Source organism: Ostrea edulis, chromosome 1, assembly GCF_947568905.1.
Source record: "Ostrea edulis chromosome 1, xbOstEdul1.1, whole genome shotgun sequence".
NCBI lineage: Eukaryota > Metazoa > Mollusca > Bivalvia > Ostreida > Ostreidae > Ostrea > Ostrea edulis.
In genome coordinates, this window is record NC_079164.1 from 25715828 (window position 1) to 25787916 (window position 72089).

Genomic DNA, 72089 nt, shown 5'->3' on the forward strand with positions numbered 1-72089 from the left:
TTCATTCATATGTCGATTCAATATATCCCAGTGAACTCGAAATAAACGACACCACAGAGTCGTCCAGTTCTGCTTCATACTTAAATATTTTATTGAAAGTAAATATCAACGACAAACTAACAACTTAACTTTATGACAAACGGGATGATTTCAACTTCTACATCGTCAATCCATATTGATGTAGTAATTTTCCATTTTCACCCGCATACGGTATTTACATCTCTCAACTGATTCGATACGCAAGAGCTTGTTTTCCGTATGGTCAATCTTTAAATCGAGGCAGGCTACTGACAAACAAGTTGATGGTGCAGGGGTTCCAATAGTCTCGTTTAGAATCAGCATTTCGCAAATATTATGATCGTTATCATGATCAAGTTTCCCAATACAACCTACAATGTATCATAGGGTCACATGCTGTCTTACGTGTTTCATGTCGATTGTTAGGCCGTTCTTGGCACACTGATTTTGACTACGGATAACTCGTTTACCTGATCAAGATATAGGGCTCATGGCGGGTGTGCCCGGTCGACAGGGGATGCTTACTCCTCCTAGGCACCTGATCCCACCTCTGGTGTGTCCAAGGGTCCGTGTTTGCTCAACCCTCTATTTTGTATTTCTTATAGCAGTTATGAGATTGATCACTGTTCGTTATCTTCACCTTTCATCTAAAGACATCTTTCAATGCTTCTATTTACTTAATCAAGTGCTTATACTGGGTACCTACATATGCATGTAATTAAAAATAAAGGAAAATTAAAATCAAATCTGATATATACATCATTTATCTTATGACCGTACTATCAAAGATTAAGAGGCACTCCTTTTGCGTAGACCTGTTTTTACGCGCTATACTGATCAAATTGCCTGGTGCGATATAGAAAGAGTTAAGGTTACTCCGTATTCGCAGTTTTGTCTGATACAAAATTGGAAAGTGTATTTATTTCCATTTATTAGAGTTAAAACTAATAAATTATCAAATAAAATATATAGGTCACCACACTTTTAAGATGCGAGACATAGATAAACAGAATCATATATCACCGTCAGAAAGTTGCAATTTTCTACGGTGTGATCAAAATTTCATAAAAACTATTTGTGACGATATCATAGGATTCCTAACAATTTCCTGAAACTGTTTCTTCACAAAAAATATACAAAATGTCTGTAAAAAATAATAAAGGAAATCTATCGCATAATAGACTTGATATAGAAATCAATGAAAAGAGTTATATCCCCTGGATTCAATATTTTGCAACATGAACAGTGATCAATCTCATAACTCCTATAAGCAAAACAAAATAGATAGTTGGGCAAACACGGACCCTGGACACACTATAATTTGGACTTCTGAAATAGTTTGTTTTTAACAAGATTTTTTAAAATACCTATCGGGAAAGACTCTAGCAAAAAATTCTGTTCCTATCATGCATAAATCTGAATAAATCATTGATTTAATTTGCAAAATCTGATGACATCAAAGGAGAGTTGAATTACTATTATTATTGTTGAACTGAATATATCCCGTATTAAATAATTGTTCTCTCTCTCTCTCTCTCTCTCTCTCTCTCTCTCTCTCTCTCTCTCTCTCAAAAAGACGTATTGCGCGCATCAGTAGGGCAATAATTCAAATATTGTGCTCATCAGTTGAATAGATGCGCAAATTAATTGAGTTATTGTTCTCTTCAATTAAATTATAACACATATGAATTGAATTGTTGATATAATCAGTTCATTAGAAGAGAGGAACAATTCAATTATAGCGCGTATCAATTCAACAGAATAATTAATGTTAATTCAACAGAATTTTTAATTCCATCAACAATTCAATTAAATTCGATTATTTAGATTTCATGATATCATTAATTATTTGAATAATTAAAGATATCTTCAATTAGAGTTTATGTTAATTTGGTGTCCCATATATGAAAGGCATTTGATATATTTGAAATTTACATGTATATGTATACTAGCTTGAAAATACGGATGTATATTTAATTGCTGTTATAAAATTTAGAAATTCATTTCAAAATTAAGGATTATCTCCCTCATACATAGCTCTTATTCTTGTACGAATTTGGCTCCAATTTTTTTGACACGCTGTTTTTGGCTATATTTAGCTCTAAACTTCATAGTTATTTCGGATTTCAAACATTTCGGTTGAGCATCACTGAAGAGACATTATTTGTCGAAATGCGCATCTGGTGCATCAAAATTGGTACCGTATAAGTTTTACATGCAATATATCTTTGTATATTGTTTCCCAACATGATTAATTCAAAGTCCTTCAAATGACAGAGTTCATCATTTTTGGGTGCAAATATATGTCGGCTTGTAAGATATCCTTTTTAAACAATAAAGGTTTTCTTTGCACCTCTATTAACCTGTGTATTGAAACCACGGGTTTAAACGCCTACCATATAAATATCATTTATTGTAGAAATACCCCAGTCCTTGGAGATGGACACGTTTTATGGCCAATAATTATATATTTCCTCGTTTCAATGTGAAGAATAAAATGCGGAAACCTTTCATCCTGAAAATCTAATATGAGACGATGATACAAAGAAAAGCACATGTAGGTTATCCAATCCCCCTCAACAGGGACAAAATAGCCTTCGATTCGTATACATGTTAAACAAGATTGATTTACATCACACATAGAGGAAGTATTTCATAATGTAATTGAAAATTGATAAACGTGATATCAAATGCGGCAAGCATCACAATTCTTGATGACCCGATTGAACGATGATTACCACTTATTTGATACTAATCAGTTTCTTTACAATATGTACTGAAAGTACGGAAGATTGTCCTGATCAGAATTGGTAAGATTTCTCTTTTTGTACTTTGACAGTAGTCAATTTGTCGATGTCTTGCAGGTAACAATAACACTTTTGTGTTAGAAAGGTGCCCCGTAGTCTTATGTGTAGCATCCTTGATAAATTCTTATCTAATGTACTCGTCTATAGAGACGGAGAGACAACTTAAAATTAATCTGTTGTATTTAGATTTAGACCCCGAGAGACTCTTTTGATGTATTTCCCTGGTGGGAATTACCTTATGTATTTTTATGGGGGCTGTGGGGCTCTTATCGGGTACAGTTTTCTAAGCGGTTGAAAGATTCTTATTCTAGGAGTATTTACTTGGACAAAAGAATTGTAACAGTACTGAGTATCGTTTCATTGGATACGTCCATACATGTATATCAAAGGATATGTTAACGCAAAGTACCACACTTATATATATATATATATATATATATATATATATATATATATATATATATATATATTTCATTGTGGACACATCGTAAGAAAAGAGGGGGAAAAAAGAGTTATATTACTGGCATTTCGGTAACTGTTAATCTGTTCATTATGGAGCGCCAAATTAACATAAACTCAAATAATTGAAGATATCTTCAATTATTTGAAGATATCATCAATTCAATTATTGCTCTCTTTAATTGAATTAATGCACGCATTAAATCAATTATTGCTCTCATCAAATGAATTAATGCGCGCTTCAATTCAATTATTGCTCTCATCAATTGAGTTAATGCGCGCATCAATTGAATTAATGAGAGCAATAATTGATTTAATGCGCGCATGAATTCAATTATTGCTCTCTTCAATTCAATTGATGCGCGCATTAATTCAATTAATGAGAGCAATAATAGATTTGATGCGCGCATTAATTCAATTATTGCTGTCTTCAATTCATTTGATGGTAGCATCAATTTAGAAGAAATTTAGAAGAAATATTGCTCGCAATAATTAATTTAGAGCTTGGTATAAATAATTTGATGATCTCTTTAATTCAATTGAAGATATCTTTTAATCATTTACAATGCTTCTGTGTAAGGAATTAATGCGCGCATCAATTCTTTTAAAGAGAACAACAATTCAATTAAAGATATCATTAATTCAATTGTGGATATGTTGAATTGAAGATATCTTTAATTATATAGTTGCTCTCTCTAAAAGAATTATTGCTCTCTTCAAATGAATTAAAGATATCATTAATTCAATTGAAGAGAGCAATAATTGAATTAATGCGCGCATTAAATCAATTATTGCTCTCATCAAATGAATCAATGAGCGCATCAATTCAATTATTGCTCTCATCAATTGATTTAATGCGCGCATTATATCAATTATTGCTCTCTTCAATTGAATTGTAGCGTGCATCAATTCAATTGTTGATATCATTTATTCATTTGAAGAGATCATTAATTCAATTAAAGTACGCATCAAATCAGCTGAAGAATGAATGCTCTCATCAATTCAATTAATCCGCGCAATAATTCAAAATAATTATTTGAAGAGATCTTTAATTAAATTGTTGCGTGCATCAAATGAATTGATATCTTCAAATAATTGAAGATATCTTCAATTATTTGAGTTTATGTTAATTTGGCGCTCCATAGTTCATAGCTATATAGGAAGACAAAATGCATGTAATTTTGTATACTTTGAAAACATGAGATTAGCTATATACAATTTACTTTCTTAACGCTTGCATCTATGTACATGTAATGATGAATTATATTTTAGGCCAGGCTGTAATGACAATTGCAAAGCTACAGAAAAAAAGAGTTGTGAACGTACGTCATTACTACTTAGTAGAATGTTTGAATTCTTAACACAAATAATGTACAGACTGTATATGAGATACTGATTTCTATGCAATAAAACGTCATGTAGTACCACTTTTATTCCTGCCTCGTTTTGATGTTTTCATTTCAACCTTTTCAGCGTGCGAAGTCGGTAAATTTGGTAAAAATTGTTCAGAGCCATGTCCACCGGACCGTCACGGAGAGAAATGTTATTATGTGTGTAACTGTACAGAGGGAGAAGTTTGTGATAGACGGTACGGCTGTGTGGAGAACACAACGGACGTCATCGCGGGGATAACTACGTACAAATACGTACAAGTAACATCAAAGGATTCTCTCAGTACAACTGCACCAAAGTCTAAATATTTCCAAACATCAAACTCTCCTGAAGGTGAGTTTAAATGCTATTTACATGCACCACGTTTCTCAGGAATACATAACTTTTCGTGCTAGCTCAGTAACAATTCACTTGCCTCCTATCTTATTTCTACACACAGACACACACACACACACACACACACACAGAGAGAGAGAGAGAGAGAGAGAGAGAGAGAGAGAGAGAGAGAGAGAGAGAGAATAAATAAAATGGGTACACTGTACATTACCCACAGGCACTTGGAGACATGGATCATGATCATTCCATCATCAAATCAATTATTGCTTTCATCAATTGAATTGATGCGCGTAGCAATTCAATTACTGCGCACAATGATTGAAGCAATGCGCACATCAATTCAATTAATATGAGCAATAATTGATTTGATACACTCTGTATAACCATTCTTAAGAGATGTAAGTTGTTCCACTTGGTGTATGACGGACTTTCCTTTAAGAAGGAATACGTGTAACACACTAGAGAAATCTGGTATAGATGGCAAGTGGAGAATTTGTACAATAATATTTTGAAATTGAAAAGTTTTGAATTTATTTAATTTGGTTAAAAAATAAAAAGTGATATGGAAATTTAAAAAAACAACGACACATAAACTCGAACGCACGAACTACAGATCAGTAGTGGGCACGTTCACTTACCCAGCTATGCAATTCGATTTAAAAGGAATATGCATGTATTACTAATATTTATATTTTTCAAAAGGACGTTAGTCATTATAACGATGCATTATTCCTCGTTAACTCGGATCTAGTTCAGCGTGAATTCAAAATGGATTAAGTAACACATACCACTAATACTTATAGTTGATATTTTACTTAATTATTCAAATGTGGACAGATTTTTAACATTATACAGATTGCACAATTAAATTCAAATATTGTAAATAAAACAACTAATATTGAATACATCGGTGACGGTCGCGATAGTTAAATGTATATACATGTAATATGTATATATATATATATATATATATGTGTGTGTGTGTGTGTGTGTGTAAAAAATAAAAAAAGATACACGAAAACGTTTAGTAAAGCTTTAGCGCTTTCATTTCGAATCTTCAGAAGCTTCTGAATATTTGAAATGAAAGCGCTAAAAAGCTTTACTAAACGTCTTCGTGTATCTTTTTTATTTTTTACCTATACTTTTACCGATCATTGCCAAAAGAAATTATTATCTATCTATCTATCTATATCTAAATATATATATATTATTATTATTTTAATTATTTTAAAATGTAACGCCTGAGGATTATAAAATGAAAGCGCTTGCGTTAAATTTTTAACTTTGTGTACTGTTTATTCTATTTCTTTTAATATATATATATATATATATATATATATATATATATATATATATATATGCATGCAGATCTAGAGTCGTAGGTCCGAGCCTCGCTTGTACATTGTCCGTATCAACTTTAGGAAATGAAAATAGGCAGTAAATAGACATTTGAATGTGAGAATCAATGGCCTTTGGGCGAAAACCTTTATTTTAAGAAAGAAGATTAGTCGTGTCGCGATAGGCGTTAACACGATAAAGATCCCCTACTGTTACAACCCTGGGCGCCAAGCATCTCTAAACTGTAGTACGTAAAACTGGTTTAGTCTCAAAATTAGTGCAAATAAAAACAAAATTGCATAGAATCAAAATTGAATTGAAGGAGCACTTCATGAGGTTAAGTTCAGACTAGGTCTTTGCGTGATTAGTTTCCAAAGTTTCTCAATAGTCTTGTTTACTGTAAATGTTTAAGTTCAGGCCAAATCCTTACGCAATTAGGGGGAGATTCTGCATTCATTTTTTTTTAAAGATTTCGTGTTGCTGGGTCATTTTAAATCTGTACATAATCTCCCTGTTGACCTTGAATAAACACTTTTGGATATAAAAGTGTTACGATTTTATATTGGTAACATGAATATTATATTTCTAAACAAAAAGACTGCATTTGTTTTAAAATATTCATTCGTCATAAGGGACATTGCCTTATTTTGTCGAGACACGTACGGTGTATGATGCTATATTGTGCCCATGCACCGTATATAGATCGAAACGTTTCTCCTTCATCTATTTTTTATACAGCTGTTGTTTCTTGTGTGCAAGGTTTTTTTTTACCAAGTAGATTCATCATCTATTTGTCGATTTGAGATTGGTACTAAACTACATATATACGATTTGGTATTCCATTTTGGCGCAATTGTATCGTGGTACTATCCCTTGTTTTTATCTCGTGTCTTAGAAATGTTGTTTCCAGTTGGAACTTGAATTACCCAGAACCAAAATCATAAATTATTACTGCATCACGTCCAAAGCTGTACCGTGATACATTAATTAGAATTGATCGTTTTGGTTCCGGTTATCTCAACGTTTCCACCGGAACTATAAAAAAAAATACGAAATTCAGAGTTCCGCGTTCTATCATAATAGTGGTTCCAACATGTTTTTCTGTCACTTTTCAACAAATGCAAGCTTCATAGAGCGCCAAATTAACGTAAACTGAAATAATTAAAAGATATACATAATTATTTTAAGATATAAATTCACACTATAATTGAATTGGTGTGTGTATCAAATCAAGTTTGCTCTCATCAATTGAATTGATGCGCGCATTAATTCAATAACTGAATTTAATGCTCCCATCAATTCAATTGATGAGAGCAATAATTGATTTGATGCGAGCATTCATTCAATTGGTTAGCTAGCAATAATTCATTTGATGCACACATTACAGGGGCGGATCCAGGAATTCTGGTTACGGGGGGCGTCACTTTATGAGGCAGTGGGTGCAAGGCGAAGCCCTGGTGGGGGTCCAGGTGGCGAAGCCCCCGGAAGCTCCTGGATTTTACAGATTTTATGGGGCTTGAAATATTTCTCCTATTAAGTCATTTGTATTATTTTCTATCATTTTAATAAGATGAAATTAATAAAAATTACCAAAATTTTAAGGGTTTTTTGGAAAAAAATAAGTTCTCCCAATAAAGTAATTCAAGAAATCAAAGGATTTTGTCATTTATTTCTCCGGGAGTGGAAGAAATTATTGCTTCTTTTATCGTTTAGTACATTTTCCGAAACAAGATACCGCGATTTACCTTAAATTTGAAAATTTTAGGGGCGCGCGCGCCGGCTGCGCCCCTCTAAATCCGCCACTACATTATTAAATTCAATTATGTCTCTCATCAATGCAATCGAATTGAAGATCTAATTATATAGTTGCTCTTCTTAAAAGAATTATTGCGAGCAGCAATTGAATTAATGGTATCAATTCAATGGAAGACAGCAATAATTCAATTATTACTCACATTAATTGAATTTATATGCGCCACCATTCAATTAAATAGAGCAATAAATCAATAATTGCTCACATTATTTCAATTTTTGTCAGCAATAATTGATTTCTTGCTCTCTTGAACTCTAGAGCGCATCAATTCAATTTTTGATATCATCGATTTATTTGAAGAGGGCAATAATTCAAATATAGCGCTCATCAATTTAACAGAATAATTAATCTTATCAGCAATTTAATTAATGCGCGCAATAATTCAAAACTAAAGATATCATTAATTATTTGGATCTTTATTTAGATTATTGCTCGCATCAAATGAATTAATGACATCTTCAAATACTTAAAGATATTTTCAATATATTTGAGTTGATGCTAATTTGGCGCTCCTAAAGGATTATGTTACTGTTACTTTTTCCTCAAAATTGTAAACCGGAAACAATGATTATGGGTATTACGTTAGGGTCGGTGACATCATCCGAAACTAAAACTATATATATATATACGCCATCAGACTAATCTCCAAACCAAGATTAGGACCGCTCCAAACCACACTTGTGATATGATTTATTTATTAAAAATTAGGGCCCTCTTGGGCATAAGTTTAGGAGACCCCTTTCTTTTTTTAAGGAACAGGAACGCGAAGAAGTGACGATGCTGATGCTGTGAGTAGCCGTGCGGTCATCATCACCGGAAGCTGCCTCATAGTCATCTGTATACTTTCAGTAATAGCGTATTTATGCTATTCAAAAAGGTAAACAATTACATTTCAAATAGTACCTATATAATAAAGCATTTGTACGTCCAATATTCAGTTACTTCTTAAAATGTTTACAGTATTCAATGGATTCTTTACAGCCGAAAAGCAGGATTAGTGCGACACAGAAAAAGTAAGTGATTTGCATACATAATTTTGATCCTAAGTTTGGTCCATGTAGTCTAGATCTAGAGATTAATAGATGACGTATAGATTTTCAAAATGAAATGTATTTTAGAGAGTGACAGATCTGGGAATTGGACAGACGGCAATATATCTCAGAATGCAGGTTTGGGGGATGATGAGTGCATATACAGTCAAGTGAATTCTGTACACATCCAGGAACTCCCACTTCCCTGCCTCCCGTCAGCTGCCCTAGACCCGCTCTATGGTCACGCAGATGATGCAATTTATAATACTCTTTCTCTCAAACTAAAACTTGACAACAAGGTCCTGGATCCTGAATGTGATCATGTACCAAAACCCCCTGATTCTGTGTCAGTTACACAAGTTCACATTGTATACGAAGAGCCCAGTCCATTTGTTCCTTCTGACTTGGGTCTCGAGTCGAACTCTTTAGTGAAAACGACGGTTAGTGGATATACAGATAATTACCTTCAATGTGTGGATATACCATCGCTGAAGAGAAATCGGAACACCTCGGGGATTGACATTAGTGGAGAAAATGAGGAAACGAAACATTCTGAGTGCTTAAAAAGTGAAATTGTCGGTGAAGAAATAAAGTCCTTTGCTGTAAAATCAAATACTGAAAATCACTCCTTTCGTGGTTCCCTCGAGGAAGACGCGCCTGGCATGGTTGCAGATAATTATTATATAATATCGAAAGTCGAAGCTGAGAATCACCAGTCATTTTCAAAACCCTAAAAGACTTCCCTTCTCGGGGGTTGGAAAAAAGCGAAATCAAAATCAACATGGACAAGTCAGACCAAGAAAAAAGAATACCACGAATATAAAATATTGAATATGGCTGTCGGTCGGTAGTACAAATGTATACATGTATATATATTTCTTTAAAAAGATGAAAATTCGTACAGCACAATGATAATAATAAAGAAAAACACACAAAAACAAATATTTACATTTCCAGTGTTCTTTTATTATCAAATAATCATAAATTTACTAAGATTGTATGCCCAAGCAGTTTGCGTGGTTGCAAGATGTCTGATATTCATCCTTTAGGCAATATATGAAGGCAGCGATAAGCATTTGTACCCATCGCGTGTGGGCGAAAGTATGTTTTGCGTCTCACTGTGCGTAAGAGTTCCGCAAAGGGAAAGAACTATTGGACAACTCGGAAATTGTGTATTGAAATGATAGTCATTTTCTTACGAATGTACGTATGAATCTTGATAAATATACGAGGGCGAGTCAATAAGTAACCAACCTATCCCATTTCCGATTGACCGAAACGGTCCCGATTTTCTTTGTTTCAATACATGTTTTATACCAGGGTACAAAATTGCACGTGTATCGAGTCATTCTTATATTAAGATATTGAATGCCAAACATGGCTAGTGATGCAAAGGCATGCTTTTCATCTAAAGTTGAGTACCGTGCTATAATTTGGTACTTGTATTTAAAAGGTAAAACAGGCAAGGAAATACACGTCAGCGATTTACCCGATGTTTATGGGACTTCTGCGCCATCTTGTGCTCAGGTTAAATTCTGGGTAGGGGAATTCAAACGCGGTAGAACGTCTTTAGAAGATGAAGCCAGGTCTGGACGCCCACTGAATGCTATCGACGAGGACATGTGTAAAAAAAAACAAAAAACAGTTCCAGATCTGGTATACTCTGATAGGTGAATTCATGTGGAAGAAATAGCGCAGGCATTAGGCATTTGACATGGTAGCGTTTCAACAATCTCGTACATGATCATTTAGGTATGCACAAGCTAACAACCCGTTGGGTCCCCAAATCCCTTAACGATGGGCAAATGGCAACCAGAGCATCTATATGCAGCGTCTTGTTGAAGCGTTTTAGGTCAAAAGATGATTTTCTTTTACGTCTGGTGACTGTAGATGAGACTTGGGTTCATTTCTATGAGACAGAGAATAAAGCTTAGAGTCGTCAGTGGGTAGGGCCTGGATCCCCAAGGCCAAAAAAGTTCAAGACGCAACCATATGTTGGCAAGTTGATAGCCACAGTATTTTGGGACGCAAAGGGCATTATTATGTTCGACTTTTTACCCAAGAGAAGTACAATAACATGAGTGTACTATGCAAACTTGCTAGACCAGCGGAGAACCGCCATCCGTGAAAAACGCCGAGGTAAACTCTCTAAAGGTGTTTTGCTGCAACAGGAAAACGCGAGAGTCCACACTTGCAAAGTTGCAATGGATGCTGTAAAGCGAAACGAGTATGAATTAATACCACATCCTGCCTATTCACCTGACCTAGCTCCTAGCGACTTCTTCCTACTCCCAAACTTGAAAAAGGATATCCGTGGACGTCATTTCCGGTCTGACGAAGAAGTAGTGATGGCACTTGAAGAGTGGGTCAATGGAAAGGACCCTGACTTTTCAGTTCTGGGGCTATGGCATCTGAACACCGTTGGTCTAAGTGCATCACACTAGAGGACAATTGCATCGAAAAAGAAGATGTGGGTTTCAACCGAAAATAAGTTAGGGTGGTTACTTATTGACTCGCCCTCGTAGTACGACTATCTTAACGGCTGGGAATATTCCGACAGAAATGAAAGTAAAATATAGATATAAAAGAATAAATTCATTTTTGAAAATACATGAGGGTATGAACAGCAAGACTTCACGCCAGCATGCTTTTTGCCCTTAAATTCATGAAGTATCGCAGTAAAATGAAATTTATTTCTTAAGAAAATCGCACGGAGAGGCCCTACGTCGATACTAGATGCAATAATGTAGCCCTGTCTGACTTTGAAGGGGGACTACAACTCCTTAGGATCTCCGTAATGGTGCAGATGCGAGGGTGATTCACTCAAGTAATTTTTTTCTCAATCATTCTAAACATTTTAAAACAATTTCGATATATTTCAATTTCTTGGTTCATATTATGAGCCATGTTTGAAGGAAGTTGAACTTCCGGTTGTCAATTTATTTGCATATACGGCATGCGCATATAAAATAGTGTTTCCATCAGTGCACGAGTATTGAGGAGAAAGCGATTTCATCGGTATTGGAAAGGTTTAAAATGTTATATCAAGTTTAAAAAAACAACTAAGAGCAGGGTGTAAATTTTTCAAATGATTTTCCTTTCTTTATCGGAATGGCTCGAGTAACTACATTTTCATGCTGTTTTTTTTTAACCTACGAGATCTCGCTATAACAAGCATGGCGGAGCAGACGAAGAATTTTGCATGTTGTGCATGATATTTAATGGGGGGGGGGGGGTGTCTTTATTAGACATGCCCAAGGGCAAAGTTGGTACTCTTCTTAGGGTGTTGCTATAAACGTGGAACGGAAAACACTATAGAACGGAATTTTTAGAATTTGAATGATTAATGTACTTAATATAACACAAAACTTGGAAAAATGTGCTTTCTATTGATCAAAATCAAAATTTTAGGAATTTGTTTACTAGCGGTAAACAATTTTATCTTAAAATTATGCACCATAAATTGATTACCTAATTAAAACGTCTGTATAAGGGTTTATAAAGAATTTTAAGACAATTTTGAAATTTCGGCGAATGGAAATTATAATCCCCCCCCCCCATCTCGTGGCAAAACGATTTTAACGCACATGTATTCACTCTTGCATGTAGTGACCACAGCACTCCATAGGCCACTTCTGGCAGTTTTTTCTAACTAAATACTAATATCTTATCATTTAATTACTTCAGTAATAATTAGATGACCTTTCAATTCAATTCAAACATAAATTCTCTGTTAGCCTTTTAGCATCTTCACAATTCAAGGGTTATTAATTCGTTGCCTTGCACGGCCTTTTTGCTATATATTATGAAATAAATTTTTAATTCCTTAAGGATATATGCTACACCAGCGAAATTTGATATGGATGAAAAGTGGAGAATATACAACAGTATTTTGAAATTGAAAACTTTCAAAATTACTTTATTTAGTCCAAAAATGCAGTTTTAGTTGAAAGCAATCTGGAAAAAATTTTAAAACCCCTGCTGGACTCGAACACACGATCTACAGTTCAGCAGCCGACGTGCTTTTTTCTTCTTCTCTTTTTGCTAACCTACTGAGCTACTTGCTGATATTTATATTTCCATCCATGTTTTAAAAGGAAGTCAGCTATTATGACTATGGAGAATACCTCCTTAAACTTCACCTTAATTTTCATTGGTTCTGTTTCAGTCTTCTTTTTCCCCGCTGTACCTCTTCGGGTTCAACACTAATCTGCAGGATACCGGTACATGCAGGAACTATCGATCCCAAAATGAGGCAAAGCTTTCATTCATACCGGACGTGTTCGCCTTTAAATTTGATGTGTGATACATAAATGTATAATATACCAGATATAGAACTAAATTCAAATTCAATTATATTAAAAATACTTAGTTCGATTAAAAGCAAGTTCGATTTAAAAAGACTGAGAGAAATTGTTGAAAAATCATATATGTTTTCCAATGCTGTTTTCGTGGTGGGGATTGGGTGGGGTGGGGTGGGGATGTCTCTTATTTATTGGATCATCTTCGCTAGCCAAGGGTCACGCTCCACGGTGTTTCTCTTTCATCAAGAGAAAAGAGAAACACCGTGGAGCGTCATCCTTGGCTAGCGAAGTTGTCATTGGATAGGCTCGTGAATTAGTTTCTTAAAGTGGCAGCCAGAATAAGGTAATACAATTTGGAAAGGGTTGAATCATTCAAGTCTTTCTCAGTATATTCATTCTATTTCTTTTATTTGTGAAACAACATACTGTCACAATCGAGGGATGGGTGGCCGGAAAAATGACAAAGCTGGTAAAACGAAGTGGTATCCACAGCCACTTGCTTAATATTGTTTTTATAATAATTCTAATATATATATATATTATATATAACAGTGAAATCTGACGATGACTTCCCATTTTCTTTGTAATTTCTGCTTTCTTTTTTCATAATAAGCCTTTTGATTTGACAAAATACTGACTTTCTCATTACATTATTGCATACGCTAATTAGTCTGGTCCCCGCCCCCGCCACTCATTGATCATTCGTTATTAATCGGGGCTGGGACCAGACTAGTTCTAATGTTAAATTGTTATATCAAGTTTCGAAGGAAAAGGAGTTCATAGCCCGACAACTCAAAAGAGCGAAGTGGGAAACTTATCTCAGTGAAACTATTTCAGGAAAATGTTAGGAATTTTACTATATGAACGCATCATTATGCACAAAAGAAACAAAATTAATTGATTTTCAATACCGTATTATATGTTATATAGTTACAAACTCTTTCCTTCACAAACTTACACTTGTAGACAATGACTTGTGTTCATTTTGCAAAAGCGAAAGAGAAACAGTCACTAATACTTTTTATGACTGTGCGTATGTATCTGCCTTCTGTAGAGATTTTGTGGAATGGTACAATGCACTTGAAAAAGATTATAAAATCACAAAAAGAAGTGTGTTACTAGGCAATATTGATGGAAGCTGTTTGGAAAATTTTCTTCTTTTGTTAGCAAAAAAGCATATTTATTACTCCAGATCACAGGGCTCAAAACCCAAATTTTCAGATGCAATTGATTTGTTTAAATACTATAAAATTTAGAAAAATATTGTCAAAATGTATTTCATAGCAAATCCAAAATGCTTGGTAAATGGGCATTGTATGATAATATAATGGACAAATAGTTTGTTGAAAATCACTATACATTTATATGAAAAATAAAATAATTACCTTTATCTTTGAATTTGCATGTGTATATATGTATTTTTATGTGTGTATTTATATTTATGTGTGTGTATGTATATATTATACATGTATACATTATATATACAATTCATTGTTATTGTTGATTTAGAAGGTGCACGGAGTAATTGCAAATGTGAATGAGCGAGTGTAGATTACACTTTGTATGTATAAATGTGTTGAAAATACAAAATAAAACATTAAAAAAACAAAGGAGCACAGTTCGTGCCCAGGGGATTTCCAACAGACTGTTGGAAGACCTGATCACCAAAGACCACGAAGATTTTGTCAATGAGGAACTCCAGCATATTTTTTATTTCAACTTCAGAGTACCTGTGTATGAAATCAGAGTGGCGTTTAACAAAATATTTTTGGGATGACTGATCACTAATTAGGAATATTTGCGTTTTCCATTTTTAGCTCACCTGAACCGAAGGTTCAAGTGAGCTTTTCTGATCGCTTTTTGTCCGTCGTCTGTCTGTCCGTCTGTCTGTTAAACTTTTCACATTTTCGACTTCTTCTCCAGAACCACTGGGCCAATTTCAGCCAAACATGGCCAAAAGCATTCTTAAGTGAAGGGCTTTCAAGTTTGTTCAAATGAAGGGCCATGTCCCTTTCAAAGGGGAGATAATCACAAAAATGCAAAAATAGGGTGGGGTCATTTAAAAATCTTCTTCTCAAGAACCACTGGGCCAGAAGAGCTGAAATTTACCTGAAAGCTTCCTGACATATTGCAAATTCAAGTTTGTTCAAATCATGGGCCCCGGGGGTTGGATGGGGCCACAATAGGGGATCAAAGTTTTACATACAAATATATAGGAAAATCTTTAAAAATCTTCTTCTCAAGAACCACTGAGCCAGAAAAGCTGATTTTTACATGAAAACTTTCTGACATAGTGCAGATTCAAGTTTGTTCAAATCATGGCCCCCAGGGGTAGGATGGGGCCACAAGGGGGATCAAAGTTTTACATACAAATATATAGGGAAAAACTTTAAAAATCTTCCTCTCAAGAACCACTAAGCCAGAAAAGCTGAGATTTACATGAAAGCTCCCTGACATAATGCAGATTCAAGTTTGTTCAAATCATGGGCTCCGGGGGTTGGATGCCCGGGGCCACAAGGGGGATCAAAGTTTTACATACAAATATATAGGAAAAATCTTTTTCTCAAGAACCTTTGAGCCAGAAAAACTGATTTTTACATGAAAACTTTCTGACATAGTGCAGATTCAAGTTTGTTCAAATCATGGCCCCCGGGGGTAGGTTGGGGCCACAAGGGGGATCAAAGTTTTACATACAAATATATAGGGAAAAACTTTAAAAATCTTCTTCTCAATAACCACTAAGCCAGAAAAGCTGAGATTTACATGAAAGCTTCCTGACATAATGCAGATTCAAGTTTCCTCAAATCATGGGGGTTGGATGGGGCCATAATAGGGGATCAAAGTTTTACATACAAATATATAGGAAAAATCTTCTTCTCAAGAACTACTGAGCCAGAAAAGCTGATTTTTACATGAAAACTTTCTGACATAGTGCAGATTCAAGTTTGTTCAAGTCATGGTCCCCGGGGGTAGGATGGGGCCACAAGGGGGATCAAAGTTTTACATACAAATATATAGTTAAAATCTTTTTCTCAATAACCACTGAGTCAGAAAAGCTGATATTTACAAGAAAACTTTCTGACATAGTGCAGATTCAAGTTTGTTCAAACCATGGCCCCCGGGGGTTAGGATGGGGTCAAAAGTGGGGGGTCAAAGTTTTACATACAAATATAGGAAAAAGCTTTAAAAATCTTCTTCTCAAGAACCATTGTGCCAAAGAAGTTGACATTTACATGAAAACTTTCTGACATAGTGTAGATTCAAGTTTGCAAAGGGTAGTCTGGGCCATAATAGGGACTAAGGTTTTACATGCAAATATATATGGGAAGTCTTCAGATATGGGCCAAGGTGACTCAGGTGAGCGATGTGGCCCATGGCACTCTTGTTGTTGATAAAGCAACTATGTATGATGTCATAAAGTCTAGTCTTTAATTTATCGCGAGGAATGATCGTGTATAGAGTTGAAAAGTCGTACGTTTTGATGTTGATTTGAGAAAAGTTTTGTGATTTCAAGTTTACTAAAAGTTCTTTGGAAGTTTTTTTAGAATACACATTTGATTTACACCACATTGGGCATCTGTAGTTGCACAGTACGTTTGAGTAGAATAAATATTGATAACATGAACCCAATTCAGTCCAGAGTAGTTTAAGTTAATCTTACTGAAAATTGTAGTCTGAACGCAATGCAGATTAAATATTGTGTGTTAAGTTTACTCATGTTATGCCAATCCCAGTTTGAACCGCCCTAAGTAACACTATGCGCATAATGACCAATGATTTTCTTGATTGAAAAGAAATGTCAATTTAAACCAGACACAGTTGATCAGTCTCCATACAATTGTAGATGGATGGTCGTATAATCACTCATTACATCGAGTCATATGAAATGCAAAACATTTTGTATATGGCATTATTAAATATCTCAATCCAACTCCTGTGTAACGACCATGGGTGATTGTTTCTTTATGATAATTCAGACAATATCGTACATGTACCACATATCATCCGTCTACTGATTTGTTTATTTATCTAGAAGATCAAGAGACGACAACAGTGCTGAGAAATAGTGTAACGCCATTAAAGCCATTAAGGATGTTCAACGCTGTTATTATTGCCTTAGTAGCCTCATTGGTTTTAGTGGTTATGCTGAGCATTTCCTGCATATGTATTGTAGTAAGGTAATGATAATTATCTATTATAATATCAGTTGTTGTGTCACAATATCTCTGTCTATTGTAATTAAACTTTAATCTCTCTTTTTATGCCCCCCCCCCCCCTACTTGAAGATTCAGGGGCACATATTTTTGGTTTGTCTGTCTGTGTGTCTGCAAAACTTTAACACTAAACTTTTGAATAGATGCTAATAGATCTTTCATATGTTACATGTGTAATGTATTCCTGGTGACATAACCTTTCTTTGGTTATCAAGGGATTTGACCTCATGATCGTTTGACTTGCTTTTGAGTAATTTAGACCAAAGCCATAACTTTTAAATGTTTAGTAATATGTCTTTTATATTCCACATGTACATTTCTTTTGAAAAGACCTTTCTTTAAGTAGCTTTTTTTTTTATACTTCATGACCTTGACCTTTTACCTACTTTTGAAATGTTAATCTTCGTCATAACTTTTAAACGGGTTGGGCTAAGGCTTTCCTATTTCACATGTACGTGTCTTCTTTGTAATACTAGTTTTCGTTTCTGAGTTTGTAATCTTGACCTTGGGGTTTGACATACTTTTGAAAAACTTTAACCTTGGCCCTTATCAGCTACGTCGCAATTCGAGTGCATCATTGTTTTACAAGCACAGATTGTTTCATTGTGTGATTGTATGACTGAAATTTAGGTTTAACAAAAGCCTTCAGAAATTTAAGATAATAATCGATTCATATGGAGGACAAGTTGTAAAAGTGACAAACATCAAATGTCAATGTATTTTTAAAAAGACTCTAGGGATTTGAAATTTTGGGAAGGTCACTCAACAGGAAAATAAGATTTAGCAACGCATAGATACATTGTACATGTATTTATTTTCACTATATTTTTTTTAGTGCTGTAATAACAACGCATAGATACATGTATTTATTTTTACTGTATTTGTCTGTAGACGAAACTCGAAAAGGGGTACAAAAACAGCTACGAGTAAGTGTCCTAATGTTTTTATTATCGTTGAAATAACGGCGTGCCACTTCGCTTGATGGAATGTGCAAATTTCAATCACTGATTGGCCGTGTAGTTTCAGTAAAGTTGGCTTGGATGACCACGTTATGCCATTCTTTCAATGAAGCCGCACCTAAACATTTGCAGGATGATCAAGCTGTTATGCTGTTACTGAAATGATTGCATTATTGAAATAAAACTCACTACAGTCATTGTTACCATAAACTAATGGACAACAAGATCAAAAATCTAGTATGGAACACGTAATGTCAATTGACGCGAAATCAAAGAAGTAGGCTCGCAAATTCAGCGCTAAAATTTTTGAAACTTTCCAAACTCATTGATGATTGATATCATCAATAACATTAAAAGTCACCAAACTTTATCTCTTTATGACGTCACAATCCTATTATGTTGTATTATGACAAAATCATCTGCGACACTATTCTCTGTGTTTGGGATAGTGTAAATATGCTATATTATTCGCCAACTTCCGATTCAAATTGGCTGATAAGATAAAGAGCAAATATCAATTATGTAATAATCAACAAAACATTTTTAAATCTGTGACTGAGTAGATATCATATAGATTGTTAAACATTCGCAATATGTATCTATTGATAACAAAGTCTCGCAATTTCGCCCCGTTTCTAAGAAAGACTCTAATATTTCTATAAATTGTAGAGACACAATGTAAAACTTATACGGTACCAATTTTGATGCACCAGATGCGCATTTCGACAAATATGAGAATTTATGAAATTCCAAATTGATGGAATTGAAGTTATGCCACTCGCAAAATAAATCTTTAAAATAGATAAAGTTTTTGATTTTAAAAATACAACTTTGTAATACGGATTAATACTGTATATTTGTAAAATTATCATAATGATAAATATGTATCATGAATAAAGAGTGTCATCAATTCTAACTATCGTTTAGAAACAAAGAACAGCGAAGAGATGTCTGAGACCGCGGAACAAAATCCAGATTTCCATTCGTACCTTACCATCAGCGAAATATCCTTTCGTCTGTATGCCGATGTTCACTATGACGAAGCGGAGGAAAGGAAGAGCTTAACATCAGTATCATTACACAGTAAGGGATACGATACCAGCGTCAGTTATAAAAGTGGAGGATCCGATTATTATCTAACACCGACAGTAAAGACTGTCAAAAAAGACACAACCGGTAGTCAGTCATCTGTAACACCGACAGTAAAGACTGCCCAAAAAGATACAACCGGTAGTCAGTCATCTGGCGATTATGACGATACCATCACAAATTGTTCAGAAACCTGTATCTGACGATTAAATACAGATTGCTATCAGAGAAACATAAGGCATGTTCGATGTAATTAAAGCATGAGATGTCTCTTTTAACGTTTACCGTTAATTCCCAGCTCTTTCCCTGCCTACATTTTACAAAATTTGCGAAATGCTGATTTTAAACGAGACTGTTGAAACAATGCATTGTAACATAAAAATATTTGTCGTTAGTCTACCTCGATTTAAAAAACCTGATTATACGCATAACATGGTCTTGAGTATCGAATCAGTTGAGAGACATGAGCACCATATGTAGGTGATGATGAAATATTGTTATATGAATATGGTAAGTTGACGATAGAGAAGCTGACATCATATGTTTCCCATTTACCATAAAATTGAGTTGTTAGTTTACTGTTAATATATATGTTCAACAACCTAATTTTGATGCAAATCATCAAATTGGCCACTAAAATTTCAAAATATTCTAAACTAGTTCCAAGAAACACGAAAATTGTAAGATGAAATATTTTACACAAAATCAAGAAACAATCAAATTGAGTACTCACTTTAAAAAAGCATTAACTAATACGTGTGTAACGTGTGTTCAGCAGAGGGTCGATATTTATCAGTGGACACGTACGCGGTTACACCTGGGATTTCGCAGTACATATGTTTTACAAAAATGTATGTTGTCCACAAAGCAAGAAATGAACTTATTCAATAAATTCACGGTGGTTATTCAACAGGGATTTCATTTAACATAACCCTTCAATTCCTTAAATCCAAAGTCCCCGGACAATTGGCTTTTACCAATGGTTCAGGCAAGCGACCTGATGTCTCGTACCAGCTGATGTCTCCAGCTCACTTTGACACTGGGTACAGACTTTTTCAGACTTTATTGCCAAGTGTCAAAGCTACGATGGTTAATCACCTAGCCAACCTACACTATAAGGCTAATTCAGCCCTAACGTAGCCTTTTACTTTTAAAGGATCGGCTTTTCAGCGTCTTTTGAAGACTTCTCTGCACCGCTATAGAGATCAGACAAACTGATCTGCGGTCGACCAATATATAAATAGCATTTGCCCAACCTATTTCACTGCAAGGGAAACATGTTATCACCATGACAAAACCCCACACCACCCGATTTTCTTTGATGGGTATAACCTGATTCACCGCACATGTAATATCATTTATGTAAGAGCACTTCAGATTTTTCAACAATAACAAATTAAAGGTGCATGAAATATCCATATTTAGCTTTCAATATTGGATGTGTCCGGAATTGTAGTAGAACTTAAAATAAATCATTTTCAAATCAACCGGTGTGCTTCGAACTATTATAAAACTGACAAGTGCCTCATCATGTCTATTGAGGAAGTTTACAAAATACATATGAAAAATACGGACGTTTTCTAAATCTGTTTATGAATAAGATGCCAGACACAGGAAGCAAACATGGTTATCAAACATGATTGGATGAAGTTTGAAAAGTGAAACATTATTTATTCTCAAATCATATAAGAGCATTGTGTGTATGTGTAAATTCTATTAGTTTTACACAAGATATTTTATTATCAAAATGCAGTTAAGCTCTCTTGTTCTCATCAGGACGAAATGGGGACTTAAATGCGACCAACATATTTTTTCCACGCCCCTCTAAATTGAAATCCACAATTTGCCCTTGCTCATTGGAAAATTTGCATTGAAAATGCTTAAATTCACCCTCATGATGGTAAGCAGATTGAATAAATGAATATTATTAGATTTTGAGTTTCAATAGATTGCAGAACCAAACTTGCTTCACAAATGTGCTGAATGTGTCATAGAATGAAATGGCAAGACATACCCCGTATATATGTCACATGATGATGGCAATATTACTCGCTGGACTAGCTATACTGCGCATGTCTGCAACTCTGATTGCACCTCGTGGATCTTAAGCAAAGCAATAACCGAATATACATGCATATAAATATTTGCGGCTGTAGCATATTGAAACCAACAAAAATTATTCTAATCAATTCATTTATTTACTTACATTGTGATATCTGGAATGTTATAATGAGTTGCTTCTATATTTTATACACTGTCATTCCGGGGAGTACTTGTTGTACAACCTCCGTATAAAATCGTTAATTCATAATATTTATTTAATAATGAATAAAAATGAAACGTATTAATTGAAATAATAAAAACTTACATGTATATTTATATATATCTCTAAAAATCTTTAATCAGACCTTTTATGGTATATCAGTGTGTATATTTTTACCAAAACAACAGAGGATCGTAAGATAATACGAAACTGGAGGAAATTACTGATATCTGCTATATATGTCTCTGGTCAGCTGGAACGAATACAAATTCTTCGTGTAACCTATTTTGTTCCTTTATTACCTTTGGTTTACTAATCCCAGAACGATAAATGGTATGTACTTTGTTTTGATGTGTCTCAGAGATTTCAATATTTGTCTTGCCTCAATCCATTCTGACAAGGAGCTAAGCTCTTCTTTTTATATTTACCTTATCGTCTGGCATTATCTTCGTTATAATTCATACCAGAGATGAAGTTCTGTTGTGAACAGAAAAATCGGAGCTATGAAAGATGAAGATTTAAGACCTTTTAAAACAAGTGAATTCAGTTCGTCGTTTTCAACTTTGTCGATGTCACCAGCAATGACATGTCCAGCTAAACCAACGTTGAAAGAAGAACAAGAACATGTAGATGGATTACATTTAAGATTATCTTAAGTTTGTAATTAAAAAGTTTGGATGCGATAATAGAAGTATATTTACAGGATATGAATTTTGAAATGATACAATATATGATTTTTTTTTATGACGAAGAATCTTGTTTATGCTAAAGGCATATATACCTTTGTTATAATATTCAAGCTGAAGGAACTGACGTCATTATTCGGAAGGATATTCATTTTGTAACCTGCGGTGATTTAAAGAGCTGGTAATGGGCAACATCTATAATCTTAGAATTCCAATCTGTATTCTAGTGTTGAAAAATCCAAGTATGGACTAGTTTTGGCTTCCTGAAATAACGTAATCAAGACTGTCAATGCGAATATGACGTGGACCTAATTGTTTCTTGACAAAAGGTAGAAGTAAATAAAGTGATATTTTGTAAATACTTGGACTTTTGTATGAACGAAATTCATGACTATGGCTTTGTGTATATCAACGAATCACATTTACGTTATTTGCATTTAGACTAGTCAGATTCCCAACATTATCTACGTTGCAGTAGCATGTCAAGAACGGCCTGACAATTGGTTTGAAACACGTCAGACAACATTTGACCTAACTACACGTTGTATTTGTAGATTAACATCATTGTAACGATCATAGGATATGCTAAATGCTAACTTTAAACCAAACCTTGGAAAACCTTGTAACATCATCTTACTTGTCAGTAGCCTGCATCGATTTAAAAAACAGATCATACCCAAAACATGTCCATGCGTATCGAATCAGTCGAGATATATCAACACGATTTGCAGGTGGCAATGGAATATTGCTACATAAATATAGGAAGTTAGCGATGTTAAAGCTGAAGTAACCTCGTTTGTCATAAAGTGGAGTTGTTAGTTTGCCGTTAACATCTATGTTAAATAACATCTCTAAGTACGATTCTGACATGGGAGACTCTGTAGTGTCTTTTATTTCCAGTTCACTGAGATATATCGAATTAGTCATAGATAAAACGTCACTGAAATATCTATATGTCGATTTGAAGGCCACAGCAAGAATTCTTTCTTCTCGTATGCAAGGTTTATGATATAATAATCATATAGTTGGTCACACCTCTCGTAATCAAACATTTGTGAATCAGATTAGTCACTGTGGTATATAAAATACATAGCCTGTGTGCCAGTTCATAAGTATGCCCAGCATTTAGACCATCATGACAGTGAATGACTGAATGTGCCGTTATGTAAGCATTAAATGTTTTAAAATAAGAAATATCAGGACTAAAGTTAGTAAAGATATTTCTATATTTAGTCGTTTGTCTTACCAAATACTTACTTTTAAAGCAATACTTTCTTTTATTGATAACTATAACTATAACTATATATGTTTGGCACGCTCTTTTTGGCTATATTTAGATCTTAAACTTCATAGTTATTTCGGATTTCAAACATTTCGGTTGAGCATCACTGAAGAGACATTATTTGTCGAAATGCGCATCTGGTACATCAAAATTGGTACCGTATAAGTTTTACATTATGACCCCTGGGTCGAGGCCTCTGCTGGTGGACTGTTAGTCCCCGAGGGTCTCTACAGCCCAGTAGCTAAGTACTTCGTTACTAGCTTGAAAATATGGATGTATATTTAATTGCTGTTATAAAATTTAGAAATTCATTTCAAAATTAAGGATTATCTCCCTCATGCATAGCTCTTATCCTTGGACGAATTTGGCTCCACTTGTTTGGCACGCTGTTTTTGGCTATATTTAGATCTTAAACTTCATAGTTATTTCGGATTTCAAACATTTCGGTTGAGCATCACTGAAGAGACATTATTTGTCGAAATGCGCATCTGGTGCATCAAAATTGGTACCGTATAAGTTTTACACACACACACACACACACACACACACACACACACACACACACACACACATATATATATATATATATATATATAGTTTGTGAAAAAGAATTCGGTATTTGATACAGTAAATACATCCAATAATAAAAGTAAAGTAACACAACTCGAATAACATTTCACTGTTAGCGCTTTCGGCTTTAATGCCTCTTCAGACAGTTATAAAATGAAATAATATTACTAAGTAACGTCAACATATCACGACGTAAGTAATTGTCCTATGTGACATCATAATAAATTACACTGGTAGCTGTATAATACACAGAATATTAGACAATACTTGGAAATCAATTACAGAGTTCAGTTCAATGTAGTTTGAATTTTAAACATTTATTTCCTATTAAGTTTGGGATTAAACAATTTTATAAAGTATTCCTCCTTTGTAACTATATATATATTACTATATATTACTAATTATATATGTATAACTATTATACTTAAGGTGGCTCACTACACTCAGAAACGGTCTCTCAAATCAGTACGAATTGATTTAATTATAAAAGATATGATGATATACAATATGTATATATGCCAAAAATATACAAATCTGGATAAAAACACGATTTCCAAAAAAATAATTTCAACACACATGAATAAAAGACTCTGGGGTATTTGAACTCGAGATCTCTGGTCCACCAGCCCAATGCTTTAACCACTGACCTACGATGATAGACAAACAAATTGTTCGATACAAATGATTTCACAAAACATTTAAATCATCATCTTGTGACGTGGTGTCACACAGAGTATAAATTTTAGTGAAGTGAGCTACCTTACTACCATCATTAAGAAGAAGAAGATCCTTAATTTCACAAGATTCCTCAAAGAACACAATGCATTCGTTCGTGTTTATTGTGTCATTTCATGTTTCACAAAGGTCTGGCATAAACAGTTTCTTCAAAGAATTAAACGGTACAAGGTAGTCTTGTGAGACTGAAACCATCTGTTCACTGTGGCCTCTCACAACAGGTGACCAGCAAGGTAGATATGACTGATAAATATCATCGGGTACCTTTCATATCAATAGACACGTCTAAATATCTTTAGCTCATTTATTCATAATGCTACAGAATATTTATAAAGTCAATTGCATTCCACCAACATTGAGTGGCGTCCCCTGATGTTACATGTTTTGTCTCTGATTTCAACGGTTCACGTGTAGTTCTGCTATCTATAAAGAAACAAACGATTAGTCGTGCTTGTTCTTTAAAAACATAGTTATTTATTAGCATTTACTGTAAACGTTGCATAAAATCTTCGCATCAAACAGAATTTCCAGTCGAACTATCCTTATCACGATCCTACGTGTATCACATTCATGAGGAAATGGCTATCATTACAATTAATAAAGATATCAAAGGCAACAGCATTGAATATATATATATATATATATATATATATATATATATATATATATATATATATTCCCTGGTGGAGAAACTCGAACACTCACAACCAAACATATTTCAATAAGTGAACTGCCGTAAAATGGCTGAAATATTACCAACACTGCGTAAAACCTCAGTCAATTAATCTATATATGTCTAAACATGTCTCTGTAAATTTCCTCACAGTTTGGTATCACGTGTTTTGTATTTATTGATAAATCAATTGGTAATATTGATACCATATATTAACAAATGATTTTACTCTGTGAAGCATTCTTCAATTTTCATTTTAAGGAAGGCAAAGATAACGAACAGTGATCAATCTCATAACTTTTTATAAGCAATACAACACAGAGAGTTGGGCAAACACGGACCCCTGGATATACCAGAGGTGGGATCAGGTGTCTAGGAGGAGTTAGCATCCCCTGACGATCCGACGTGAGCCCTATTTCTTGATCAGGTAAACGGAGTTATCCGTAGTCAAAATCGGGATGCCAAGAACGGCCTAACAATCGGTGTGAAACACGTCAGACAGCATTTCATCCAATGATAGGTTGTGTTGGCAAACTAAATCGTTATAACGACTATAAAATTTCCGAACTGCTGACTTTAAACCAGACTATTGAAACCCCTGCATCATCAACTTGTTTGGCAGTAGCCTGCCTCGATTGAAATACTGACCATACACAGAACAAGCTCTTGCGAATCGAATCAGTTAAAAGATGTAAACACCATATGTAAGTGGTAATGGAATATTGATACATAAATATGGGAAGTTGACGATGGAGAAGTTGAAATCATTATTGTTAGGAAACAACACTAAAAAACTGAAAATTTTAGAATGAAATTTGAGTCCCTGTATTAAATATGATTTAAAATATACATCGGAAAGCTTGCTTTGTAAGACATTAAGCAAATGAAACGTTTTGAAACATTTCTTCATATATCTGTACACAGATGAAAGACTTCTGGATTCAGCTTTCTTACCTTTTCCTGAGAAAGTGTATCAGAAGTATAAGGAAGATGGATACGACGACTATGAGCTCTGTAACCAGTATAACGAATACGTTCATTCCATTCTTTGACGAATATTCATCATAAATCACTATGGTACTGTTGCCTTCTGTGTCGATAGAAAATATTTTTGAGTCAGATGAGCATGCATGTTCATTGGACGACCGACTATTAGAGAAGAATGAAAACATTCTTTAATGAATTTGGCAAAATTATTTTTGACTATCTTTCCCTCGCTACATGTGTGTGCCACGCTTTCTTTCAGATTATTACAAGTTACTAAAACAAACTTTACAGAAAATATTAAATATGATAATTTCTCATGGCTGTATCAACAATTTGCATTTGAATAGTCGGGCATTCCCTGTGTATCCCTGTGCATTCCAAATAATCAAAACTACAGATTTATGCTAGATAACTCACAACTTGCAATCATTTACATTTTGGAAGTAAATTGTAGAAATCGATATAACTAATTTTTAAAATAATTCTTTTGTACATGTTCGTATATCCTAGGAAACTATGAAATCCACAAACGATCAGCAAAGTGAAACAGACAGTGAATTATCTCCCTTTGGCAATGTAATTGTAAACATAGATCAGTGCAAATATCGGGATTAATATGTGCATTGATTATATAGCGCTAACAATAACAGAAATAACTATACATGTTGTGGATAGTCATGAAGACTTTTGAGCTCCTAATTCAATTAAGATATGGTAAATCGTATAGCCTGTTGATATGGGTACATACGGAGACATATATAGTGAGCAGCCATTTAAGGCGATTGTTAAAGGACTTCTATGTAACTAAATCGATTAAGATACTATATCGGGTATAAATTGAATATCCAATCAAGTGTCAATAGCAATGATACTGGTTTATGAAACGTAAACAATCAAGTGACTGGCATATTAATCCCAGTGGTTGAAGAAAGGTGAAGATAACGAACATTGATCAATCTCATAACTCCTATAAATGTGAAGATAACGAACAGTGATCAATCTCATAACTCCTATAAAGGTGAAGATAACGAACAGTGATCAATCTCATAACTCCTATAAGCAATACAAAAGAGTTGAGCAAACACGGACACCTGGACACACCAGAGGTGGGAGTAAGCATCCCCTGTTGACCGGTCACACCTGCCGTGAGCCCTATGTCTTGATCAGGTAAACGGAGTTATCCGTAATCAAAATCAGCGTGCCAAGAACGGCTTAACAATCAGTATGAAAAACATCAGACAGCTTGACCCAATTATAGGTTGTAAAGAGAAATGGCATATGCAACTGTCAGATACAAGTGACTTACTGACAAGATGTATATGCAAGTGGGTTAGGTAAGTGGTATATGCAAGTGGCAAGCTAAAGTTGTTATAGGCAGGTGGCAAGAAGTAAGGCCAGTGGCTATAAACAGTCATAAATCTGACAAGTGCCAGCTGTACATAGGAGTTAAATGTTACACACGAGGCAGGTGTAAAGAATGTTGTGTATATTGCAATTTTTTGTACCTTTTGTATTTGGTTAAACACCAAACAGGTGTTAATTATGTATATATCTTTTGCGACTAGTTGTACCTCTTGCAATTAGAGAGATAAATCTCCAGATAGGTGAAATTTATCAGATTCATCATTGTTCATCAAAACTCGGATGAACCGGGCACGAGCCTAGATTGTCTGCAAACGCCCGGCACGTTACAAAAGTAAATATATGTGTAGATGTACTTGATTCCGCTCTACATACGTATGTTGGCCCCATTAGTTGTCATCTTCTTTTACACACGAGACAGCAAGCAGTCCAAACCTGAAAAATCTCAATATGCAATATAGTAAAACTATGGCATGTCTTTATATTCCTACTGAAAGGTGAAGATGAAAGATGAATACATGATAAAACATAGAAGTATGTGTTTCTCTATTGTTTTGTCTAATATATATTCATTTTGTTTTTAAATCATTCATGAAGGATTGTCACAATCTGGAGGTAAAATACCACAAATTAGACCTATGATTGGCGCTCAGCGCCGTGGCAGTGGGGGCTCTTTATCGTGTCAATGCCTACCGTGATACGGAACCTTGGTTTTTGAAGGTCACATTCGAGAGACCCTTGGTTATCGTAGCCAGGCACTTGACAAAGAAACAGTCACTATCGAAGCTAATCTCTGGGGTTGGAATTGGTTTCCGGGATCGAGAGAACTCGGGGTTTCCTAATTATATTCCTACATCATCATCAGGAGGCGTTTGTATGAAAGAGGCGTATAGGTCTGAGATGGTGGTCATATGCCATTGTATAATTGACGTATGATAAAAATTATTAAATACTGATTAAAATTTCTCAAAACTAAAAATTGTATTCTGTAGTCCATGTATGATGAAATGTTTTTCCCCAATCATAAGACCTGCATGCATTAATGGCGGTGTCAAGTTAGCGTTTATTATTGTCGAAAGGATTTGGTGATGTATGGTTAACCACTATGTTGATAATGAAGTTTTATTTTCAGAATGTCTTAAACAGGGGTAAACTGGCAACGTAATGCAGTCACGTGATGCATTTTTGATAATTCATCTACATATATTCTGTATATCAACACCTTATTGATAATGCTAGCATTCAGTTTTATCTGACAAAATCTATTCCGGAAAACAAGAATGATACGCGTAGCCATGTCCCCCACCGCCGGAAAAAAAAGTTGAAGCACAAAAATTCCATAACTCCTGTAAAATTTCTCGAATCAAAATGATGGCGCAATATGATCAATTGTACATATGGTGACTAACAATCTTACAAAATTGGAACAAAATCCGTACAGCGGTCTCTGAGGAGTTGCGTCCACAAAGTGTTCCAATAATGTAGCATGTACAAATTCAACAAAGTCCCATACAATTTGTCGAATTAAAATGGCGGTGCAATATGGTGACTAATAATCCTACAAAATTTGAACAAAATCGTTTAGCAGTTTCAGAGGAGTTGCATCCACAAAGTCAAGTGAGACGGACGGACGGACGCACGGACACCGGTATTTCTGTGTCTCTTTCCGCGTTGCGGTGGTGAACAGTTAGCTTATGGACATTCTAAGAATTGCAGTTTTAAAACATGTTTAAAATATGCGTGTGTGGATTGATATGTTTTGTTCCACCAATTTGTAGACATTTATCTTATTTATCTATGCTGTGAATATCTTCACGTCTTCCTCGTTCATATGAGAGAACTATAGACATTTTAATATTATCTAATCAAAAAGAAGCAAACGTGCATGCTCTTCTACTTTGATCATACCAATCAGTTAGGAGATTTGATATAAAACAACGATATCAATTTCAAAAGATTTAAAATTTATATCGAAAAGGATTTACCCGGGGAGATTAGGGTTAGAATAGGTCCTCAGTACCCCTTGCTTGTCGTAAGAGGCGACCAAATGGGCCGGTCCTTCGGATGAGAACGGGAAAAAAAACTAGGCCCCGTGTCACAGTAGGTGTGGCACGATTAAAATCTCTCCCTGCTCAAAAACCATAAGCGCCGAGCATAGCCCTAGATTTTGCAGCCCTTCACCGCCAATGGTGACGTCTCCATATGAGTGAAATATTCTCGAGAGGGACGTTAAACAATATTCAATCAATTAATCAAACAGACACTCACCCAGTAAACTCAGAACCTGTGACTTCAGAAAATACCGGTAGTTTGTTAAGGTTGATGAATAACATCCATACAATAAACCTTAAAACACACTTTGTCGGCGTCTATGGTTTTTTTTTTATATTTCCTATCAGAAACAGGAAAAACGCAATTTAATTTGTGTCGTGTTGAAAGTTTTCAGTCCTTCACGTCTGAAATATCTTCCTCTCACGCCAAACATTGCTGTACACTGTGCCGCACAATTACAAGGTAGAAAACCCAACAGTATAGCCACATTGCGTACGTCTATTTGATATAACTTTTGTTGAAAGAAGAAACAGGTTTGAAGTGTGTCGGGGACAATCAATTTCACCGAAAAACATTTGATACAATATCTGCTGCTGTAACGTACATAAAATCATTTTATTTATACTTCACAACTAAAATATATTGAATTAGAAAAAAAACAAAGAGTTTATAAAATATGTATAAACCCAGAGGGAGGGAGAGAAAGAAGTTTAGTGGGGAGATTCTTAAACTTCTTGTCTATAACTTCTTTCGTTTTCACCTTTTCGCCACTAATTTGCATCAAACTGATCGCACCAGCTATACGTATTCGATGCCGGTTTTAATTTTAATCTACTGATGCTACATTCAGTTTGCGGAAAGCATGGTCAGATCAGTAAGCCCGTTATATATGACTTACTTGACTTATTTCCTTCTCTCCCTGTAGAGAATAGTGAACAATTCCTCTCCATTCTGCCCTTTCTGCTATCCTGCTTGTCTCTGTCCAGGTCTTGGATCCAAATTAATTTCAGCCTGTTATATGCCTAGGTATTATAACCGTTGCAGTGCATATGGGTAGTAAACTGGCATGCAATACGCTTCAGTACCCAAATGAAATGCAATTTATTACTATTCAGAGGAGGGGGAGAGGACTACCCCCCATATCCGCCCCCTCATTTCCCCGCGGAAGTTGTCACGATAAAGAATCCTCACTGCCACGGCCCTGAGTGACGTGCATAGGTCTAACTTTGTGGTACTTCACCCAGCGATGTCTCTATAGGAGTGAACAATTTCTCGACGTAAAACAAAGAAAAACTTTCTACAATGTGTATTGGTCATAGATTTTGACAATGAAAATATACGTTTATTTGTTTTAGATGATCAATTCGATCCCGTGGGGATCCGGGTAAGAGTAGGTCCTCAGTACCCCCTGCTTGTCGAAGGGGCAACTAAATGGGGCGGTGTCACAGCAGGTGTGGCACGATATAGATCCCTCCCTGCTCAAAGGCTGTAAGCGCCAAGCATAGGCCTAAATTTTGCAGCCCTTCAACGGCAATGGTGACGTCTCCATATGATTATGAGTGAAAGATCCTCGAGAGGGACGTTAAACAATATTTAATGAATCAATCAATTCGAAAACATTAAAATTTCAAAGGTTATCTTTATTTCGGGAAACCAGGATATATCTTAAGTGACAATAACAGCACGCATATTTAAAGAAAATCGCATGTTTAAGAAATGAGTGATTCCAAAGTTAGAAATAATTTGCTCAAAATCATTTCAATTAAAGAGGGTTAGATAGTTTGTCTGATTGGTTACTTTAAGTATTCACACAGATACTTTGATACATTACACCGGAGGATCTGTCTGATCTGTCAGCTGTGGATATTTCTCTTACAGACTATTTATACAATTCTCAATTGAATTAAGGCGTCCCATACAAAAATAAAGTAAAATAGATGCATAAAATGGCCTTTAGTGTTTTATATGGAAAATCTTTAATGGAAAATATCAGAGAACGAAACGACGTTTAAACCGATACCCAGTAGCCTTCCATATATTTTCATCGAGGCCTGTGTTGAACATCACGAGACTATCACGTGACAATATATATACTTGTAGATCTATATCTTGGATGTTTTAACCATGTTTTATGAACTATTCTAATAGATATTCAGCTATTATTAAGCTATGGATATTTCTGTTACAGACTATTTATGCAATTGTCTAGTAGTAGAGCAATGAACCATTTTCTGCTTGTTAACATATACTTGTAGATCTATATCTTGGATGTTTTAACCATGTTTTATGAACTATTCTAATAGATATTCAGCTATTATTAAGCTATGGATATTTCTGCTACAGACTAGTTATACAATTGTCTATTAGTAGAGAAATGAACCATTTTCTGCTTGTTAACATATACTTGTAGATCTATACCTTGGATGTTTTAACCATGTTTTATGAACTATTCTAATAGATATTCAGCTATTATTAAGCTATGGATATTTCTGCTACAGACTATTTATACAATTGTCTATTAGTAGAGCAATAAACCATTTTCTGCTTGTTAACATATACTTGTAGATCTATATCTTGGATGTTTTAACCATGTTTTATGAACTATTCTAATAGATATTCAGCTATTATTAAGCTATGGATATTTCTGCTACAGACTAGTTATCTTATTGTCTATTAGTAGAGCAATAAACCATTTTCTGCTTGTTAATACATACTTATAGATCTATATCTTGAAAGTTTTTGAACCATGTTTTATGAAATATTGAAATATATATTTATTACTATACAGTAAGATATACAATTTGTGGTACTTTTGATTCCAGGTAAATTGAGAACATAACTAATTTTTAGCAAACTGTGTAGTCAATATCTGCAAGAGTTATCTTTCTTTTTCTGTCCCAAGCACGGCGCCGCGTTGGGAGATTATTTCATTTGTACATAGAGAGCGTCATTATCGTTGAAGCCTGAAAATATTTAGAATATACGGGTGCATGCAGTTAGAAGATAACACCGACGAAGCGTAAATACAGTAAGGGAGTGATTGTAATGGTATTAGTGGATGAGAAAAAATATATATACTGGTCTACAAGGGATGCTTACTCCTCCTAGTCACCTGATCTCACCTCTGATGTGTCCAGGGGTCCGTGTTTGCCTAAGTATCTATTTTGTATTGTTTATGGGATATATGAAATTGATCGCTGTTCCTTGTCTTCGCCTTTCATGCATGTACTTCTTCACTTTCTCTATCAGCTGACCGAAGAAGGGTTCATGTTACGTCACAGCACCACGTGACTACCTGATGAACGAAATGTTTTTCCATGGTCGTTATAACGATCTACTTCGTCAATACAACCTTGCATTGGGTTACATGCTGTCTGACGTGTTTCATACCGATTGTTAAGCCGTTCTTGGCACACTGATTTTGACTGCGGATAACTCCGATTACCTGATCAGGATATAGGGCTCACGGCGGGTGTGACCGGTTAACAAGGAATGCTTACTCCTCCTAGGCACCTGATCCCACCTCTGGTGTGTCCAGGCGTCCGTGTTTGCCCAACTATCTATTTTGTATTGCTTATAGGAGTTATGAGATTGATCACTGTTCGTTATCTTCACCTTGCATTGATCATTGTTCGTTATCTTCATCTTTAATCAAAAGACATCTTTCAATGCTTCTATTTACTTAATTATGTGCTTATACCGGGTAACTACATATGCATGTAATTAAAAATAAAGCAAACTTAAAATCAAATCTGATATATACATCATTTATCTTATGACCGCTCTATCAAAGATTAAGAGGCACTCCTTTTGCGTAGACCTGTTTTTACGCGCTATACCGATCAAACTGCCTGGTGCGATATAGGAACAGTTAAGGTAACTCCATGCTCGCAGTTTTGTCTGATACAAGTTTGAAAAGTGTATTTATTTCCATTTATTAGAGTTAAAACTAATAAATTATCAAATAAAATATATAGGTCACCACACTTTTTAAGATGCGAGACATACATGCAAGGTGAAGATAGCATAAACAGAATCATATCACCGTCAAAAAGTTGCTATTTTCTTTAAATAATATTATCAAAATTTCATAAAAACTGGTTCTGATGATATCATAGGATTCCTAACAATTTCCTGAAACTGTTTCTTCACAAACAAATATACAAAGTGTCTGTAAAAAAAATATATAAAGGAAATCTATCGCATAATAGATTTGAATCAATGAAAAGAGTTATATCCCTTGGATTCAATATTTTTTAACATGCAAGGTGAAGATAACAAACAGTGATCAATCTCATAACTCCTATAAGCAATACAAAATAGATAGTTGGGCAAACACGGACGCCTGGACACACCAGAGGTGGGATCAGGTGCCTAGGAGGAGTAAGCATCCCCTGTTGACCGGTCACACTCGCCGTGAGTCCTATATCCTGATCAGGTAAACGGAGTTATCCGCAGTCAAAATCAGTGTGCCAAGAACGGCTTAATAATCGGTATGAAACACGTCAGACAGCATTTGACCCAATGCGAGGTTGTACTGACGAAGTAGATCGTTATAACGACCATAGAATTTGCGAAATGCTGCCTTCAATCGAGACTGTTGAAATCCCTGTCCATCGACTTGTTTGTCAGTAACTTACCTCGATTTAAAAAGTGACTATATACAGAACAAACTCTTGCATGAAAGGTGAAGATAACGAACAGTGATCAATCTCATAACTCCTAATAGCAATACAAAATAGATAGTTGGACAAACACGGACCCCATGACACAACATAATTTGGACTTCTGAAATAGTTTATTTTTAACAAGGTTTTTAACAATACCTATCGGAAAAGACCCTAACAAAAAATTATGTATAGATCTGAATAAATCATTGATTTTGCAAAATCTGATGACATCAAGTGAGGGTGAAATTACTGTTGAACTGAATATATTTCGTATTATCGCAATTCACCTTTGAATTAGAACGCTTTGGCCGATATAGTATTGCGTTGTGTGACGACACAATTGAATCTGTTTGTAATACAATTGCGAAATGCAACAGAAACTCTCATTGGTCCATATGTATAAGTCCGCCCAAATTCCCTAATACAGGAGTAGTCAGCATCTGAAAACATGACGGCCAGATGCTAGATGGGGAAAAAACTTCAAAGGAAGAAAGAGAAAAAGTTGTATTCTTGTGTTGTTGTCTCATAAATTTAATATAAAAAAAATTCCTAAGATATTTTCCTACTATACTTGTGTCCAAACATACCTTCAAATACTTATTAAAGCCCCTTACGACCCAAAAACTCGATCACAGCTTTTGATGATTTCGTTCGTAGATGTAGCCATGTTAGGTAGCCAGTCAATTCGAATCCCGGTTCAATTCCATATTGGCACAATAGCGTCTAGATATGTACTAATACCCCACAAATATTTTAGCTAAATTGTTTAAATAATATACCACCCCAGTCCTATTAAATGATAATTATTCAAATAGCTAAACTCACGGCGCGGCAGTGCGGCTTTCATTAGTCATGAGCGGCCGCGCCGGCCGGTCTCCATCTAATGGGCTTATGTAGCATTTTCGTTCATATAGAGCTTATTTTACCTTTACAAAAACTGGTACAAAAATGCTTGAATTTCTATTAATGTTGATAATAAATGAAGAGTGAATACATAACTTACAACCGATTTTATGAATAGATATCAATAGCAAGAGTTCGAATTGACCGGCTACGTCAACATACGAAATCATTTGAAGCTGCGAGTTTTCGGGTGGTGTGTGGCTTTAATGAATATTTGAAGGTATGTTTGGACGCAAGTATATACACTGTAGTAGGAAAATATCTTAAGATTTTTTTATATTGAGTTTATGAGACAGCAACACAAGGATACACCGATTTCAGGCCTCAACCGTCCGCAGCTTTTTGTGACCCGTAAATGGAAGGTTTTTATAAGAGGTGGGTCTTTTCAGAGAGCTATGTAAAGTTCTCCAGCAACACTGAATCCGCTCGAGAAAGTCGGCGGGCTGTAATCGGCCGGTCCTAGTAAACAGAGTACGATAGAGTACTTTAGAGTACGCTACTAAAATTTCATAATTTAATGCAATTTAACTGCTGTTCGTAGATGTTCTTACTTTAGTTTAACCTAATAAATGTATATCTGGAATATATTGTGTTTGTTTTCATTATTTTAGGAATTATTGTAAGTTAAAGTTTACCGTTTGATTCCGATCCCGATCTTTAATACTTTTTCAAAACAAACTACTAATAATCGGGATCGGGATGCCGTAAATCTTCAATACATTTAATGTTTTCTGGTCAAAATATCGCTAAAATACCAAATACTTTTGACAAATATTGTACTTTTATTTTATAATCATCTTTATTTAAGCGTTATACATACAAATAAACAATTGAATTGCATTAAATATTGAAATTTTACTAGCGTACTCTAAAGTACTATATCGTACTCTAACATACTCTGTTTAGTAGTACCCGTAATCGGCCAATGAAAACTCTTGTTGTATTACATCAAACATGTCATTCAAATTGTTCAATCGTCTCATTCAATTGTGTCGTCACACACCGCAATACTATATCGGGTAAAGCGTTCTAATTCAAAGGTGAAATGCGATAAATAATCTCTCTCTCTCTCTCTCTCTCTCTCTCTCTCTCTCTCTCTCTCTCTCTCTCAAAAAGACGTTTTGCGCGCATCAGTAGAGCAATAATTCAAATATTGTGCTCATTAGTTGAATAATGAGCAAATTAATTGAGCTATTGTTCTCTTCAATTAAATTATAACACATATGAATTGAATTGGTGATATAATCAATTCACTTGAAGAGAGCAACAATTCAATCATAGCGCGTATCAATTCAACATAATAATTAATATTAATTCAGCAGAATAATTAATTCTATCAACAATTCAATTAAATTCGATTATTAAATTTCATGATACCATTAATTATTTGAATAATTAAAGATATCTTCAATTAGAGTTCATGTTAATTTAGTGTCCCATATATGAAAGGCATTTGATATCATATTTGAAGTCTACATGTATATCTATATATTTAAATCCAATATATCTTTGTATATTGTTTCTCAACATGATTAATTCAAAGTCCTTCAAATGACAGAGTTCATCATATTTGGGTGCAATTATGTGTGAGCTTGTAAGATATCTTTTTTAAACATTAAAGGTTTTCTGTGCACCTCTCTTAACCTGTGTATGGTAACCACGGATTTGAACGCCTACCATATAAATATCATTTATTGTAGAAATACCCCAGTCCTTGGAGATGGACACGTTTTATGGCCAATAATTATCAATTTCCTTGTTTCAATATGAAAAATAAAATGCGGAAACCTTTCATCCTGAAAATCTAATATGAGACGATGATACAAAGAAAAGCACATGTGGGTTATCCAATCCCCCTCAACAGGGACAAAAATAGCCTTCGATTCGTATACATGTTAAACAAGATTGATGTACATCACACATAGAGGAAGTATTTCATAATGTATTTGAAAATTGATAAACGTGATATCAAATGCGGCAAGCATCATAATTCTTGATGACCCGATTGAAAGATGATTACCACTTATTTGATACTAATCAGTTTCTTTACAATATGTACTGAAAGTACGGAAGATTGTCCTGATCAGAAATGGTAAGATTTCTCTTTTTGTACTTTGACAGTAGTCAATTTGTCGATGTCTTGCAGGTAACAATAACACTTTTGTGGTAGAGAGGTGTCCCGTAGTCTTATGTGTAGCATCCATAAAAAATTCTTATCTAATGTACTCTTCTATAGAGGCGGATAGATAACTTAAAATCAATCTGTTGTATTTAGATTTAGACCCTGAGAGACTCTTTTAATGTATTTCCCTGGGAATTACCGTATGTAATTTTATGGGGGGATGGCTGTAGGGCTCTTATCGGGTGTATTTTTGTGGGCGGTTGAAAGAGTCTTATTCTAGGAGTATTTACTTGGAGAAAAGAACTGTAACAGTAGTGAGTATCGTTTCATTGGATACGTTCATACATGTATATCAAAGGATATGTTAATGCATCTATCTATCTATCTCTCTATCTATCTATCTATCTATCTATCTCTATCTATCTATCTATCTATTTATATATCTATCTATATCTATCTATCTATATCTCTATCTCTCTCTCTCTCTCTCTCTCTCTCTCTCTCTCTCTCTCTCTCTCTCTCTCTCTATATATATATATATATATATATATATATATACATGTATATATATGCATATCTTCATAGTTCATTGAATTGTGGACACATCGTAGAAAAAAGGAATTATATTACTGGCATTTCAGTAACTGTTATTCTGTTCATAGCTAAGTGTATATAGGAAGACAAAATGCATGTAATTTTGTATACTTTGAAAACATGATATGTGTCCTTTAATAGCTATATACTTTCTTCACGCTTGCATCTATGTACATGTAATGATGAATTATATTTTAGGCCAAGCTGTAATGAAAATTGCAAAGCTACAGAAAAAAAGAGTTGTGAACGTACGTCATTACTACTTAGTAGAATGTTGGAATTCTTAACACAAATAATGTACAGACTGTATATGAGATACTGATTTCTATGCAATAAAACGTCATATAGTACCACTTTTATTCCTGTCTCATTTTGATGTTTTCATTTCAACCTTTTCAGCGTGCGAAGTCGGTACATTTGGTGAAAATTGTTCAGAGTCATGTCCGCCGGACCGTCACGGAGATAAATGTTATTTTGTGTGTAACTGTACAGAGGGAGAAGTTTGTGATAGACGGTACGGCTGTGTGGAGAACAGAACGGACGACATCGCGGGGATAACTACATACAAATACGTACAAGTAACATCAAAGGATTCTCTCAGTACAACTGCACCAAAGTCTAAATATTCCCAAACGTCAATCTCTCCTGAAGGTGAATTTAAATGCTATTTACATACGCCACTTTTCTCAGTAATACGTAACGTTTCATGATATTTCAAGTACAATTCACTTGTTTCTACAAAAAAAATTGGGTTGGACATTACGAGGTTTAGGGTTTAGAGTCAGCATAATTTAATTCAGATTCTCTATTTCCTTAAGCTATACAACTCATCGGTTATAAATACAAAATATTTACAAATATATACAAATAAGAAGTGGACGGCGAGTAGACACACAGATCCATACAATGTACATGTACATCCCATAATCCCTGGTTGTGGCAAGTAAAAATGTAGAATCAGCTCTTATATAGGGCAGAATGTTATATTAAAAAAACACACGCGCGCCATGTTAATATAAACCCAAATAATTCGAAGATATCTTTAATTATTTGAAGATAACATCAATCGCGCTCAATAATTGAATTGATACGGGTATCAAATCAAATCAATTACTGTGGAATTATTGCTCGCAGAATTTAATTTGGAGCTTGATATAAATCATTTGACGATCTCGTTAGTTTCATTGAGGATATCTTTAAATTACTTTCAACGATTTTATGTATGGAATTAATGTGCGCCATGATTCTTTTAAAGAGAGCATCAATTCAATTAAAGAGATAATTAATTCAAGTGTGTAAATTGTGAATTGAAGATATCTCTAATTAGATAGTCACTCTCTCTAAAAGAATTATTGCACACATCAATTCAATTACTGATACCATTCATTCAATTGATTAACTGATTGTATCTTGTTTAACGTCCCTCTCGAGAATTTTTCACTCATATGGAGACGTCACAAATACCGGTGAAGGGCTTCAAATTTAGGCCTATGCTCGGGGATTATGGCCATTGAGCAGTGAGTGCTCTTTAGCGTGCTACACCTACTGTGACATGAGACATCCGTATTTAACGTCATCTTGGAACCCCGACCTTCAATATGTGGTGCGAACGATCTACCTCTAGACCACCGCGGCGGTTTCATTCAACTAAAGAGAACGATAATTCAATTATTGCGAGCATTGATTGAATCGAGTTATTGGGGCGGTCCTTCAGATGAGACCGCAAAAACCCAGGCCCCATGTCACAGCAGGTGTAACACGATAAAGATTCCTTCCTGCTCAAAGGCAGTAAACGCCAAACATAGGCCTACATTTTGAAACCCTTCACCGGCAATTGTGACGTCTCCATGTGAGTGAAATATTCCCGTTAAGCAATACAACCAGTCAATCGAATCGATGCGTGTATTAACTGAATTACTGCTCTCTTAATTGAATTACAACAGACACCAATTCAATTGTCTATCGTCTATTCATTTGAAGAGAGCAACAATTCAAGTATAGCGCGTATCAGTTCATCAGAATAATTAATGCTATCAACAATTCAATCAATGCGCGCAATGATATAATTAATCATTTGAAGAGATTACTCGAATGGATGCTCACATCAAATGAAGTGATGATATATTCAAATGATTAAAGATATTTTCAGTTATTTGAGTTTGTTAATCTGGTGCGCCATAAGCAACTCTACACCCTGAAGAGGGATAATATATATATTATATACATATATATATATATATATATATATATATATATATATATATATATATATATCAATATATATATCACTGTATCACGTCCAAAACTGTATTAATGAAAATGGATAATTTTAGTTTCGGTTATCTCACGTCTCCACCGGAACTATAAAAAAAATACAGAATTTATAGTTCCGTGTAATCATAATACCTTACGTTGTACGCAAAATGTTTTTGTTGTTTTAATGCTCCAAAAACAATGTATTCCGTCAACGGGAGAAAATTCATGGAGGGTCCTATTTACGGAGAAACTATCAACGAGTTGTTGGGACCAGACACAATTGAAATACTTCGAGAGGCAGGAGTTTCGGTATTTATTGAGTGCTAGTGCTTGAAACAGCTGATCAAAGTTTAATATGAAACTAGTCATATTACATACTGTCTAGATTTCTCATTATATATAATTATGTAAGTACTCTCTCCTGAAGGTGTGTAAAGTTTCATGTCAGTTGAAAAAGAAAAAGAAAAACAGAAAACCCGATTGGTATCTATTCATAGTTCCATAATTGACTGCTTCCGATGCATTTCTAAGCACCATTTTTAAATTTTATTTATTATCATTATTATTAACATTTTATCTTTATTGAAAATCCACACCTTTTGTTTGCATTGGTTTTTGTGACGAGGAACATGGATATTTTGATATGAGTTTCCAAGATTAAGTTGTAAATAGTTATCGTATAAAATGCTGTTACGGTCATTAGCTTTTACTATCATTTTCATTTTCCTCTAGAGTTGTAGATCAGTGTTCAATGTCGATGTTTTAAAGGAGAAACTTAGCAAAGGGGTTGCTGAAGTTTTTAATGATGATATATTCCGTCCAAATGGTAAGCCAGCAATGACATTTTGAGATATTTATTCAAAATTGACTGATGACTACTATATTAATTATTTATTTTCATGTGCATGTCATTGACTTTATATATCATTTCCTACAACTCAATATCTCATATTGTAGTGTCTCAGAAAAGAATGGCCAAATCAACTCGGGAGCAAATGACTTGCGAGACACCATCTAACAATACAAGTGAAGCAGTTATGAGGAACAAAAGGACTAAAAAAGTCTCTGTTTTCTGATCAGGTTGATAGTAATGAAGATAAAATGTTTTCACAAAATATAACATGTTAATATCAATAGACTGCTGTCTTTACCAATAGTGTAGTTTAGGTTTAAGTATAATATAGTAAAAACAGGATGTGTTGCAATATGTCTGTCCCACCTGGTCCGTAAATGGGCAAGTGCAATCTGGGCAGTAATCCGTCAACAGAATGTTTATGTGGTCGAGGGTAAAGCACCTGACTGATAATTTTGCACTGTATATACAGTATGGTATGGTACAGAGATTTCAATAGTATTGTTTAAAGTCAGCATTTCGAAAATTATATGGTCATCATAGCGATCTAATTTATCAATACAACTTATCATTACGTTAAATGCTGTCTGACGTGTTTCATACCGATTGTTATAACGTTTTTGGCACACTGATTTTGAGTGCGGATAACTTCGTTTTCACGATCAGGATATAGGGCTACCTGCTTGTGTGACCAGTTGGCAGAGATTGCTTACTCCTCCTAGGCACCTGATTCCACCTCTGGTGTGTCCAGGGATCCGTGTTTGCCCAACTATCTAATTTGTATTGCTTATAGGAGTTGTGAGATTGATCATTTTTCCATATCTGATATGTATATTTATTTATTTATTCATTTTGTATAGGATCTTCTATAGTTTGTAATTTTATATGTGATTTCAACCAGTTGTGTAACTTCTATCCCCGAGTTGTGGCGAGTTGGATATAAATCATGTCAAACCACAAATCATGGAAGATTTTTTTCACATTAAGCTAACAACCCCCCCCCCCCCCCCCACCTGTTATTCATTTACGATACTGCATTGCTGGAAATTTTGCTTTTGCTTCTTGATATTTTGTAAAACCACCCTACGTAAAATTGAAGTTTTATGTAATAGGCGATATCCACTGAATAAAGGAGTAAACATGTGATGTATGTGGGTGTGAATGCGTGTGTTATTCATAGGGGAAAATTGACACTGTACGGAGTTTGAGGCGACATTCAGTTTGCGGAAAGCGTGGTCGGAGACTGAGTGCAGTAAGCCTGTTATATATGACTTGCTTGATTTACTTCCTTCTTATCCTGTGGAGAATAAGGTCGCGAAAAATTCCTCCCCATTTTGTCCTTCGTTCTGCTATCCTGCTTCCCTCTGTCCAGGTCTTAGCCTAGTATTATATTTGTATGATTGTATTATAACTGTTGTAGTGCATATGGGTAGTAAACTGGCATGCATTACGCTTCAATACTCAAAATGAATTGCAATTTATTACTATTCTGGGAAAGGGGAGGGAGGGGGAGAGGGCAACCACAATGTCCGCCCCCTCATGTCGCCGCGGGAGTTCTCATGATAAAGAAACCTAACTGCCACGGCCCCGAGTGAAGTGTATAGATCTAACTTTGTGGTACTTCACCCAGCGGCGTCTCTACAGGAGTGAACAATTTCTCGACGTAAAACAAACAAAAACTTTTTACAATTTGTATTCGTTATAAATTTTGACAATGAAAATATACGTTTATTTGATTTAGATGATCAATTCGAAAACAGACTCCAAAACATTAAGATTTCAATGGTTATCTTTATTTTAGGAAACCAGGATAGATTTTGAAAATAGAAACTAAGACTTTAAACGTCACAATAAGAGCACTCATATTAAAACAAATTGCATGTTTTAGAAATGAGTGATTCCAAAGTTAGAACATCTTCGCTAGCCAAGGGTGACGATACACGGTGAAAGAGGAACACCGTGTATCGTCACACTTGGCTAGCGAAGATGAAGTTAGAAATAACTTCCCCAAAGTTATTTCAATTAAAGAGGGTTAGATAGTTTGTTTTATTAGTTACTAAGTATTCACACAGATATATTACACCGGAGGATCTGTTTGGTACAAATATAGTTGATCGGATTATACTTTGTAGTAAGGAGATCACAGTTTTTCATAATGAAATAGTAAGCTATGAGTATTTCTGCTACAGACTACTTATCCAATTGTCTGTAAGTAGAGAAATAAACCATTTTCTGCTTGTTAATACATACTTATAGATCTATATCTTGAAAGTTTTTGAACCATGTTTTATGAAATATTGAAATATATATTTATTACTATACAGTAAGATATACAGTTTGTGGTACTTTTGATTCCAGGTAAATCGATAACATAACTACTTTTTAGCAAACTGTGTAGTCAATATCTGCAAGAGTTATCTTTCTTTTTCTGTTCCAAGCACGGTGCCGCGTTGGGAGATTATTTCATTTGTACATAAAGAGCGTCATTATCGCGGAAGCCTGAAAATGTTTAGAATATACGGGTGCATGCAGTTAGAAGATAACACCGACGAAGCGTAAATACAGTAAGGGAGTGATTGTAATGGTATTAGTGGATGAGAAAATGTATATATACTGTCGACAAGGGATGCTTACTGCTCCTAGGCACCTAATCTCACCTCTGATGTGTCCAGGGGTCCGTGTTTGCCCAACTATCTATTTTGTGTTGTTTATGGGATATATGAAATTGTTCGCTGTTCCTTGTCTTCGCCTTTCATGCATGTACTTCTTCAATTTCTCTATCAGCTGACCGGAGAAGAGCGCATGTGACGTCACAGCACCACGTGACTACCTGATGAACGAAATGTTTGCCATCGTTGTTATAACGATCTAGTTCGTCAATACAACCTCGCATTGGGTCAAATGCTGTCTGACGTGTTTCATACCAATTGTTAAGCCGTTCTTGGCACACTGATTTTGACTGCGGATAACTCCGATTACCTGATCAGGATATAGGGCTCACGGCGGGTGTGACCGGTCAAGAAGGAATGCTTACTCCTCCTAGGCATCTGATCCCACCTCTGGTGTGTCCAGGGATCCGTGTTTGCCCAACTATTTATTTTGTATTGCTTATAGGTAACTCGGGTTTAATTTATAAAATCGTATTGTAGCTATTTATCGCAGTATTTCGACGAAATAAGTATTAGAATTAATCCCTATATGCATAAGGAAAACAAATTGTATATGATTTAATGAACTTTGGAAACATGCGATATGTCCTTTAAATATTGCGCAAGAGCTTTTAGGCAATGTAAATCCCTCTACTAGTCAAACCATGGAAACCTGGATACTAGCATCATATCATAGCATGACTTGTCCAATTTCAGTGTGGGAGAATCTAAAGTACACGTGGATATCTTATGTTTATCAAGGAAACCGTAAAACGTATCATCTAATTTGTGTTAGTAGAATACTTAATCCTTTTGATTAATTAACAAGCTATAATTAACAGTGCAATCTCTTACATTTCACTTTTCATGTAAGGAGGGGCAATATGTCACAAATTTAAACATCATAGAAAATATACACGTTCATAATATTTTAGGAGTTCCTAATATTTCAGGAGTTCCTACTATTTTAGGAATTTAACAGCTTTGGTTTACAACCAGAATATGCCCCCAAAATATAATATATTAACCTATACGTCCATTTTTGTGCATTAATTCTCATAACGTCAACATCATGACGTAAGAATCATGACGTTATATAGTTTTAATGCTGAAAAAACAACAACAAGTTTAAACGACTGTAAAATGAAATCTAGAAAAGATATTGTTATAAAATAAATTGTTCTATAACCTATCAATCTTTGAGCATCAACTGTGAAAGTATCATTTATTTTGGCGAAAGGGCCAATTTTAGTACTTTATGGCTTTAGTTCTTTCTGTCAAAACTGTACAACCTCTGATATATTGATCATTCATTTATTAGTAACCTCATGGGACATAATTACTGTACAAAAGCCTTTGAAAATTTGACTTGTAAATCTTCTAACGTTGTCTTTGCAATTGAATGTAATCTTTGTGGGTTTATCTATATCGAGGAAACTAAGGGGTCATTAAATAAAAGAATACCAGGACACAGGTTTTAAATCAATAATGCTGGTAATCAACATCCCTAGATGCTGGAGTTCCCCATTCACAACATCTTCGTCGTCTTTGGTGATCAAGTCTTCAAACAGTCAGTTGGAATTCACATGGGCACGAATTGTGCTCTTTAATCAGTTGAAGATTTTATTCATGTATCTTACTGTGGCCTTCAACTCGACATTTAGATATATATCGACATTTTATATCTTAAAAATACATATTTTCATTCAAAACTTGATTTCACATATCCCAGTAAACTGAAAATAAGACACCACAGAGTCTTCCACATATGCTTCATACATGGATATTTTTATATTGAACATAGATGTTAACGGCAAACTAACAACTCAATTTTATGACAAACGGGAAATCTTCAGCTTCTCCATCGTCACTTCCCATTTTTGTGTAGCAATATGCCATTATCACTTGCTTATGGTGTTTATGTCTTTCGACTGATTCGATATACAAGAACATGTGCGCATTGTCAGTTTTTAAATCGATGCAGGATACTTGCAAATAAGTTGATGTTACAACAGTCTCGTTTAAAGTCAGCATTTCGCAATTTTTATGGTCATTATAACGATCTAATTTAACGATACAACCTACCATTGAATCAAGTGCTGTCTGACGTGTTTCATACCAATTGTTAGGCTGTTTTTCACACAATGATTTTGACTGCGGATTGCTCCGTTCATCTGATATAGCCCTAGGGCTCATGGCGGGTGTGACCGATCGACAGGGAATGTTTACTACTCCTAGGCACCTGGTCCCATTTCTGATATGTCCAGTGGTCCATGCTTGCCCTACACTTAATTATATATTTTTAAATGGGAATTATGGGAATGATCATTGTTCGTTATTTTCACCTTTTCATTTGGTAAAGTAAAGAAAAACAACTTGATTATTCTCCGTTTGACTTTTGACTGACAATGTAAAGGCGATAATTCAAATTACTGGTGATAATATGTGTAGCAATCTTTATCGTACCACACCTACTGTGGCACGGACCTCGGTTTTTGCGGTTTCATCCGAAGGACCGCCCCATTCAGTCGCCTCTTATGACAAGCAAGGGGGCACCGAGGACCTATTCTAACCCGGATAATATATATATATATATAAAAGCACTGAAAAGGCCATGACACTGTCGCTTATTTAAAACTCAAATTTTCGACGCAACCCGCGTCTTTATCAAGAGACATATATTACATAAACAAATAACACGCAAAAACGACAAGTATCGATAAACTACATTGGTGACAAGAGTGATAAACTATTGTACTGAGTGATAAAAATGGTGGTGGCTTTTTTTTTGTTGAGTTTTAAATAACCAACAGTGTCGTGGCCTTTTCAGTGCTTTTATAAATTTCTTTACTGGCCTTGTATCTTCTCAGATCCGACACTTTAAGAAAGTAGGGTGTTGTTGGGTTTTTGTGCTTTTATATATATATATATATATATATATATATATATATATATATAAATATATATAATACATGAAATAGAGTCTCAGTAATCGGATACTAATATTATATATATATATATATATATATATATATATATATATATATATATATATTAGTATACATAATGATCATTCATTTTGCGTACATTTTATCAAAAGTTGATTTTATTGTGTTGTATTGTTGCATTCCTTTTCTTACCCTTGTAAAGTACCTTAGAGTAATTTGTTTGATATAAGATTGATTAATTGATTGATTGTATCTTGCTTAACGTCTCGCTCGAGAATTTTTCACTCAGATGGAGACGTCACCCAGACCGGTGAAGGGCTTCAAATTTAGGCCTATGCTCGACACTTCCGGCCATTGAGCAGTGAGGGTTCTTTAGCGTGCCACACCTACTGTGACACAGGACATCCGTTTTTAAGGTCATCTCCGAGGACCCGGACATTGTTGAGCGTTTGGCGATGGAACTATCACTACCCGTTTTAACGACTTGGGTCTGTCGCGGCCGGGATTCGAATGAATGAATGCGGGGCGAACGCTCTAACCTCTCGGCCACCGTGGCGGTTTTTATATAAGACGATACATAACTGTTATTATTATTATAGTATCATTATCAATATTATCATATCAAGGAAACCGATAGGATTCATAACTCCGAGCACATATATTATTAAATCATATTATTAAATCACTTCATGTCATATCAGTATTAACAATTTGATGCACATTTTCTCAAGACTTTGATAAACAGGAGCAAACATCCTTAAGAATGGATTCTTCTCAGATTTATTAGAGCCTTGAGATATGGGATATGGGATATTTTGCATGCCAAAGATATAGAATCTGTTTGAAGCACAATTTAAAAGAACTGCGTGTCTTGGGTCTTTTTTTTTTTTTTTTGAAGAATAGGTCGAGGTCAAAGTCTTCTCATACCAGAGGAATTTGAAATTCAGCTAGTGCTAATGTAACGAGAACCGTTACAGATGTTTGCTCAAATGTCACCATCTGTCAAGTGGAACATTTAATTTCAGTAATTTTAATTGAATCGTTTGATAAACAATTATATGCAGGAAGTATGACATTCATTCTATGTCCTTCATTCAGATGAGAACTAAAGAGGTTAAAACATTTTCCAAACAAAACTAAATGACTGTACATTTGACCATGTACATCAGTGAAGAATCTCGATATATGTTAATGGTATAATTTTGAAACCAATTCATTGAAACGAAAGGGAGTTATAAACGTTATACTCTGATTAGAACAGTAGATGACGTGAAGGAATAGGTGGGAGGAATTAATTTCTATTGATTGTATTTAGTCATACTTTCCAGTGAGAAGAATCATTTCATTAAGGAGGTGTCATGCGCTAGTCAGGCCTTGCCTGTTTCTATGTCGTACACGCGTATTTTAAGATAGATATGAGTATTGTTATACATGTAGGAATGAATGACACGTGTTTTTATCAAGCTTTATAAGCTATACACTTGATGCAAATCATGCAAGTTAACATGATTGGTATACAAAGTAATCAAATTACTTTCCTATCTATCAATTTCCGAACAGTCCCATTTAAAAACATTTATAATCACGTAACGTCACAAGCGACGCAAAAGCGTGAACGGCGTGCAGGCTGTTGGTGGAAACTTTCAGCGATAAAAGAAAGAAGTCAGTCATGAAGGGAATTAAATTTCATGTTTTAAAGAAAATCATTTTAATACCATAATTGCCTATTTTTTAAATGTTATGTTTCTAACAATACTTTTCTCGCCCACTTTCACCATAAACGTCAATCATTCATAAAATGTTAGGTAGGAAAACTATATTTGACACAAGTCTATGCATATACATAATGAATATGGAGCTGTGCGTATTGAATGATGTGCGTATTAAATCAATTATTGCTCTTATCAATTTATTATGCGCAATAATTTATTTGTTATCCGCAACAATTGAATTACTATGGGCAATAATTGAATGTTTTTCAGTACTTAAATGTGTTTCAATAATTGAATCCAATTACTGCCCTCATCAATAAAATTGATGTGCGCATCAATGGGGTGAAATTATTGCTCGCAAAATTTAATTTAGAGCTCGATATAATTGATTTTATGATCTCTTTAATCTAGCTGAAGATATATTTAATTTGTATAAAGAATTAATACTCATATCAAGTTTTTCTCGATCCAGATCAAGGAACAAAAGTAACTATGCTTAATATTTTTGGCAGAAAAAATAATCACTATTTCAAACAAATATCACGTATAATGTACATGTGCAAGAAATTGTTATTTTCTGACAACGTTGTTAGTCATTGAAAATAATTTTTATACACAATTTATATTGAAAGGAGGGAATGTATACCTTTCACAAATATATAAGATACTGTTATTCATAGGGAAATTTAAAAATTCACATTGATGTGGAAAATGCCTTGTGACAAAACGTTACGTCATATCTATGAAACAGAATTCAAACACTTTTAAGGGAGAAGAAAAACCTCTTGTTGTGGACTTCAATTCGACATTTAGATATATCGAGGATTTATTATATCTTAACAGTGATAATTTTCATTCATATGTCGATTCAATATATCCCAGTGAACTCGAAATAAACGACACCACAGAGTCGTCCACTTCTGCTTCATACTTAAATATTTTATTGAAAGTAGATATCAACAACAAACTAACAAGTTAACTTTATGACAAACGGGATGATTTCAACTTCTACATCGTCAACCCATATTTATGTAGTAATTTTCCATTTTCACCCGCATACGGTATTTACATCTCTCAACTGATTCGATACGCAAGAGCTTGTTTTCCGTATGGTCAATCTTTAAATCGAGGCAGGCTACTGACAAACAAGTTGATGGTGCAGGGGTTCCAATAGTCTCGTTTAGAATCAGCATTTCGCAAATATTATGATCGTTATCATGATCAAGTTTCCCAATACAACCTACAATGTATCATAGGGTCACATGCTGTCTGACGTGTTTCATGTCGATTGTTAGGCCGTTCTTGGCACACTGATTTTGACTACGGATAACTCGTTTACCTGATCAAGATATAGGGCTCACGGCGGGTGTGCCCGGTCGACAGGGGATGCTTACTCCTCCTAGGCACCTGATCCCACCTCTGGTGTGTCCAAGGGTCCGTGTTTGCTCAACCCTCTATTTTGTATTTCTTATAGCAGTTATGAGATTGATCACTGTTCGTTATCTTCACCTTTCATCTAAAGACATCTTTCAATGCTTCTATTTACTTAATCAAGTGCTTATACTGGGTACCTACATATGCATGTAATTAAAAATAAATGAAAATTAAAATCAAATCTGATATATACATCATTTATCTTATGACCGTACTATCAAAGATTAAGAGGCACTCCTTTTGCGTAGACCTGTTTTTACGCGCTATACCGATCAAATTGCCTGGTGCGATATAGAAAGAGTTAAGGTTACTCCGTATTCGCAGTTTTGTCTGATACAAAATTGGAAAGTGTATTTATTTCCATTTATTAGAGTTAAAACTAATAAATTATCAAATAAAATATATAGGTCACCACACTTTTAAGATGCGAGACAAAGATAAACTGAATCATATATCACCGTCAGAAAGTTGCAATTTTCTACGGTGTGATCAAAATTTCATAAAAACTATTTGTGACGATATCATAGGATTCCTAACAATTTCCTGAAACTGTTTCTTCACAAAAAATATACAAAATGTCTGGAAAAAATAATAAAGGAAATCTATCGCATAATAGACTTGATATAGAAATCAATGAAAAGAGTTATATCCCCTGGATTCAATATTTTGCAACATGAACAGTGATCAATCTCATAACTCCTATAAGCAAAACAAAATAGATAGTTGGGCAAACACGGACCCTGGACACACTATAATTTGGAGTTCTGAAATAGTTTGTTTTTAACAAGATTTTTTAAAATACCTATCGGGAAAGACTCTAGCAAAAAATTCTGTTCCTATCATGCATAAATCTGAATAAATCATTGATTTAATTTGCAAAATCTGATGACATCAAAGGAGAGTTGAATTACTATTATTATTGTTGAACTGAATATATCCCGTATTAAATAATTGTTCTCTCTCTCTCTCTCTCTCTCTCTCTCTCTCTCTCTCTCTCTCTCTCTCTCTCTCTCTCTCTCTCTCAAAAAGACGTCTTGGGCGCATCAGTAGGGCAATAATTCAAATATTGTGCTCATCAGTTGAATAGATGCGCAAATTAATTGAGCTATTGTTCTCTTCAATTAAATTATAACACATATGAATTGAATTGTTGATATAATCAGTTCATTAGAAGAGAGGAACAATTCAATTATAGCGCGTATCAATTCAACAGAATAATTAATGTTAATTCAACAGAATAATTAATTCCATCAACAATTCAATTAAATTCGATTATTTAGATTTCATGATATCATTAATTATTTGAATAATTAAAGATATCTTCAATTAGAGTTTATGTTAATTTGGTGTCCCATATATGAAAGGCATTTGATATATTTGAAATTTACATGTATATGTATACTAGCTTGAAAATACGGATGTATATTTAATTGCTGTTATAAATTCATTTCAAAATTAAGGATTATCTCCCTCATACATAGCTCTTATTCTTGTACGAATTTGGCTCCAATTTTTTTGGCACGCTGTTTTTGGCTCTAAACTTCATAGTTATTTCGGATTTCAAACATTTCGGTTGAGCATCACTGAAGAGACATTATTTGTCGAAATGCGCATCTGGTGCATCAAAATTGGTACCGTATAAGTTTTACATGCAATATATCTTTGTATATTGTGTCCCAACATGATTAATTCAAAGTCCTTCAAATGACAGAGTTCATCATTTTTGGGTGCAAATATGTGTCGGCTTGTAAGATATCCTTTTTAAACAATAAAGGTTTTCTTTGCACCTCTATTAACCTGTGTATTGAAACCACGGGTTTAAACGCCTACCATATAAATATCATTTATTGTAGAAATACCCCAGTCCTTGGAGATGGACACGTTTTATGGCCAATAATTATATATTTCCTCGTTTCAATGTGAAGAATAAAATGCGGAAACCTTTCATCCTGAAAATCTAATATGAGACGATGATACAAAGAAAAGCACATGTAGGTTATCCAATCCCCCTCAACAGGGACAAAAATAACCTTCGATTCGTATACATGTTAAACAAGATTGATGTACATCACACATAGAGGAAGTATTTCATAATGTAATTGAAAATTGATAAACGTGATATCAAATGCGGCAAGCATCACAATTCTTGATGACCCGATTGAAAGATGATTACCACTTATTTGATACTAATCATATTCTTTACAATATGTACTGAAAGTACGGAAGATTGTCCTGATCAGAATTGGTAAGATTTCTCTTTTTTGTACTTTGACAGTAGTCAATTTGTCGATGTCTTGCAGGTAACAATAACACTTTTGTGTTAGAAAGGTGCCCCGTAGTCTTATGTGTAGCATCCTTGATAAATTCTTATCTAATGTACTCGTCTATAGAGACGGACAGACAACTTAAAATTAATCTGTTGTATTTAGATTTAGACCCTGAGAGACTCTTTTGATGTATTTCCCTGGTGGGAATTACCTTATGTATTTTTATGGGGGCTGTGGGGCTCTTATCGGGTACAGTTTTCTAAGCGGTTGAAAGATTCTTATTCTAGGAGTATTTACTTGGACAAAAGAATTGTAACAGTACTGAGTATCGTTTCATTGGATACGTCCATACATGTATATCAAAGGATATGTTAACGCAAAGTACCACACTTATATATATATATATATATATATATATATATATATATATATATAGTTCATTGTGGACACATCGTAAGAAAAGAGGGGGGAAAAGAGTTATATTACTGGCATTTCGGTAACTGTTAATCTGTTCATTATGGAGCGCCAAATTAACATAAACTCAAATAATTGAAGATATCTTCAATTATTTGAAGATATCATCAATTCAATTATTGCTCTCTTTAATTGAATTAATGCACGCATTAAATCAATTATTGCTCTCATCAAATGAATTAATGCGCGCTTCAATTCAATTATTGCTCTCATCAATTGAGTTAATGCGCGCATCAATTGAATTAATGAGAGCAATAATTGATTTAATGCGCGCATGAATTCAATTATTGCTCTCTTCAATTCAATTGATGCGCGCATTAATTCAATTAATGAGAGCAATAATAGATTTGATGCGCGCATTAATTCAATTATTGCTATCTTCAATTCATTTGATGGTAGCATCAATTTAGAAGAAATTTAGAAGAAATAATTAATTTAGAGCTCGGTATAAATAATTTGATGATCTCTTTAATTCAATTGAAGATATCTTTTAATCATTTACAATGCTTCTGTATAAGGAATTAATGCGCGCATCAATTCTTTTAAAGAGAACAACAATTCAATTAAAGATATCATTAATTCAATTGTGGATATGTTGAATTGAAGATATCTTTAATTATATAGTTGCTCTCTCTAAAAGAATTATTGCTCTCTTCAAATGAATTAAAGATATCATTAATTCAATTGAAGAGAGCAATAATTGAATTAATGCGCGCATTAAATCAATTATTGCTCTCATCAAATGAATCAATGAGCGCATCAATTCAATTATTGCTCTCATCAATTGATTTAATGCGCGCATTATATCAATTATTGCTCTCTTCAATTGAATTGTAGCGTGCATCAGTTCAATTGTTGATATCATTTATTCATTTGAAGAGATCATTAATTCAATTAAAGTGCGCATCAAATCAGCTGAAGAATTAATGCTCTCATCAATTCAATTAATCCGCGCAATAATTCAGAATAATTATTTGAAGAGATCTTTAATTAAATTGTTGCGTGCATCAAATGAATTGATGATATCTTCAATTAATTGAAGATATCTTCAATTATTTGAGTTTATGTTAATTTGGCGCTCCATAGTTCATAGCTATATAGGAAGACAAAATGCATGTAATTTTGTATACTTTGAAAACATGAGATTAGCTATATACAATTTACTTTCTTAACGCTTGCATCTATGTACATGTAATGATGAATTATATTTTAGGCCAGGCTGTAATGACAATTGCAAAGCTACAGAAAAAAAGAGTTGTGAACGTACGTCATTACTACTTAGTAGAATGTTTGAATTCTTAACACAAATAATGTACAGACTGTATATGAGATACTGATTTCTATGCAATAAAACGTCATGTAGTACCACTTTTATTCCTTCCTCGTTTTGATGTTTTCATTTCAACCTTTTCAGCGTGCGAAGTCGGTAAATTTGGTAAAAATTGTTCAGAGCCATGTCCACCGGATCGTCACGGAGAGAAATGTTATTATGTGTGTAACTGTACAGAGGGAGAAGTTTGTGATAGACTGTGTGGATAACACAACGGACGTCATCGCGGGGATAACTACGTACAAATACGTACAAGTAACATCAAAGGATTATCTCAGTACAACTGCACGAAAGTCTAAATATTTCCAAACATCAAACTCTCCTGAAGGTGAGTTTAAAATGCTATTTACATGCACCACGTTTCTCAGGAATACATAACTTTTCGTGATAGCTCAGTAACAATTCACTTGCCTCCTATCTTGTTTCTACACACAGACACACACACACACACAGAGAGAGAGAGAGAGAGAGAGAAAGAGAGAGAGAGAGAGAGAGAGAGAGAGAGAGAGAATAAAATGGGTACACTGTACATTACCCACAGGCACTTGGAGACATGGATCATGATCATTCCATCATCAAATCAATTATTGCTTTCATCAATTGAATTGATGCGCGTAGCAATTCAATTACTGCGCACAATGATTGAAGCAATGCGCACATCAATTCAATTAATATGAGCAATAATTGATTTGATACACTCTGTATCACCATTCTTAAGAGATGTAAGTTGTTCCACTTGGTGTATGACGGACTTTCCTTTAAGAAGGAATACGTGTAACACACTAGAGAAATCTGGTATAGATGGCAAGTGGAGAATTTGTACAATAATATTTTGAAATTGAAAAGTTTTGAATTTATTTAATTTGGTTAAAAAATAAAAAGTGATATGGAAATTTAAAAAAAACAACGACACATAAACTCGAACGCACGAACTACAGATCAGTAGTGGGCACGTTCACTTACCCAGCTATGCAATTCGATTTAAAAGGAATATGCATGTATTACTAATATTTATATTTTTCAAAAGGACGTTAGTCATTATAACGATGCATTATTCCTCGTTAACTCGGATCTAGTTCAGCGTGAATTCAAAATGGATTAAGTAACACATACCACTAATACTTATAGTTGATATTTTACTTAATTATTCAAATGTGGACAGATTTTTAACATTATACAGATTACACAATTAAATTCAAATGTTGTAAATAAAACAACTAATATTGAATACACCGGTGACGGTCGCGATAGTTAAATGTATATGCATGTAATATGTGTATATATATATATATATATGTGTGTGTGTGTGTGTGTGTGTGTGTGTGTGTGTGTAAAAAATAAAAAAAGATACACGAAAACGTTTAGTAAAGCTTTAGCGCTTTCATTTCGAATCTTCAGAAGCTTCTGAATATTTGAAATGAAAGCGCTAAAAAGCTTTACTAAACGTCTTCGTGTATCTTTTTTATTTTTTACCTATACTTTTACCGATCATTGCCAAAAGAAATTATTATCTATCTATCTATCTATCTATATATATATATATATATGCATGCAGATCTAGAGTTGTAAGTTCGAGCCTCGCTTGTACATTGTCCGTATCAACTTTAGGAAATGAAAATAGGCAGTAAATAGACATTTGAATGTGAGAATCAATGGCCTTTGGACGAAAACCTTTATTTTAAGAAAGAAGATTAGTCGTGTCGCGATAGGCGTTAACACGATAAAGATCCCCTACTGTTACAACCCTGGGCGCCAAGCATCTCTAAACTGTGGTACGTAAAACTGGTTTAGTCTCAAAATTAGTGCAAATAAAAACAAAATTGCACAGAATCAAAATTGAATTGAAGGAGGACTTCATGAGGTTAAGTTCAGACTAAGTCCTTGCGTGATTAGTTCCCAAAGTTTCTCAATAGTCTTCTTTACTGTAAATGTTTAAGTTCAGGCCAAATCCTTACGCAATTAGGGGGAGATTCTGCATTCATTTTTTTTTTTTAAAGATTTCGTGTTGCTGGGTCATTTTAAATCTGTACATAATCTCCCTCTTGACCTTGAATAAACACTTTTGGATATAAAAGTGTTACGATTTTATATTGGTAACATGAATATTATATTTCTAAACAAAAAGACTGCATTTGTTTTAAAATATTCATTCGTCATAAGGGACATTGCCTTATTTTGTCGAGACACGTACGATGTATGATGCTATATTGTGCCCATGCACCGTGTATAGATCGAAACGTTTCTCCTTCATCTATTTTTTATACAGCTGTTGTTTCTTGTGTGCGACGTTTTTTTACCAAGTAGATTCATCATCTATTGTGTCGATTTGAGATTGGTACTAAACTACATATATACGATTTGGTATTTCATTTTGGCGCAATTGTATCGTGGTACTATCCCTTATTTTTATCTCGTGTCTTAGAAATGTTGTTTCCAGTTTGAACTTGAATTACCCAGAACCAAAATCATAAATGATCACTGCATCACGTCCATAGCTGTACAGTGATACATTAATTAGAATTGATCGTTTTGGTTCCGGTTATCTCAACGTTTCCACCGGAACTATAAAAAAAAAAATACGAAATTCAGAGTTCCGCGTTCTGTCATAATAGTGGTTCCAGTATGTTTTTCTGTCACTTTTCAACAAATGCAAGCTTTATAGAGCGCCAAATTTACGTAAACTGAAATAATTAAAAGATATACTTAATTATTTTAAGATATAAATTCACACTATAATTGAATTGGTGTGTGTATCAAATCAAGTTTGCTCTCATCAATTGAATTAATGCGCGCATCAATTCAATAACTGAATTTAATGCTCCCATCAATTCAATTGATGAGAGCAATAATTGATTTGATGCGAGCATTCATTCAATTGGTTAGCTAGCAATAATTCATTTGATGCACACATTACAGGGGCGGATCCAGGAATTCTGGTTACGGGGGGGGGGTCACTTTATGAGGCAGTGGGTGCAAGGCGAAGCCCTGGTGGGGGTCCAGGTGGCGAAGCCCCCGGAAGCTCCTGGATTTTACAGATTTTATGGGACTTGAAATATTTCTCCTACTAAGTCATTTGTACTATTTTCTATCATTTTAATAAGGTGAAATTAATAAAAATGACCAAAATTTTAAGGGTTTTTTGGAAAAAATAATTTCTCCCAATAAAGTAATTCAAGAAATCAAAGGATTTTGTCATTTATTTCTCCGGGAGTGGAAGAAATTATTGCTTCTTTTATCGTTTAGTACATTTTCCGAAACAAGATACCGCGATTTACCTTAAATTTGAAAATTTTAGGGGCGCGCGCACCGGCTGCGCCCCTCTAAATCCGCCACTACATTATTAAATTCAATTATGTCTCTCATCAATGCAATCGAATTGAAGATCTAATTATATAGTTGCTCTTCTTAAAAGAATTATTGCGAGCAGCAATTGAATTAATGGTATCAATTCAATGGAAGACAGCAATAATTCAATTATTACTCACATTAATTGAATTTATATGCGCCACCATTCAATTAAAGAGAGCAATAAATCAATAATTGCTCGCATTAATTCAATTTTTGTCAGCAATAATTGATTTCTTGCTCTCTTGAACTCTAGAGCGCATCAATTCAATTTTTGATATCATCGATTTATTTGAAGAGGCCAATAATTCAAATATAGCGCTCATCAATTTAGCAGAATAATTAATCTTATCAGCAATTTAATTAATGCGCGGAATAATTCAAAACTGAAGATATCATTAATTATTTGGATCTTTATTTAGATTGTAGCGCATCAAATGAATTAATGACATCTTCAAATAATTAAAGATATTTTCAATATATTTGAGTTGATGTTAATTTGGCGTTCCTAAAGGATTATGTTACTGTTACTTTTTCCTCAAAATTGTAAACCGGAAACAATGATTATGGGTATTACGTTAAGGTCGGTGACATCACCCGAAACTAAAACTATATATACATGTATATACGCCATCAGACTAATCTCCAAACCAAGATTAGGACCGCTCCAAACCACACTTGAGATATGATTTATTTATTTAAAATTATGGCCCTCTTGGGCATAAGTTTAGGAGACCCCTTTCTTTTTTGAAGGAACAGGAACGTGAAGAAGTGACGATGCTCATGCTGTGAGTAGCCGCGCGGTCATCATCACCGGAAGCTGCTTCATAGTCATCTGTATACTTTCAGTAATAGCGTATTTATGCTATTCAAAAAGGTAAACAATTATATTTCAAATAGCACCTATATAATAAAGCATTTGTACGTCCAATATTCAGTTACTTCTTAAAATGTTTACAGTATCCAATGGATTCTTTACAGCCGAAAAGCAGGATTAGTGCGACACAGAAGAAGTAAGTGATTTGCATACATAATTTTGATTCTAAGTTTGGTCCATGTAGTCTAGATCTAGAGATTAATAGATGACGTATAGATTTCCAAAATGAAATGTATTTTAGAGAGTGACAGATCTTGGAATTGGACAGACGGCAATATATCTCAGAATGCAGGTTTGGAGGATGATGAGTGCATATACAGTCAAGTGAATTCAGTACACATCCAGGAACTCCCACTTCCCTGCCTCCCGTCAGCTGCCCTAGACCTGCTCTATGGTCACGCAGATGATGCAATTTATAATACTCTTTCTCTCAAACTAAAACTTGACAGCAAGGTCCTGGATCCTGAATGTGATCATGTACCAAAACCCCCTGATTCTGTGTCAGTTACACAAGTTCACATTGTATACGAAGAGCCCAGTCCAATTGTTCCTTCTGACTTGGATCTCGAGTCGAACTCTTTAGTGAAAACGACGATTAGTGGATATACAGATAATTACCTTCAATGTGTGGATATACCATCGCTGAAGAGAAATCGTATCACCTCGGGGATTGACATTAGTGGAGAAAATGAGGAAACGAAACTTTCTGAGTGCTCAAAAAGTGAAATTGTCGGTGAAGAAATAAAGTCCTTTGCTGTAAAATCAAATACTGAAAATCACTCCTTTCGTGGTTCCCTCGAGGAAGACGCGCCTGGCATGGTTGCAGATAATTATTATATAATATCGAAAGTCGAAGCTGAGAATCACCAGTCATTTTCAAAACCCTAAAAGACTTCCCTTCTCGGGGGTTGGAAAAAAGCGAAATCAAAATCAACATGGACAAGTCAGACCGAGAAAAAAGAATACCACGAATAGAAAATATTGAATATGGCTGTCGGTCGGTAGTACAAATGTATACATGTATATATATTTCTTTAAAAAGATGAAAATTCGTACAGCACAATGATAATAATAAAGAAAAACACACAAAAACAAATATTTACATTACCAGTGTTCTTTTATTATCAAATAATCATAAATTTACTAAGATTGTATGCCCCAGCAGTTTGCGTGGTTGCACGATGTCTGATATTCATCCTTTAGGCAATATATGAAGGCAGCGATAAGCATTTGTACCCATCGCGTGTGGGCGAAAGTATGTTTTGCGTCTCACTGTGCGTAAGAGTTCCGCAAAGGGAAAGAACTATTGGACAACTCGGAAATTGCGTATTGAAATGATAGTCATTTTCTTACGAATGTACGTATGAATCTTGATAAATATACGAGGGCGAGTCAATAAGTAACCAACCTATCCCATTTCCGATTGACCGAAACGGTCCCGATTTTCTTTGTTTCAATACATGTTTTATACCAGGGTACAAAATTGCACGTGTATCGAGTCATTCTTATATTAAGATATTGAATGCCAAACATGGCTAGTGATGCAAAGGCATGCTTTTCATCTAAAGTTGAGTACCGTGCTATAATTCGGTACTTGTATTTAAAAGGTAAAACAGGCAAGGAAATACACGTCAGCGATTTACCCGATGTTTATGGGACTTCTGCGCCATCTTGTGCTCAGGTTAAATTCTGGGTAGGGGAATTCAAACGCGGTAGAACGTCTTTAGAAGATGAAGCCAGGTCTGGACGCCCACTGAATGCCATCGACGAGGACATGTGTAAAAAAAAAAAAAACAGTTCCGGATCTGGTATACTCTGATAGGTGAATTCATGTGGAAGAAATAGCGCAGGCATTAGGCATTTGACATGGTAGCGTTTCAACAATCTCGTACATGATCATTTAGGTATTCGCAAGCTAACAACCCGTTGGGTCCCCAAATCCCTTAACGATGGGCAAATGGCAACCAGAGCATCTATATGCAGCGCCTTGTTGAAGCGTTTTAGGTCAAAAGATGATTTTCTTTTACGTCTGGTGATTGTAGATGAGACTTGGGTTCATTGCTATGAGACAGAGAATAAAGCTTAGAGTCGTCAGTGGGTAGGGCCTGGATCCCCAAGGCCAAAAAAGTTCAAGACGCAACCATATGTTGGCAAGTTGATAGCCACAGTATTTTGGGATGCAAAAGGCGTTATTATGTTCGACTTTTTACCCAAGAGAAGTACAATAACTGGAGTGTACTATGCAAACTTGCTAGACCAGCGGAGAACCGCCATCCGTGAAAAACGCCGAGGTAAACTCTCTAAAGGTGTTTTGCTGCAACAGGAAAACGCGAGAGTCCACACTTGCAAAGTTGCAATGGATGCTGTAAAGCGAAACGAGTATGAATTAATACCACATCCTGCCTATTCACCTGACCTAGCTCCTAGCGACTTCTTCCTACTCCCAAACTTGAAAAAGGATATCCGTGGACGTCATTTCCGGTCTGACGAAGAAGTAGTGATGGCACTTGAAGAGTGGGTCAATGGAAAGGACCCTGACTTTTCAGTTCTGGGGCTATGGCATCTGAACACCGTTGGTCTAAGTGCATCACACTAGAGGACAATTGCATCGAAAAAGAAGATGTGGGTTTCAACCGAAAATAAGTTAGGGTGGTTACTTATTGACTCGCCCTCGTAGTACGACTATCTTAACGGCTGGGAATATTCCGACAGAAATGAAAGTAAAATATAGATATAAAAGAATAAATTCATTTTTGAAAATACATGAGGGTATGAACAGCAAGACTTCACGCCAGCATGCTTTTTGCCCTTAAATTCATGAAGTATCGCAGTAAAATGAAATTTATTTCTTAAGAAAATCGCACGGAGAGGCCCTACGTCGATACTAGATGCAATAATGTAGCCCTGTCTGACTTTGAAGGGGGCTACAACTCCTTAGGATCTCCGTAATGGTGCAGATGCGAGGGTGATTCACTCAAGTAATTTTTTTCTCTCAATCATTCTAAACATTTTAAAACAATTTCGATATATTTCAATTTCTTGGTTCATATTATGAGCCATGTTTAAAGGAAGTTGAACTTCCGGTTGTCAATTTATTTGCATATACGGCATGCGCATATAAAATAGTGTTTCCATCAGTGTACGAGTATGGAGGAGAAAGCGATTTCATCGGTATTGGAAAGGTTTAAAATGTTATATCAAGTTTAAAAAAACAACGAAGAGCAGGGTGTAAATTTTTCAAATGATTTTCCTTTCTTTATCGGAATGGCTCGAGTAACTACATTTTCATGCTGTTTTTTTTTTAACCTACGAGATCTCACGATAACAAGCATGGCGGAGCAGACGAAGAATTTTGCATGTTGTGCATGATATTTAATGGGGGGGAGGTGTCTTTATTAAACATGCCCAAGGGCAAAGTTGGTACTCTTCTTAGGGTGTTGCTATAAACGTGGAACGGAAAACACTATAGAACGGAATTTTTAGAATTTGAATGATTAATGTACTTAATATAACACAAAACTTGGAAAAATGTGCTTTATATTGATCAAAATCAAAATTTTAGGAATTTGTTTACTAGCGGTAAACAATTTTATCTTAAAATTATGCACCATAAATTGATTACCTAATTAAAACGTCTGTATAAAGGTTTATAAAGAATTTTAAGACAATTTTGAAATTTCGGCGAATGGAAATTATAATCCCCCCCCCCCCCCCATCTCGTGGCAAAACGACCTTAACACACATGTATTCACTCTTGCATGTAGTGACCACAGCACTCCATAGGCCACTTCTGGCAGTTTTTTCTAACTAAATACTAATATCTTATCATTTAATTACTTCAGTAATAATTAGATGACCTTTCAATTCAATTCAAACATAAATTTTGTTAGCCTTTTAGCATCTTCACAATTCAAGGGTTATTAATTCGTTGCCTTGCACGGCCTTTTTGCTATATATTATGAAATAAATTTTTAATTCCTTAAGGATATATGCTACACCAGCGAAATTTGATATGGATGAAAAGTGGAGAATATACAACAGTATTTTGAAATTGAAAACTTTCAAATTTACTTTATTTAGTCCAAAAATGCAGTTTTAGTTGAAAGCAATCTGGAAAATTTTTAAAACCCCTGCTGGACTCGAACACACGATCTACAGTTCAGCAGCCGACGTGCTTTTTTCTTCTTCTCTTTTTGCTAACCTACTGAGCTACTTGCTGATATTTATATTTCCATCCATGTTTTAAAAGGAAGTCAGCTATTATGACTATGGAGAATACCTCCTTAAACTTCACCTTAATTTTCATTGGTTCTGTTTCAGTCTTCTTTTTCCCCGCTGTACCTCTTCGGGTTCAACACTAATCTGCAGGATACCGGTACATGCAGGAACTATCGATCCCAAAATGAGGCAAAGCTTTCATTCATACCGGACGTGTTCGCCTTTAAATTTGATGTGTGATACATAAATGTATAATATACCAGATATAGAACTAAATTCAAATTCAATTATATTAAAAATACTTAGTTCGATTAAAAGCAAGTTCGATTTAAAAAGACTGAGAGAAATTGTTGAAAAATCATATATGTTTTCCAATGCTGTTTTCGTGGTGGGGATTGGGTGGGGTGGGGTGGGGATGTCTCTTATTTATTGGATCATCTTCGCTAGCCAAGGGTCACGCTCCACGGTGTTTCTCTTTCATCAAGAGAAAAGAGAAACACCGTGGAGCGTCATCCTTGGCTAGCGAAGTTGTCATTGGATAGGCTCGTGAATTAGTTTCTTAAAGTGGCAGCCAGAATAAGGTAATACAATTTGAAAAGGGTTGAATCATTCAAGTCTTTCTCAGTATATTCATTCTATTTCTTTTATTTGTGAAACAACATACTGTCACAATCGAGGGATGGGTGGCCGGAAAAATGGCAAAGCTGGTAAAACGAAGTGGTATCCACAGCCACTTGCTTAATATTTTTTTAATAATAATTCTAATATATATATATTATATATAACAGTGAAATCTGACGATGACTTCCCATTTTCTTTGTAATTTCTGCTTTCTTTTTTCATAATAAGCCTTTTGATTTGACAAAATACTGACTTTCTCATTACATTATTGCATACGCTAATTAGTCTGGTCCCCGCCCCCGCCACTCATTGATCATTCGTTATTAATCGGGGCTGGGACCAGACTAGTTCTACTGTTAAATTGTTATATCAAGTTTCGAAGGAAAAGGAGTTCATAGCCCGACAACTCAAAAGAGCGAAGTGGGAAACTTATCTCAGTGAAACTATTTCAGGAAAATGTTAAGAATTTTACTATATGATCGCATCATTATGCACAAAAGAAACAAAATTAATTGATTTTCAATACCGTATTATATGTTATATAGTTACAAACTCTTTCCTTCACAAACTTAAACTTGTAGACAATGACTTGTGTTCATTTTACAAAAGCGAAAGAGAAACAGTCACTAATACTTTTTATGACTGTGCGTATGTATCTGCCTTCTGTAGAGATTTTGTGGAATGGTACAATGCACTTGAAAAAGATTATAAAATCACAAAAAGAAGTGTGTTACTAGGCAATATTGATGGAAGCTGTTTGGAAAATGTTCTTCTTTTGTTAGCAAAAAAGCACATTTATTACTCCAGATCACAGGGCTCAAAACCCAAATTTTCAGATGCAATTGATTTGTTTAAATACTATAAAATTTAGAAAAATATTGTCAAAATGTATTTCATAGCAAATCCAAAATGCTTGGTAAATGGGCATTGTATGATAATATAATGGACAAATAGTTTGTTGAAAATCACTATACATTTATATGAAAAATAAAATAATTACCTTTATCTTTGAATTTGCATGTGTACATATGTATTTTTATGTGTGTATTTATATTTATGTGTGTGTATGTATATATTATACATGTATACATTATATATACAATTCATTGTTATTGTTGATTTAGAAGGTGCACGGAGTAATTGCAAATGTGAATGAGCGAGTGTAGATTACACTTTGTATGTATAAATGTGTTGAAAATACAAAAATAAAACATTAAAAAAAACAAAGGAACACAGTTCGTGCCCAGGGGATTTCCAACAGACTGTTGGAAGACCTGATCACCTGATCACCAAAGACCACGAAGATTTTGTCAATGAAGAACTCCAGCATATTTTTTATTTCAACTTCAGAGTACCTGTGTATGAAATCAGAGTGGCGTTTAACAAAATATTTTTGGGATGACTGATCACTAATTAGGAATATTTGCGTTTTCCATTTTTAGCTCACCTGAACCGAAGGTTCAAGTGAGCTTTTCTGATCACTTTTTGTCCGTCGTCTGTCTATCCGTCTGTCTGTTAAACTTTTCACATTTTCGACTTCTTCTCCAGAACCACTGGGCCAATTTCAACCAAACATGGCCAAAAGCATCCTTGGGTGAAGGGCTTTCAAGTTTGTTCAAATGAAGGACCATGTCCCTTTCAAAGGGGAGATAATCACAAAAATGCAAAAATAGGGTGGGGTCATTTAAAAATCTTCTTCTCAAGAACCACTGGGCCAGAAGAGCTGAAATTTACCTGAAAGCTTCCTGACATATTGCAGATTCAAGTTTGTTCAAATCATGGGCTCCGGTGGTAGGATGGGGCCACAAGGGGGGATCAAAATTTTACATACAAATATATAGGGAAAAACTTTAAAAATCTTCTTCTCAAGAACCACTAAGCCAGAAAAGCTGTGATTTACATGAACGCTTCCTGACATAATGCAGATTCAAGTTTGTTCAAATCATGGGCCCCTGGGGTTGGATGGGGGCCACAATAGGGGATCAAAGTTTTACATACAATTATATAGGAAAAATCTTTAAAAATCTTCCTCTCAAGAACCACTAAGCCAGAAAAGCTGAGATTTACATGAAAGCTCCCTGACATAGTGCAGATTCAAGTTTGTTCAAATCATGGGCTCCGGGGGTTGGATGCCCGGGGCCACAAGGGGGATCAAAGTTTTACATACAAATATATAGGAAAAATCTTTTTCTCAAGAACCTTTGAGCCAGAAAAGCTGATTTTTACATGAAAACTTTCTGACATAGTGCTGATTCAAGTTTGTTCAAATCATGGCCTCCGGGATAGGATGGGGCCCCAAGGGGAGATCAAAGTTTTGCACACAAATATATAGGGAAAAACTTTAAAAAATCTTCTTCTCAAGAACCACTAAGCCAGAAAAGCTGAGATTTATATGACAGCTTCCTGACATAATGCAGATTCAAGTTTGTTCAAATCATGGGCCCCGGGGGTTGGATGGGGCCACAATAGGGGATCAAAGTTTTACATAAAAATATATAGGAAAATCTTTAAAAATCTTCTTCTCAAGAACCACTGAGTCAGAAAAGCTGATTTTTACATGAAAACTTTCTGACATAGTGCAGATTCAAGTTTGTTCAAATCATGGCCCCCAGGGGTAGGATGGGGCCACAAGGGGGATCAAAGTTTTACATACAAATATATAGGGAAAAACTTTAAAAATCTTCCTCTCAAGAACCACTAAGCCAGAAAAGCTGAGATTTACATGAAAGCTCCCTGACATAATGCAGATTCAAGTTTGTTCAAATCATGGGCTCCGGGGGTTGGATGCCCGGGGCCACAAGGGGGATCAAAGTTTTACATACAAATATATAGGAAAAATCTTTTTCTCAAGAACCTTTGAGCCAGAAAAGCTGATTTTTACATGAAAACTTTCTGACATAATGCAGATTCAAGATTCAAGTTTGTTCAAATCATGGCCCCCGGGGGTAGGTTTGGGCCACAAGGGGGATCAAAGTTTTACATACAAATATATAGGGAAAAACTTTAAAAATCTTCTTCTCAAGAACCACTAAGCCAGAAAAGCTGAGATTTACATGAAAGCTTCCTGACATAATGCAGATTCAAGTTTGTTCAAATCATGGGCCCCGGGGGTTGGATGGGGCCATAATAGGGATCAAAGTTTTACATACAAATATATAGTTAAAATCTTTTTCTCAATAACCACTGAGTCAGAAAAGCTGATATTTACAAGAAAACTTTCTGACATAGTGCAGATTCAAGTTTGTTCAAACCATGGCCCCCGGGGGTTAGGATGGGGCCACAAGTGGGGGATCAAAGTTTTACATACAAATATAGGAAAAAGCTTTAAAAATCTTCTTCTCAAGAACCATTGTGCCAAAGAAGTTGACATTTACATGAACACTTTCTGACATAGTGTAGATTCAAATTTGCAAAGCGTAGTTTGGGCCATAATAGGGACTAAGGTTTTACATGCAAATATATATGGGAAGTCTTCAGATATGGGCCAAGGTGACTCAGGTGAGCGATGTGGCCCATGGCACTCTTGTTGTTCATAAAGCAACTATCTATAATGTCATAAAGTCTAGTCTTTAATTTATCGCGAGGAATGATCGTGTATAGAGTTGAAAAGTCGTACGTTTTGATGTTGATTTGAGAAAAGTTTTGTGATTTCAAGTTTACTAAAAGTTCTTTGGAAGTTTTTTTAGAATACACATTTGATTTACACCACATCGGGCATATGTAGTTGCACAGTACGTTTGAGTAGAATAAATATTGATAACATGAACCCATTTCAGTCCGTAGTAGTTTAAGTTAATCTTACTGAAAATTGTAGTCTGAACGCAATGCAGATTAAATATTGTGTGTTAAGTTTACTCATGTTATGCCAATCCCAGTTTGAACCGCCCTAAGTAACACTATGCGCATAATGCCCAATGATTTTCTTGATTGAAAAGAAATGTCGATTTAAACCAGACACAGTTGATCAGTCTCCTTACAATTGTAGATGGATGGTCGTATAATCACTCATTACATCGAGTCATATGAAATGCAAAACATTTTGTATATGGCATTATTAAATATCTCAATCCAACTCCTGTGTAACGACCATGGGTGATTGTTTCTTTATGATAATTCAGACAATATCGTACATGTACCACATATCATCCGTCTACTGATTTGTTTATTTATCTAGAAGATCAAGATACGACAACAGTGCTGAGAAATAGTGTAGCGCCATTAAAGCCATTAAGGATGTTCAACGCTGTTATTATTGCCTTAGTAGCCCCATTGGTTTTAGTGGTTATGCTGAGCATTTCCTGCATATGTATTGTAGTAAGGTAATGATAACTATCTATTATAATATCAGTTGTTGTGTCACAATATCTCTGTCTATTGTAGTTAAACTTTAATCTCTCTTTTTATGCCCCCCCCCCCTACTTCAAGATTCAGGGGCACATATTTTTGGTTTGTCTGTCTGTGTGTCTGCAAAACTTTAACACTAAACTTTTGAATAGATGCTAATAGATCTTTCATATGTTACATGTGTAATGTATTCCTGGTGACATAACCTTTCTTTGGTTATCAAGGGATTTGACCTCATGATCGTTTGACTTGCTTTTGAGTAATTTAGACCAAAGCCATAACTTTTAAATGTTTAGTAATATGTCTTTTATATTCCACATGTACATTTCTTTTGAAAAGACCTTTCTTTAAGTAGCATTTTTTTTAATACTTCATGACCTTGACCTTTTACCTACTTTTGAAATGTTAATCTTCGTCATAACTTTTGAACGGGTTGGGCTAAGGCTTTGCTATTTCACATGTACGTGTCTTCTTTGTAATAATAGTTTTCGTTTCTGAGTTTGTAATCTTGACCTTGGGGTTTGACATACTTTTGAAAAACTTTAACCTTGGCCCTTATCAGCTACGTCGCATTTCGGGTGCATCAGTGATTTACAAGCACAGATTGTTTCATTGTGTGATTGTATGACTGAAATTTAGGTTTAACAAAAGCCTTCAGAAATTTAAGATAATAATCGATTCATATGGAGGACAAGTTGTAAAAGTGACAAACATCAAATGTCAATGTATTTTTAAAAAGACTCTAGAGATTTGAAATTTTGGGAAGGTCACTCAACAGGAAAATAAGATTTAGCAACGCATAGATACATTGTACATGTATTTATTTTCACTATATTTTTTTAGTGCTGTAATAACAACGCATAGATACATGTATTTATTTTTACTGTATTTGTCTGTAGACGAAACTCGAAAAGGGGGACAAAAACAGCTACGAGTAAGTGTCCTAATGTTTTTATTATCGTTGAAATAACAGCGTGCCACTTCGCTTGATGGAATGTGCAAATTTCAATCACTGATTGGCCGTGTAGTTTCAGTAAAGTTGGCTTGGATGACCACGTTATGCCATTCTTTCAATGAAGCCGCACCTAAACATTTGCAGGATGATCAAGCTGTTATGCTGTTACTGAAATGATCGCATTATTGAAATAAAACTCACTGCAGTCATTGTTACCATAAACTAATGGACAACAAGATCAAAAATCTAGTATGGAACACGTAATGTCAATTGACGCGAAATCAAAGAAGTAGGCTCGCAAATTCAGCGCTAAAATTTTTGAAACTTTCCAAACTCATTGATGATTGATATCATCAATAACATTAAAAGTCACCAACCTTTATCTCTTTATGACGTCACAATCCTATTATGTTGTATTATGACAAAATCATCTGCGACACTATTCTCTGTGTTTGAGATAGTGTAAATATGCTATATTATTCGCCAACTTCCGATTCAAATTGGCTGATAAGATAAAGAGCAAATATCAATTATGTAATAATCAACAAAACATTTTTAAATCTCTGACTGAGTAGATATCATATAGATTGTTAAACATTCGCAATATGTATCTATTCTAACAAAGTCTCGCAATTTCGCCCCGTTTCTAAGAAAGACTCAATATTTCTATAAATTATAGAGACACAATGTAAAACTTATACGGTACCAATTTTGATGCACCAGATGCGCATTTCGACAAATATGAGAATTTATGAAATTCCAAATTGATGGAATTGAAGTTATGCCACTCGCAAAATAAATCTTTAAAATAGATAAAGTTTTTGATTTTAAAAATACAACTTTGTAATACAGATTAATACTGTATATTTGTAAAATTATCATAATGATAAATATGTATCATGAATAAAGAGTGTCATCAATTCTAACTATCGTTTAGAAACAAAGAACAGCGAAGAGATGTCTGAGACCGCGGAACAAAATCCAGATTTCCATTCGTACCTTACCATCAGCGAAATATCCTTTCGTCTGTATGCCGATGTTCACTATGACGAAGCGGAGGAAAGGAAGAGCTTAACATCAGTATCATTACACAGTAAGGGATACGATACCAGCGTCAGTGATAAAAGTGGAGGATCCGATTATTATCTAACACCGACAGTAAAGACTGTCAAAAAAGACACAACCGGTAGTCAGTCATCTGTAACACCGACAGTAAAGACTGCCCAAAAAGATACAACCGGTAGTCAGTCATCTGGCGATTATGACGATACCATCACAAATTGTTCAGAAACCTGTATCTGACGATTAAATACAGATTGCTATCAGAGAAACATAAGGCATGTTCGATGTAATTAAAGCATGAGATATCTCTTTTAACGTTTACCGTTAATTCCCAGCTCTTTCCCTGCCTACATTTTACATAATTTGCGAAATGCTGATTTTAAACGAGACTGTTGAAACAATGCATTGTAACATCAAAATATTTGTCGTTAGTCTACCTCGATTTAAAAAACCTGATTATACGCATAACATGGTCTTGCGTATCGAATCAGTTGAGAGATATCAACACCATATGTAGGTGATGATGAAATATTTTTATATGAATATGGTAAGTTGACGATAGAGAAGCTGACATCATATGTTTCCCATTTACCATAAAATTGAGTTGTTAGTTTACTGTTAATATATATGTTCAACAACCTAATTTTGATGCAAATCATCAAATTGGCCACTAAAATTTCAAAATATTCTAAACTAGTTCCATGAAACACGAAAATTGTAAGATGAAATATTTTACACAAAATCAAGAAACAATCAAATTGAGTACTCACTTTAAAAAAGCATTAACTAATACATGTGTAACGTATGTTCAGCAGAGGGTCGATACTTATCAGTGGACACGTACGCGGTTACACCTGGGATTTCGCAGTACATATGTTTTACAAAAATGTATGTTGTCCACAAAGCAAGAAATGAACTTATTCAATAAATTTACGGTGGTTATTCAACAGGGATTTCATTTAACATAACCCTTCAATTCCTTAAATCCAAAGTCCCCGGACAATTGGCTTTTACCAATGGTTCAGGCAAGCGACCTGATGTCTCGTACCAGCTGATGTCTCCAGCTCACTTTGACACTGGGTACAGACTTTTTCAGACTTCATTGCCAAGTGTCAAAGCTACGATGGTTAATCACCTAGCCAACCTATACACCATAAGGCTTATTCAGCCCTAACGTAGCCTTTTACTTTTAAAGGATCGGCTTTTCAGCGTCTTTTGAGGACTTCTCTGCACCGCTGTAGAGATCAGACAAACTGATCTGCGGTCGACCAATATATAAATAGCATTTGCCCAACCTATTTCTCTGCAAGGGAAACATGTTATCACCATGACAAAACCCCACACCACCCGATTTTCTTTGATGGGTATAACCTGATTCACCGCACATGTAATATCATTTATGTAAGAGCACTTCAGATTTTTCAACAACAACAAATTAAAGGCGCATGAAATATCCATATTTAGGTTTCAATATTGGATGTGTCCGGAATTGTAGTAGAACTTAAAATAAATCATTTTCAAATCAACCATGCGCTTCGAACTATTATAAAACTGACAAGTGCCTCATCATGTCTATTGAGGAAGTTTACAAAATACATATGAAAAATACGGACGTTTTCTAAGTCTGTCTATGAATAAGATGCCAGACACAGGAAGCAAACATGGTTATCAAACATGATTGGATGAAGTTTGAAAAGTGAAACATTATTTATTCTCAAATCATATCAGAGCATCATGTGTACGTCAAAATTCTATTAGTTTTACACAAGATATTTTATTATTAAAATGCAGTTAAGCCCTCTTGTTCTGATCAGGACGAAATGGAGACTTAAAAGCGACCAACATATTTTTCCACGCCCCTCTAAATTGAAATCCACAATTCGCCCTTGCTCATTGGAAAATTTGCATTGAAATGTGCTGAATGTGTCATAGAATGAAATGGCAAGACATACCCCGTATATATGTCACATGATGATGGCAATATTACTCGCTGGACTAGCTATACTGCGCATGTCTGCAACTCTGATTTGCACGTCGCGGATCTTAAGCAAAGCAATAACCGAATATACATGCATATAAATATTTG

General features: G+C 34.9%; 2 protein-coding genes and 2 long non-coding RNA genes across 5 annotated transcripts; 3 read left to right on the forward strand and 1 right to left on the reverse strand.

The window, feature by feature from the left end:
- Positions 1–2650: 2650 nt before the first annotated feature.
- LOC130052151 (uncharacterized) lies at positions 2651–10159 on the forward strand. Its single transcript, XM_056156509.1, has 6 exons — positions 2651–2828; positions 4557–4606; positions 4758–5009; positions 8917–9040; positions 9145–9176; positions 9282–10159. The coding sequence occupies exons 1-6, from the start codon at positions 2749–2751 to the stop codon at positions 9926–9928; spliced, it is 1185 nt and encodes a 394-aa protein (XP_056012484.1). The 5' UTR covers positions 2651–2748; the 3' UTR covers positions 9929–10159.
- Positions 10160–25382: 15223 nt separating this feature from the next.
- Positions 25383–30705, reverse strand: LOC130054883 (uncharacterized). 2 transcript variants are annotated; one of them, XR_008803275.1, is made up of 4 exons: positions 30587–30705; positions 28694–28762; positions 26924–27059; positions 25383–25719 (listed from the first exon to the last, which is right to left on the reverse strand). It is a non-coding gene; the product is annotated as an uncharacterized LOC130054883 (long non-coding RNA). The 2 variants fall into 2 exon arrangements; XR_008803273.1 differs by having other exon boundaries at positions 28694–28753; positions 30587–30700.
- Positions 30706–37896: 7191 nt separating this feature from the next.
- On the forward strand, positions 37897–40859 carry LOC130055144 (uncharacterized). The gene is made up of 3 exons (XR_008803447.1): positions 37897–38035; positions 38858–38907; positions 39059–40859. It is a non-coding gene; the product is annotated as an uncharacterized LOC130055144 (long non-coding RNA).
- A 67-nt stretch (positions 40860–40926) lies between these two features.
- Positions 40927–42911, forward strand: LOC125672633 (uncharacterized). Its single transcript, XM_048908829.2, has 3 exons — positions 40927–41224; positions 41648–41741; positions 41873–42911. Exons 1-3 carry the CDS (start codon positions 41114–41116, stop codon positions 41989–41991), a joined length of 324 nt encoding a protein of 107 aa, XP_048764786.2. The 5' UTR covers positions 40927–41113; the 3' UTR covers positions 41992–42911.
- The last annotated feature ends 29178 nt before the right edge of the window (positions 42912–72089 follow it).

What these genes read in the sequence shown, in the direction of transcription:
- LOC130052151 (XM_056156509.1), top strand. Translation starts at nt 2,749, where the DNA reads ATGATTACCACTTATTTGATACTAATCAGTTTCTTTACAATATGTACT. An exon ending in AACATCAAACTCTCCTGAAG is followed by an intron (nt 5,010 to 8,916) that starts GTGAGTTTAAAT and finishes TCTTTTTTTAAG; the next exon opens with GAACAGGAACGCGAAGAAGT. An exon ending in TATTTATGCTATTCAAAAAG is followed by an intron (nt 9,041 to 9,144) that starts GTAAACAATTAC and finishes GATTCTTTACAG; the next exon opens with CCGAAAAGCAGGATTAGTGC.
- LOC125672633 (XM_048908829.2), top strand. Translation starts at nt 41,114, where the DNA reads ATGTATTCCGTCAACGGGAGAAAATTCATGGAGGGTCCTATTTACGGA. An exon ending in TTCGAGAGGCAGGAGTTTCG is followed by an intron (nt 41,225 to 41,647) that starts GTATTTATTGAG and finishes ATTTTCCTCTAG; the next exon opens with AGTTGTAGATCAGTGTTCAA. An exon ending in TGATATATTCCGTCCAAATG is followed by an intron (nt 41,742 to 41,872) that starts GTAAGCCAGCAA and finishes CTCATATTGTAG; the next exon opens with TGTCTCAGAAAAGAATGGCC.